General features: G+C 41.4%; 2 protein-coding genes across 3 annotated transcripts; one reads left to right on the top strand and one right to left on the bottom strand.

The window, feature by feature from the left end:
• Positions 1-24,347: 24,347 nt before the first annotated feature.
• CNIH1 (cornichon family member 1) lies at positions 24,348-42,558 on the top strand. The gene is made up of 5 exons (XM_003831697.5): positions 24,348-24,799; positions 29,631-29,699; positions 33,836-33,948; positions 35,664-35,807; positions 38,229-42,558. Exons 1-5 carry the CDS (start codon positions 24,515-24,517, stop codon positions 38,254-38,256), a joined length of 639 nt encoding a protein of 212 aa, XP_003831745.2. The 5' UTR covers positions 24,348-24,514; the 3' UTR covers positions 38,257-42,558.
• CDKN3 (cyclin dependent kinase inhibitor 3) lies at positions 41,745-68,651 on the bottom strand. 2 transcript variants are annotated; one of them, XM_003831698.6, is made up of 8 exons: positions 67,621-68,651; positions 64,713-64,795; positions 63,093-63,148; positions 55,608-55,652; positions 52,688-52,910; positions 48,456-48,487; positions 46,435-46,538; positions 41,745-44,406 (listed from the first exon to the last, which is right to left on the bottom strand). In XM_003831698.6, exons 1-8 carry the CDS (start codon positions 67,627-67,629, stop codon positions 44,320-44,322), a joined length of 639 nt encoding a protein of 212 aa, XP_003831746.1. In that variant the 5' UTR covers positions 67,630-68,651; the 3' UTR covers positions 41,745-44,319. The 2 variants fall into 2 exon arrangements, with proteins under 2 accessions (XP_003831746.1, XP_063452282.1); XM_063596212.1 differs by lacking the exon at positions 41,745-44,406 and adding an exon at positions 44,425-46,172 and having other exon boundaries at positions 67,621-67,756.
• Between the last annotated feature and the right edge of the window lie 3,438 nt (positions 68,652-72,089).

Here is a 72,089-nt window from a genome sequence, read left to right as displayed (position 1 = left end):
TTTGGCCGGTGTGCTGGATATTTTTGTTTTGCCTGTCTAGAACCGCTTTCCGCCCTTCTCCACTCTGGTTTCTGCTCCCAGGAGGCTGAGCTTTAGCAACTCTGTTACTCTGGTTATCTTGCCATCTGGCTGCTGCTTGAGTTCAGCCAATCTCTAGGGCAGAGGGAGAGTGAGGACAGGATAATTATTCCATCAATCACTCTATTAGGGCCTCCTTGGCTGACCACAGCTCTCTATTGAAAGTCACTCCTCCACTCAAGACAGCCCTCTTTCATGATCTGTTCCTTCTGAATCCTGGGAGCCACTACTTCCCATCTTCTCTTGGGCCTAGTGATAGTAACAGCTCTGCTGTTGCTAGCCTTTGAGTTCGGCAGTATTTTCTCACTTTTTGAGATAGCCCATTATCAAATCCTCCTCAGATTATCCTAATTTGAGTGACTGTATCATCTCATCCCTGGGTATTAAATTCTAGAGTGGAAATCATTTTCCCTTGGAATTGTTAAAGGTATTGCTCTTCCTGCTTAGCTTGCCATATGCTGTTAAGGAATCTGATGCCAGAAATCTTACTCCAGTTCTTTTTGTTGTTGTCGTTGTTTGTTTTTTTAAAGACAAGGTCTCACTTTGTTGCCCAGGCTGGAGTGTAGTGGTGCAATCATGGCTCACTGCAGCCTTGACCTCCCCAGGCTCAAGCAATCCTCCCACCTCAGCCTCCTGAGTAGCTGGCACTACAGGTGTACACCACTAGAGCTGGCTAATTCTTCTAATTTTTATGGAGATGGAGTTTCACCATGTTGTCCAGGCTGGTCTCGAGCTCCTGGGCTCACACAATCTGCCTATCTCGACCCTCCAAAGTGCTGGGATTACAGGCATGAGCCACCGTGCCCAGCCCAGTGCTTTTGTAAGTTGCCTTTTTTTCTTCTCCTCTCTGGAAGCTTTTGACATCTTTTCCTTATTGCTAGTATTCTGAAATGTCTCTGATGAGACTTGGTGTGGATCTGGTTTTATTCATTGTGCTAGATATTTGATGGACTATTGGAATCTGAAGATTCATATATTTTAGTTCAAGAAATTTTTTTCTATTATTTACTTGATAACTTCCATGTTATTGCTCTCTCTTTCTAGAGCTCTTATTGGTTTGGATTTTGGACCACTGGATTTGATTCTCTGATTTTCTTATCTTTTCTATTGTTGAACTCTTTTGTTCTTATTCTGAGAGATTTTCTTTAACTTTCTCTACTGATCTCCCTGTTTATTTAAAAATTTTAGTTAGTTTTTAAAGCCATATAATTTTTATTGATAAGAACTAACAGTGTTAAACTGAGCAAAGAAAATACTTAAAATTTCTTTATAGCCATAAAGTATTTTTAAAAATGCTTATCTATATTTAAAGAAAGGAAATTTATCTTGGAATAGGCAGCTAACAGAATCTCAAAACTTAAATACTTTATAAATACATTTTAAAAGATACTACTATATGTCCTTAAATTCCTTTCTTTTTATAAAAATGGAAATATTTTAAATTATTAACAAATTTTTAGTTTAAAATTATTAAAATAGTTTTTCTACTTGATTTAAATTGTATAAGAGATGTTAGAAAGACACTTATCATACAAATAAAGCATTTTTTGCTACATGTCTTTACATCCATTTCTATCCATTAATTGGAAGCACTGTTTATAAGACACTTCAAATAAAGGTCCATTTATACAAGTACAATCAAATATAATATAAAATGATAGAACTTTGATGTGAATAAAGTAAAATTTCTTCAGCAAAGAATTTTTAAGGGCAAGAATTGTTAAAACATTTAATTTTAAAATAGTAAATGAAAATATAAACTGCCAAGACAAATAAAGGATTGTGCATTAGTACACTGGTATTAAAAAACATAAAATCCATATCATATTTTTAAAATCCTGAGAAAAACAATACTTCATTGCTTCTCAGAGATATAGTCATAAATGCAACGATTTACATCCACATAAAGAGAGAGGATGGGAGGGAGCAAAGAAAAAAGAAAAGGAAAGGAAAAAAGAAGCATTTAAAAAATCTCTTTGCTGAAAATTTGTTCCTAAAGATGAATGTGCAGGTACGGAAGTTTCTATGCTAAGTAAGAAAGTCATCACAGTTTAAATTTACAAGATCTTTTGCTTGTTCCCGGATTGTGTCTTTTCCATAGCATCCTGTCTGATTTCACATACACAGTATTTCTCTCGCTGGGTTTAGCATTTACTTATGATTTCTGCTTGGGCAAAGTGTCTTGTGTTTTGTTTGTTTTGGTCTCTCCCTTCCATGTTGGACGTGCTTTTCCTTAAACATCTGGTTATGCTTGGCAATCCATTTGGATTTGAGCTCTATGGACTAAATCGAAAGGTTAATTAGAATCTGTGTGTGAGTCTCTGTTGGGTAGTCTGCTTCTTTGCAGGGTGATCGGGCAAGAAATTGACTTTGCAATGGGGACCCCTAACTACCAGCATGAGACCTCTGTCCATTTTCATGTCTGATTAGAGCATATATCTGCTGGCATTGGGAAGGAACAGGAAGAGGAAGAGAGCAGAGAGTTTCCCAGCTCAATATAGGGACTTTCGTTTAATCACCCTGTTTTCAGTCTTGAATCTCATCTCCACCCATCTCTATACCTGGTGTATTTCAATTCAGAACCTCTCTAGTTTAATTTCTCCAGAGACTACATTTGGAGAAAGTAGGGAGGCGGCAGTTACTGGACTTTTTTATTAGTTGGCTTCAGCCAATGGGAGGTGGGAGCGGGAGGAAGGGAGATGTCACAATATTCCCCATATTGTTCCTTTCTCCGACATAGGTTGCATTTCTTCAGTGGTTCCAGCTCACCCTACCCTGACTAGACCCACTGTGGTTCCAGCTTCCTATGGGAGACCTTGGCTCCCGGGTTCTAATCATTCTGTCTCTTCCTAGGGATGGTGGTTACTTATTACTGTTCATCTGTCTTTGGGGTCTCAGCTCTTCCATTACTTGCTAATTCTCTGTGTTAAATTCCATGTTTTAAATTAATAGAGTAGTTTCTGTGTTTCTTGTGGGATTCTGACTGATATGGGACAAATCCTGTATATATCGACAATACTTCATATTTTGCCAAAAGTATCAAAGCTTTCAATGATAGGTCAATTTCCAAACTCAAATGGATAGTGGCTCTAAAGACCTAACTAACTCTTCAGGCTATAAATAAGTGTGAAGCTAGCCTGTACTCCCAGGCTGGTGTCACCCTTGGGTTGGAAATTATGTTTGTTTGTTTTTAAGAATATTTTGTTTTAGTTTTAGTTTTAATTTTTTTCTTGTTTGTTTGTTTTAGATATGCTAGTGTAGTGGTGACATCATGGCTCACTGCAGCCTTGACCTCCTGGGCTCAAGTGATCCTCCCACTTCAGCCTCTGGGATAGCTGGGACTACAGGTGCATGCCACCACACCTGGCTAATTTTTTGTAGAGACAGAGTTTCACCATGTTGCCAGGCTGGTCTTGAACTCCTAGGCTCAAGTAAACCGCCCGCCTCCGCCTCCTGAAATGTTGGGATTACACGTGGGAGCACCATGCCCAGCCAGGTGTTGCTTTTTTAAATCCAGTATTGATTTCTGGTAATATGTCAGATCCCTGAACATTAAGGTGATACTTTACCCACTCATCATATTTTCCGATCTTAGACTGTTTTTTTAAGCCTGTTATTCAAGGATGTTAGTCATCCTAATTTACCTCGGAAAATTGTCATTGCCTAATGTCTGGGGTGAACAATTTCTAACTTGTTCTGTTTTTACGGAAATAAAGGGGGAAAACCGTGGTTTCTTTCTGTTTTTAAACAGCTGCCATTTGTTGAGTGCTTATTACATACCAGCCACTCTGGTAAGTGCTTTGCATACATTATTTCTTTTAATCCTTGTAGCAATCCATTGCCTGTCACAGTCACATAGTAGAAGCTCCATAAATATATTTTTTAACATTTTAGTTTGAAAAAAATTAATCATATTTCTAAGAATAGTGTAATGAACTCCCCTGTATCCCCCACCTTGATTCACTGTTGGGAGACAATTCTTCATGGATATCCATTTTCTATACATCTCACTTTTTGTACAAGTGGAAGCATTGTCAGCCTTTCCAAGACTTTTCTGGACTATCTTTTCAAGGTTATTCCACTAGTGAACAACCTTAGAAAACAGTGTCTCTGCTTGGAATGAGGGACAGGTGTGTTTACTGTTCAGTATAAGTATAATGTCTTAGCTGGTCCAGCGACTCACATCTGTAATCCTGGCATTTTGGGAGGCTGAGGCATGGCATTTTGGGAGGCTGAGGCAGGAGGATCACTGGAACCCAGGAGTTCAAGACCAGCCTGGGCAACATGGCAAAACCTTGTCTCTGCAAAAAAATACAAAAATTAGCCGAATGTGGTGGCACATGCCTGTGGTCCGAGCTACTCGGGAGGCTGAGGTAGGAGGATGGCTTGAGCCTGCGAGGCGGAAGCTGCAGTGAGCCGAGATCATGCCATTGCACTCCAGCCTGGGCAACAGAGTGAGACCCTGTCTAAAATAATGATAAGTATAATGTCTGTTTCTGGTGAAAAGGTGTTCAGGGTTTCTCAAAACTCATAATAAAAGATTGGGGGTCTTGGTCAGGCATGGTGACACACTGTGTAATTCCAGCACTTTGGGAGGCCAAGGCAGGAGGATTGCTTGAGCCCAGGAGTTCAAGACCAGTCTGAGCAACATGGCAAAACCTCATTTCTATAAAAAAATACCAAAAAAATTAGCCCAGAGTGGTGGCATGCACCTGTAGTCCCAGCTACTTGGGAGACTGAGGTAGGAGGATTGCTTGAGCCCAGGACGTTGAGGCTGCAGTGAGCCAAGATCACACCACTGCACTCCAGCCTGGGCAACAGAATGAGAGCCTGTATTAAAATAAATAAATAAATAAATACATACATAAATAAATAATAAATAAATTAGGGTTTCCTAAGCTCATGATTTCTCATTTGTGACCTAACTACACGGAATGTGCAATATTTAGTTGGGCCATTTTCCATCACTCTGATGTGACATGAGAAGCGAGAGCAATGGACATGAACAGAAGATCATGCTGCTTGCAGTGCCATGAATAATAAAGTCTTTAATCGGTGACCTAGGAGTCTCATGTCTTCTGCCAGTATTCAAAAAACTGTGGCAAGGCTGGGCGCAGTGGCTCAAGCCTGTAATCCCAGCACTTTGGGAGGCCGAGGTGGGTGGATCACTTGAGGTCAGGAGTTCAAGAACAGTCTGGCCAACATGGTGAAACACTGTCTCTACTAGAAATACAAAAATTAGCCAGGCGTGGTGGTGTGCACCTGTAATCCCAGCTATTTGGGAGGCTGAGGCACAAGAATTGCTTGAAACTGGGAGGCATAAGGCAGAGATTGCAGTGAGCAAAGATTGCGCCACTGCACTCCAGCTTGAGTGACAGAGCAAGACTCTGTCTCAAAACAAAACAAAACAAAAAACAATGGCACGCTGACTTTTTTTTTTTAATTTTTAATTTTTTTTAGACAGGGTCTCACTCTGTCGCCCAGGCTGGAGTGCAGTGGTGCAATCTTGGTTCACCGCAACCTCAGTCTCCTGGGCTTAAGCCGTCCTTCCACCTCAGCTTCTGGAGTAGCTGGGACTACAGGTGTGTGCCACCACACCCAGCTAATTTTTGGTATTTTTTGTAGAGACAGGTTTCCCCATGTTGCCCAGTCTGGTCTCAAACTCCTGGGATTACAGTTCTCCATGGCTGGGGAGGCCTCAGGAAACTTATGTTTATGGCAGAAGGTGAAGGGGAAGAAAGCACCTTCTTCACAGGCAGCAGGAGAGAGAAAGGCCAGCCAGCAAGGAAGTGCCACACCTTTAAAACCATCAGATCTCATGAGAACTCCCTCACTATCACAAGCACAGCATGGGGGATACTGCCTCCATGATCCCATCACCTCTCACCAGGTCTCTCCCTCAATACCTGGGGATTACAATTTAATATGAGATTTGGGTGGGGACACAAAGCCTAACCATATCATTCTGCCCCTGGCCCCTCCTGAATCTCATGTTCCTTTCACATTTAAAAACCAATCATGCCTTCCCAAGAGGCTCCCAAAGTCTTAGTTCATTCCAGCGTTAACCCAAAAGTCCAAGTCCAATGTCTTGTCTGAGACAAGGCAAGTCCCTTCCACCTATAAGCCTGTAAAACCAAAAACAAGTTAGTTACTGCCAAGTTACAATGGGGGTACAGGCATTGAGTAAATGCTCTCATTCCAAAAGGGAGAAATTGGCCAAAACAAAGGGGCCACAGGTTCCGTGCAAGCCCCAAATCCAACAGGGCAGTCATTCAATCTTAAAGCTCCAAAATAGTCTCCTTTGACTCCATGTCTCACATCCAGGTCAGGATGATGCAAAGGGTGGGCTCCCATGGTCTTGGGCAGCTCCACCCCTGTGGCCTTGCAGGGTACAGCACCCTCCCGGCTGCTTTCATGGGCCGGTGCTGAGTGTTTTTTGCTTTTCCAGGCACACAGTAGAAGCTGTTGGTGGACTTACCATTCTGGGGTCTGGAGGACAGTGGTCCTTATCTCACATCTCCACTAGGCAGTGTCCCAGTGGGGACTCTGTGTGGCGGCTCCCACCCCACATTTCCCTTCTGCATTGCCATAGCAGAGGTTCTCCATGAGGGCTCCACCTCTGCAGCAAACGTCTGCCTGGACATCCAGGCATTTCCATATATCCTCTGAAATCTAGGCAGAGGTTTCCAAACCTCAATTCTTGACTTCCATGCACCTGCAGGCTCAACATCATATGGAAGCTGCCAAGGCTTGGGGCTTGCAACCTTTAAGGCAATGTCCTGAGCTGTACACTGGCCACTTTAGCCACAGCTGGGATACAGGGCACCAGGTTCTGAGACTGCACAAAGCAGCAAGGCCCTGGGCCTGATCCACAAAACCATGTTTTTCCTCCTAGACCTCTGGGCCTGTGATGAGAGGGGTTGCCATGAAGACCTTTGACATGCCCTGTAGACTTTTTTCCCCATTGTCTTGGCAATTAACATTCAGCTCCTCATTAATTATGCAAATTTTTGTAGCTGGCTTGAATTTCTCCCCAGAAGATGATATTTTCTTTTCTATTGCATCATCAGGCTGCAAATTTTCCAAACTTTTATGCTCTGCTTCCCTTTTAAACATAAGTTCCAATTTCAGATCATTTCTCTCAATTTCAAAGTTTCAGAGATCTCTAGGGCAGGGGCAAAATACCACCAGTCTGTTTGCTAAAGCATAGCAAGAGTGACCTTTACTCCAGCTCCCAATTAGTTCCTCATCTCCATCTGAGACCTCAGCCTAGACTTCATTGTCCATATCACTATCAGCATTTTGGTCAAAACCATTCAACAAGTCTCTAGGAAGTTCCAAGCTTTCCCACATCTTCCTGTCTTCTTCCGAGCCCTCCAAACTGTTCCAACCTCTGCCTGTTACCCAGTTCCAAAGTTGCTTCTACATTTTCAGGTACCTTTACAGCAGTACTCCACTCTCTGTTGTACCAATTTACTGTATTAGTCTGTTCTCAAACTGCCGTAAAGAACTGCCCAAGACTGGATAATGTATAAAGGATAGAGGTTTAATTGACTCATTTCTCCAAGGCTGGGGAGGTCTCAGGAAATCTACAATTATGGCAGAAGGCAAAGGGGAAGCAAGGCACCTTCTTCACAGGCAGCTGGAGACAGAAAAGCCAGTGATCGAGGAAGTGCCACACTTTTAAAACCATCAGATCTCATGAGAACTCCCTCACTATCATGAGAACAGCATGAGGGAAACTGCCCCCATGATCCAATCACCTCTCACCAAGTCTGTCCCTCAATACCTGGGGATTATAATTCAAGATGAGATTTGGGTGGGGACACAAAGCCGAAGTATATCACCATTCAAATAATTTGTTATGAGTACTATTTATGTTTGGGTTATAGATTGGACAATAAAACCACATTTATTGAAAATCGAGAAGGGTAGGCAAGTTGAATTTTGTTCTCTGAGTTTGAATTATGAATATACTACAGGAAAGGGTTGAAGTCTATAAATGATGCATTCTTTTGAATAAAATTAATATTCAATTATGTAAGAAAGTTGGACTTCCTCTGGGCATTTGCTCCAGGGTAATAGCAATTTTATCACTTGTTTAAACATTATTCGTGTACTTAAAAAACAATAGTTGATAACCTCAGAGTGCCCTCCAGATTAACACTGGATTGAGGCCACATTATAGTCATGCATCACTTAATAATAGAGAAACATTCTGAGAAACGTGTTATTTGGCGATTCCATTGTTGTGTCAACATCATAGATTGTACTCATTCAGACCTAGAAGATATAGCCTACTACACACCTAGGCTACATTGTATAGCCTATTGCTCCTAGGCTATTAACCTGGATAGCCTGTTACTGTGCTGAATACTATAGGCAATTGTAACACTGTGGTAAGAATTTACATATCTAAACATATCCAAACATAGAAAAAGTACAGTAAAAATACAGTATAAAAGATAAAAAATGGTACACTTGTATAGGACACTCACTATGAATGGGGCTTGCAGGACTGGAAGTGGCTTTGGGTGAGTCAGTGAGTGAGTGGTGAGTGACTGTGAAGGCCTAGGACATTTCTACACACTACTGTAGACTTTATAAATATTATACACTTTAGCTACACTAAATTTATTAAAACATTTTTTCTCCAATAATAAATTAACCTTAGCTTACTGTAACTTTTTTACTTTATAAACTTAAAATTTTTTTAAAGTTTTGACTCTTTTGTAATAACATTTAGCTTAAAATACAAAAACACAAAACCTTGTACAGCTATACAAAAATATTTCTTTTCTTTATATTCTTAGTCAGTACATTTTTTTTTGTTTTTTCCAGACAGGGTTTTGCTCTGTTGCCAAGGCTGGAGTGCAATGGTGCAATCACGGCTCACTGCAGCCTTGACCTCCCAGGCTCAAGTGATCCTCCTACTTCAGCCTCCTGAGTAGCTGGGAACACAGGTGTGGCCACCATGCCCAGCTAATTTTTAATTTTTTTGCAGAGATGAGGTCTTGCCCTGTTGCCCAGGCTGGTCTCAAACTCCTGGGCTCAAGTGATCCTCCTGTCTCTGTCTCCCAAAGTCCTGGGATTATAGGCATGAACCACTGCACCAGTTTGTTTGTTTTTTTAAATATAGTTTTTTTTCTTTAAAAACTTTTTTGTTAAAAACTAAGACGCAAACACACACATTAGCCTAGGCCTACACAGAATCAGAATCATCAATATCACTGTCTTCTACCTCCACATCTCGTCCAATAGAAGGTCTTCAGGGACAATAACATGTACACAGCTGTCATCTCCTATGATAACACTACCTTCTTCTAGAATACATCCTGAAGGACCTGCCTGAGGCTTTTACAGTTAATTATTTTTATAAGTAGAAGGAGTACACTCTAAAATAACAATAAAACATATAGTATAGTAAATATATAAACCAGTAATACAGTCATTTGTTATCATTATCAAGTCTTATGTACTGTACATAATCTTATGTGCTACACTTTTATACAACTGGCAGCACAGCAGGTTTGTTTCCATCAGCATCACCACAAACATGTAACACGTAGTAGCTATGTAGACAGCTATGATGTCATGAGGTGAAAGGAATATTTCAGCCCCATTAAAATCTTCTGGGACCACTATTGTATATGCGGTCTGTCATTAACTGAATTATACAGTGCATAACTGTATCTGCATACTTTCTTTCCTTAAAATAATTATTGAAAAATAGTTTTTGGAGCTGGGTGGAAGTGGCTCACATCTATAATCCCCGTGCTTTGGGAGGCTGAGGTGGGAGGGTCACTTGAGCACAGGAGTTCAAGTTTGAGGATGTAGTGAACTATGTTCACACCACTAAACTCCAGCCTGGGTGACAGAGGGAGAGCAAAACCCTGTCTGTAAAAAATATAAAATAGGATAAAAAAAATTTTTTTTAACTATGGAGCATATGGTAAATGTAGAGACATAAAAATAGGGGAAAATTTTCATTGCACCCGTTAATCACTGTTAATTTAATATATATTAGTTTCCTTTCAATCTTTTTCCATGTATTTAAAAAAGATATTGTATAGGGTATGTATCCAGTTTCATATTATGAGTAACATAAACATTCGACATTAAAAAACATATAAGTGTAGTTAGTCTAATAGTATTTTTGAGTGTATATATCATTGTTTACTTAATAATTCCCTTATTATTCGATATTTTGATGGTTCAAACTATTGCTAGAGATATTTTTGTATGCTATTTTTTAATATATAAAAAAATCTATTTTCTATGCTTAGAATTATTTTGAAGATGCTTATTATACTGAACTAGACTCCCAGCTACTAGAGACAAGGGAGGCTTGCCAACATTAAATACTTTCATTTATTTAAAGTATTGCCTAACTAAATTGATCCAAATGGCTGTCTTTCATTTTCAACTTGCTTTTCTTTGATTACTAGAGAAGTGTTGACCATTTTTTTCACATTTTTTTTAACGCTTTTTAATCAATTACAAGGCAAATAGTGTGATCCTGTCCTTTGTCCATTCATAAACTGGGGTTTAGTGGAAATGATTTTAGTGAGCTTTCAATGTACTTAACACTTTGTCTTTTTTTGCTGGTAATATTTCTGTTTCCCTTTTTTTTTTTTTTTTGAGATGGAGTCTCGCTCTGTCACCAGGCTGGAGTGCAGCAGTGCAATCTCAGCTCGCTGCAACCTCCACCTCCTGGATTCAAGTGATTCTCTTGCCTCAGCCTCCCGAGTAGCTGGGACTACAGGCATGTGTCACCACGTCTGGCTAATTTTTGTATTTTTAGTAGAGATGGGGTTTCACCATGTTGGTCAGGCTGGCCTCAAACTCCTGACCTCAAGTGATCCGCCCGCCTCGGCCTCCCAAAGTGCTGGGATTACAGACAGGAGCCACCACGCCTGGCCTCTGTTTCCTTTTTTATTTTGGTGTTTTATGTTTATAATTTTTATGCATAGTTGAATCTGTTTGTTGGGTATCTGTTATTTTTTATTTTGGGGGGGAGGGTGTAATTTACCAATTTTTAGTTCAGAAAGTGTGCCCATGCTCAGAACTCTTCTGTGTTCTGTCAGTTTCTGACTAGCCTTGGATTTACCTAAGTTTATGCTATCACTAGATAATTTACATTAATAATTTACCTCAACAAAGGTCTAACACTATTACAAATATTTTTCTCAATAATTTGGGGTGACTCATTTAAAAAGTATACAATTCTTACATGGAATGGGGTCTTTTCTGGAATAATTATGTTAATATGTGGATAACTGTCGATTCTTGTACCTCGTCTATACTTACAATGATTACAACTTTATAGAATGTGTTTCAAATTTGGTAAGGCTAGTTTCTTTTCACCTTTCCTTATTTTTAAATATTTGTTTGGTATTTTCATGTATTTATTGTTAAGGTGATCTTTAGAATAATTTTGTTCCAAATCTCTTAGGGATTTTGATTACAACCATGGTAATACAGATCAATTTGAGAGAAAAATGACATCTTTATAAACTTCCATCATGGAAAATCTTTTATTTAGACCTTTTGTTTTTCTCAATGAGGTAGTAAAATGTTTTTCACATTGATAGCACACACTCCTGTTGAAGCTTCTGGCTATTCATTTTAATCAAGCTCTTAAGATTGCCAGGAATAAAGATTCACTTGGGCAACTTTTAGTCCTGGGATTAACTATGAGATTACTCATCATAGTAAAGAGACTGAACCTAGGGGTGGCTGTACAGCCAAGCCTCACAGGAATTTGAATGTGGGGGTGGGTGCAGTGGCTCATGTCTGTAATCCCAGCACTTTGCGAGGCCAATGTGGGTGGATCACCTGAGGTCAGGAGTTCGAGACCAGCGTGCCCAACATGGTGAAACCCTGTCTCTATTAAAAATGCAAAAAATTAGCCAGGCATGGTGGCAGGCGCCTATAATCCCAGCTACTCGGGGGGCTGCAGCAGAAGAATAGCGTGAGCCCGGGAGGCGGAGGTTGCAGTGAGCCGAGATCGTGCCACTGCCCTCCAGCCTGGGTGACAAGAGTGAAACTCCATCTCCAAAAAAAAAGAAAGAAAAGAAAAAAAATTCTAATGTGGCCTGGGAACTGGAAGCATCCAGCTCTAGTTGCAGACTCATTTTTCTCATTTTCACTTCAGATGCAGAAGTTTGTTGATCATTTGTCATTAGAGTAATAAATCATTTCCCTGTCTAGTTCCACTATTCCTGCAGACAAATCACCTCACCCTCTACTTTGTTTAATAGTTTCTTCATCTTATTGCTTTGGCTTACTCAAAACCAACCTGCTTTCCCTTCACTCACAGTCCATTTTAGTCCTCCTGCCTCATTGCCTTTCTTGGAATATAAATTCTCTTTAATACTTTTAGGCCTGAGTGGTAATGGCTTCTGGCTATTGGGGCCACAGCATACTGCCCCTTATTAGTTTCCTCCTACTTTGCTCACACGCTTGCAAACAGTTCAGTGCATTGCAGTGTGGTACATGACTGGGCTGGCACCTGCCTCAGGCCTATCCTGCCTTGGATGCAGCCGGTCTTCCTTAGGTAAGACTCCTTATAATGCTGGAAGTGAGAGATGCAATCTCATCACTGTTCTTCTGGCCTGTGGGCCTGCCTCTCTGAGAAACAGAAATGGAATTAGTCTAATTGAATCAGAGGCAAACGGTTCTTCTTTTAAAATTATAACATTTTTACTTAAGAAAGTTACAAATGTTCCTAATAATAGAAGTATATAAAACTTTAATGGCCAGTCACAGTGGCTTACACATGTAATCCCAGCACTTTGGGAGGCTGAGGCAGGAGGACTGCTTGAGCCCAGGAGTTTGAGATCTGGGTAACATAGCAAGACCCCATATTTACAGAACATTAAAAAATTAGCTGGGTGTGGTGGCGTGTGCCTGTAGTCCCAGCTACTCTGGAGGCTGAGGTGGGAGGATCACTTGAGCCTGAGAGATGGAGGCTGCAGTGAGCCATGATTGCACCACTGCACTCCAGCCTGGGTGACAGAGTGAGACCGTGTTTCGGGGAAAAAAAAAAATTAAAAGTCTACAATTTAAAGATTAATCACAGAAGAGGGTAAAATTTAAAGAACAATGGCGGGGCACAGTGGCTCATGCCTGTAATCCCAGCACCTTGGGAGGATGAAGCGGATAGATCATGAGGTCATGCGTTTGAGACCAGTCTGACCAACATAATGAAACCCTGTCTCTACTAAAAATACAAAAAATTAGCCAGGTGTAGTGGCGGGTGCCTGTAGTCCCAGCTACTCAGGAGGCTGAGGCAGAAGAATCGCTTGAACTGAGGAGGTGGAGGTTGCAGTAAGCTGAGATGGCAGCACTGCAGTCCAGCCCAGGTGACAGTGTGAGACTCCATCTCAAAAAAAAAAATTTTTTTTTAAAGATTAACAAAGATAAAATATACACTCATGCATCATTATCCAACTGAATTACCACACATAGAAGCAGTGAGAAGGGTTCTCAGCATCAACTGAATGGCACCTCCATGCACTAGGACATGCTGTTTTACATATGCAGAGGTTTGCTCTTTTTTTTTGTTTTCTGAGCCTGTTGAGGTACTAGACTCCCAAAGTCAAATTCTATGATGCTTCAGGATCTAAAGAGGTTGGCCTAAATTGACATGAACAGGAGATGTAGGTGGCAACCAGACAGTGACATCAAACATATTTGCAATAGTCTGAATGTTTATGTCCCAGCCCAAGTTCTTATGTTGAAATCCTAAGCCCCTAAAGTGTTGGTATTAGGAGGTGGGGCCTTTGGGAACTGAGTAGGTCGTGAGGGTGGTGCCCTTGTGACTGCGGTTAGTGTCCTTATGAAATAGGTTCAAGGGAGTTCATCTGCCCCTTCTACCACGTGAGGACACAGCTAGAAGGCCTTATTTATAAATCAGAAATTGGGTTCTCACCAGATACTGAATCTGCCAGCTCCTTGATCTTGGACTTCCCAGCTTCCAGAACTATGAGATAACAGACTAAGGCAAGATTGAACCTTTGACTATTATTGATTCCGAATAGCTTCCCACTTTTTTTTTTTTTTTTAAGACCGGTCTCACTCTATCACCCAGGGTGGAGTGCAGTGGCACAATCTCGGCTCACTGCAAGTTCAACCTCTTGGGCTCAAGCAATCCTCCCACTTCAGCCTCCTGAGTAGCTGGGACTACAGGTGTGCATGCACCACTATGCCTGGCTAATTTTTGTATTTTTAGTAGAGATAGGGTTTTCACCCCATGTTGCCCAGGCTGGTTTGAACTCCTGGGCTCAAGTGATCTGCCTGCCTTGGCCTTCCAAAGTGCAGGGACTACAGGTGTGAGCCATCATGACCACATTCTTTTTAGGAAGGCAAGTAAGCGCCTGTCGGGGAAGTGGGCTGCTTCTGCTTAAATGTGGCTATTATTTAGAGTTTCAGCTTAGTCTGGGATTGCGCATACTCCTGGGCTCTGTGAACTGCTTTCTCTTTGAGTATCTCTCCACCTGTGGCCTTGCTCACAGTTACTGAGTGTCCTTGTATGTCTCACACTCAAACTCCCCAAGAGACAAAGGATCTATGTGTTCTGCTCTGGGGTGTCGTATGGCAGATGCATCTGCTGAGGCAGAGCATCACGGAGGTGGCCTCCACCACTGCTGCTGTGTCCTTGCTCCTGGGGGAGCTGGTGGCTTGATTGGCAGGCCCAGACACAGCCTGGGTCCAATCAGCTGTCACAGGATGGTTGCATGGTCGGTTTTCCTCAGAAGACGCTATGAGTTTGGCAAGCCTTCATAACCTAATGAACTTCTCTTTAAGTTAGTGAATGTCTGAACATGACCTTGGATTTCTTTCTGGGTGTGGATAAATGTCTTTCTCCTAAATATACATTTTTTTCACTTGGGCTCTGAATCTCACCTCCTCCCTTTTTACCTTTGCTTTTGCATTGAAGTTTTCTTTCGTCAAACATACTGAGTCTGTTGTCTTCTTGGCAGGGATTACTGACACTTTTATTTATCTGAGCTGAACACCTTTATACCTCATTGAATCCTTAAAACAACTTTATGAGGTAGGTGTTATTATCTTCCACATTTTTCAGAAAATGAAACAGACTTTGAGAGTCAGAGTTACTTCCCCAAGGTCACTCTAGAGTTATGAGTAGAGCAGTGATTTTTGACTCCAGTGGTGCCCTTTTAACCTTCAGCAATGCTTCCCCACATCTGGTTTCAATGTCGATGTCTAGTTCTTCCTTAATAAGGAACTGGTGGTGATGACTCAACCCACGTGGCTAGGGGAACAGTTTAGGTGGTAGCTTGATTTTTCTGTTTGCAGCTACTAGGGATTTTCTAGAAGGTCCTACATTGTAGTCTCATTTCCCACTTACAAGGCTGGCATTCAGAAGCTTTTATTATTCATAGAGTTTTTAGGTTTTTGATTATGTATGTGTTCAACGTTAAAATTCAGAGTCTTTATGGATCAATGTTTCTGGAAAGCTTGGCATCCATCTTAGGTGCTCTGCAAGCTGCTGGCTGCCAGCTTAACCTAAGCCCATGCTATGGTTTGAATGTGTCCTCTCCAAAATTCATGTTGAAACTTAATCCCCATTGTGGTGGTATTAGGAGCTGGGGCCTTTTGGAAAGTGATTAAGTTATGAGGGCTCTGCCTTTACGAATGGATTCATGTTTTATGAAAGGACTGGAGGGAACTAGCCTGGGCTCTTTTTGCCCTTCCTTTCTTTCCATCAGGTGAGAACACAGTGTTTCTCCCCTTCAGGGGATGCAGCAATGAGGCGCCATCTTGGAAGGAGACAGCAGCATCCTGGTGGTGCCTGAATCTTAGACTTATCAGCTTCGAGAATTGTGAGAAATAAATTTCTGTTGTTTATAAATTATTCAGTGTAGCAGCACAAATGGACTAAGACAGCCCAGAAATTGCTGCATGATGCTGTAACGTCAAGTTTGCTAAGGTGGGTCTAGGTTCCTATGAGGGTTCAACACTCTCTGAGTTCTATGGCCCCTGAAAGCTGCCCCTGGGCCTGAGATAATGTTGTTACCATAGGGATGTGCCACTGGAATGAGGGACAACACATGCTAGTCACTCAGAGGCTCTCAGGTTCTGGGTCACTGGCATTCCAGAGTCTTTTAAAAGGCTATTTGCGAAGGCTGCAATCCCTTCCTAGCTCCTCTACTTCTGAGTGTGTCCTTATGTTCTACCTCCGTAGAACGATAAAACCTGGGCATGACTCTTTTCCTTGCAATCCCAATGAGCCTGACTAACCCACTCACACATCAAATGGTAAAATCTTCAATAAAGGAAATTAGAGAGCAATATGTCCCACAGAATCATTTAGTTTCTTTCAAAGATTTCAAAACTTCTTTCATTCAACAAAGAGGACATTCAGTTTACAACTTCAGGAAATCAAATGTGCAAAACTACCAAAAATAAGATTGAGTACTCCCTGGTACTTAAAAGGTGGCTAAATCATTTCTTGAACTAATTATTGGTGTTTTCCCCTTGTGTTCCTCTCTCCCTCCACACTTTGACAGTGATGAATCCCTTTAGGCTTCCTTGCCTTGGGAATTTTTGCAGGAAGGACAGAAAGAAGAAGCCATCTGATCGACAGCTCTTCTTGCCTCCTGTGAAAGCCCTCATTGCACTGAAGAGAATTTCCTAGGTGTCCCAGAGTGGGAGGATGGTGAGTGAAGGCTTTTGGGGGTCTAGGAGAGAGGAGGGAGCAGCTAATTTCCTAAACTGGGAAGGGATCAGAGAGAGAGATCTGTGAGTCCTGCAGGCAGTAAGGATCCGTCCCCTGTTCTGTAGGCTGTGGGGAGGCAGTGGCATCATAGAGAGGACAAACCTGGGGTGCCAGGAGGTACCAGAGTTCCCAACCTTGGCAAAGATTCTAATATCTGTCCGTTCTGCTACAGTGATCACATACATTTCCAGGACACTAGTATGACTCTCCGAAGGGAGACCACCAATAATGCCTGAGACAGAATTTTTCACTAATCCACTGGAAAGGGAAATGGAGTTGGAATAAAGTTACTTAAACATAATAAAGAATATAGCACCTTTGCCATAACCCAGCAGTTTCGCTCCTATGTATCTGCCCAAGAGAAAAGAAAATACATATTCAGAAAAAGACATGTACAAGAATGTATGTTACAGATTTGTCTATAATAGCTCCAGATTAAAAATAGCCCAGATGTCCATAAATAGGAGAACAGATAAACAAATTGTGATATATTCATACAGTGGAATGTTACAGAGCAATGAAAAAAAACCCTGTGAAAACACAAGATGGGTGAATTTCAGAAATATGCTGAATGAAAGAAGCCAGACAAGAGTACATACTATATAATTTCAATGATATGATGGTCTAGAAAAGACCAATCTAATCTATAATGCCAGAAAGCAGATGAGTGGTTGCCTTGGCTGTGGGTTAGGAAGTACCATGGTGGAAATGTTTTGGGTATTGTAAATGTTGAACATTTTGATTGTGGGGGGGTGAGTGTATAATTTTCCATACACTCATTGACTGTGCCCTTAAAATGGGTAAATATTATTTTCTGTAAATTATACCTTAATAAAGTTGATTTTTATAAAGTGAATGAACTGCTGATACATGCAGCAATATGGATGAATTTTGAAGAGAAAACCCCAAAAGATTATGCTGAGCCAAAACAAGGCAGACACCAAGAATACATATCATATGATTCCATTTAGTGAAGTTGAAGGACCCGTAAAACTCATCCATGGTACCAGAAAGCAGAACAATTGTTGCCTAGGGGGTAGGTCATGAGAGAACTTTGTGGGGTGATGGAAATGTTCTCTGTCTTTAGGAGGGAGGTTACGTAGGTGTATATGTGTATTGAAACTCCTTTAATTATACACTTAAGATCTGTGCATTTCACCATCTTTAAACTATGCGGCTTATGAAAGACACATACAAATTAAGAACAATAGCCCTGGCGTGGTGGCTCACGCCTGTAATCCCAGCACTTCAGGAGGCTGAGGCAGGTGGATCACCTGAGGTCAGGAGTTCAAGACCAGCCTAGCCAGCATGGTGAAACCCTGTCTCTACTAAAAATACAATAAAATTAGCCAGGCCTGATGCCATGCACCTGTAATCCCAGCTACTCGGGAGGCCGAGGCAGGAGAATTGCTTGAACCTGGGAGGCGGAGGTTGCAGTGAGCCAAGATCACACCACTGTACTCCAGCCTGGGGGACAGAGTGAGACTCCGTCTCAGTAAATAAATAAATAAATAAATTAACCGGGCATGGTGGCGGGTGCCTGAAATCCCAGCTACTCAGGAGGCTGAGGTGGGAGAATTGCTTGAACGTGGGAGGCAGAGGTTGCAGTGAGCCGAGATCGTGCCACTGCACTCCAGCCTGGGGAATAGAGCGAGACTGTCTCCAAAAACAGAAACAAAACAAAACAAAGTGACTTTTTTTGCACATATGAAATTGTTGACTAAGTCATTTCTGTACATTAACTCCCTTCATCATGGTTGTGTAACAGGCACTCCCAGTGCAAAGGGCAGAATGGATGACACAGCCACCAATATTGAGAAACTACATCCTGCTGGACAGCCTGAAGCTCTCTACTTGCATGCTGCCGTAACCCAAGGTTTTGGAAATGTACATAGTGAGCAGAAAAAAACATGAACACATTGTCAGCTCTGCCACATACAGAAAATAACTGAGAATCACACATTGTTCTGGAGGGGCAGAGCTACCTTTTCTCAAAAAAAAAAAAAAAAAAAAGAGAATCCTGGGAAAGGCTTCTCTTCTGAGCATGTGGCATAGGGGGCATAAAGCCTTGAACAAACTCTGAGCTCTGCCAACAAGAAAGAAGTGGGAGTGGGTTTGGGAGCAACCAATACTTTCGGTTACGCATCCCATTTTCCCCAGCTTCATAACTATTCTTTCCAAGTCTTATGTCTGAGTCACATGTCTAGATCCATAGCCCACCCACAACCACCACTAATTACCAGGTGAAATTGCTTCTTCCCCAATTACACAAACATCTTCTGGAAGACTGGGGACTGATGACCTATAGTCTTCTGTGCCCAGGGTTCTTTCCTCTTGGAAGTGCCTCATTATTCAAGGCAAGGGCCCAGATCCTCCGAAAGCATAGTGGATTGCATATGGCATTTGTAACTGGGATGAGATGTTCTCCTATTATTCTCCCTTTGTGGGAGTCCTCACTAGTTAGTTGGTTGAGGATAAATTTACACCAATGCAGAGCTTTCCCTTTTATGTTACCACCATGTCTCTGAGCATCCTACGCCCCCACCTGCCCTGCCCTTGGCACTGGAGGAGTGCTGGGCAGAGTGCCAAGCCTCACTCCCACCTGGATGATCAGTGGTGAAGTATGGCTTGCTGTCAATTGGCAGAAACCCCGAGCTGAGCTGCCAAGCAACTCCCTGGAGTTTGGCAAGGTGGTGCTTGTTTCCTTAGAGCCTTGCAAGTTTCTTGAGGTCACGTTCTCCTAACTGCTCAGCGCCTCCCCCTTCCCTTCCTCAATACCAGCTTTATCTAGTTGGGGGTGGGGGGGGGGTTGCTGGAAAATTTCTCAGGTGTGTATCTGAACTTTTTCTGTGTATCTGAAGTTTTTCTTAGACTAGATGCTTTGTATTTGCGGGCTTTGTTTTCCGGGGCTCCAAGCAGCTGACTTGTGTCTAGCTGTCCAGATTGGGAACATGGCTAGTGGGGGCAGTGACGGTAAATTGATGGAAAGAATTTGAACAAAGGAATTTGAGGGAGGGAGGAGGGGAAAGAAGGAGGGAGAGAGAGAGAACAAGCATATAAATTAATCCTTCTTTGAAATATTATCCAGCCCCATTCATACATGCAAGTCAAAGCAGGAACTTAATTCAGTATTTACTGCAAAAGTACTCCCATGGGCTAAAAGAATTAATGCAAATTCCAAAGAATACTAGGAATTGTTTGAACACAGAGAGTATAGATTTCTCACTGTCTATAATGGTCCTCCAAAATGTCAAGTAAACTCATTATTTTCCTCACTACCTTGTCTATGGTTGGTTGATCCAACTAGCTCTTTATCCTGTTTCAAAAGGGTGTATTCTCTAACAGATTATAGCTGCTTAATATTGTCTAAAGTACTGCTGCCCAGTAGAACTTTCTATGTTGGAGGTATCCTATATCTATGCTGTCTAATATAGTGGCCACATGAGGCTATTGAATACTGGAAATATGAGCGCTGGAAATATGGCTAGCGTAGCTGAGGAACTGAATTTTAAATTTTATTTGTTTTTATTTTTTAATTAAAAATTTTTTTTGGAGACAAGGTTTCATTCTGTCACCCAGGCTGGGGTGCAGTGGCGCAACCATGGCTCACTGCAGCCTCCAACCCCATGGCCTCAAGCAATCCTTGTGCCTCAGCTTCCTGAAGTGTTGGAATTGCAGGTGTGTTCTACCTTGCCCAGCTTAATTTAAATTTAAATAGTCACATGATTAGTGGCTCCTGTATTAGACAGCACAAGTCTAAAGTTTACCTACTGTGCTCTGGTAATATGTGAAGGGGGCTTCATCCCACTGCAGCTTATATAACTGTGTGAATCAGTCAGCACTCCACCTGGCATAGAACAGGTGCTCAATAAACCTTTGTTGAAATACCTAAAATGCTACCCTTGAAGAAAGTTGGTGGGGAACCTGGGTTTTATGTAACCGCTGTAGGGGTTGAGGCAGGCAAAATTTCTCTTACAAATTTCCCTTTCTCCTCAGGTGAAATAGGGGTAGCCCCTTCTAATTAAGGGTGGGTGCCTGGGAGACAGTTTCATTCTATGAGATAAGGTGCTAGCCTAGTCAGCAGAGAAGGAAAACACACATTTCAAGTGAAGCCGGAGAAAAGCTTGTTGCCAAAAGGTAGGATTTGTTGGTATCTGGTGATGAAACATCATTTCCCAAGTTGTAGATGGGATTCATCTGGAAAAAGGGGGTTCGATTTCATGGTTTGGCTTGAGTAGTTCCCTGCAAACTCTCTCTCCCGAGCCCAGAAAGCTGCATCTGCCTTTCATTAGATTTTGAGTTCTCTTGCATAAATATTGCCTGATGCTGTGTTCTGCCGTGCCCGTGGCCGTGGCCTTAAGTACTGAATTAAATCATATTTGCCTCCTTCCTTGCTTTCACCAGGGCATCCAGTTAATCAAGTTCAGCTGAGCTTGTCTCCCAACTACTGTCAAACATGTTTACCCCTTTCCTTCCCACCTTCCGCTGCTCTAGTTCAGATCCATAGCAACTTTTGCTTGGACCATTGCTGTGGGACCCCATTTCCAATCTAACACTCCTCTAATCAGGGTCATTGTGCACAGTTGGGCAGTTTGTGCACTGCACATAGGTGCACGACCAGGGTTGGTGGGGCTGAAGTATAGCCTGTGTTCCTACACTCTGGGGTGGGCCTCTGTCCATCTGCAGAAAGTAACTTTACAAAAAATGTTATTGGATTTTATTATTTTAAAAAAGAAATAGAGATGAGATTGTGCCTGGAATTGGTGGGTTCTTGGTCTAACTTCAAGAATGAAGCCGCAGACCCTCGTGGTGAGTGTTACAGCTCTTAAGATGGCGCGTCTAGCGTTTGTTCCTTCTGATGTTCGGAAGCGTTCGGAGTTTTTTCCTTCTGGTGGGTTCGTGGTCTCGCTGGCTCAGAAGTGAAGCTACAGACCTTCGCAGCGTTACAGCTCTTAAGGCGGCGCGTCTGGAATTGTTCGTTTCTCCCTGTGGGGTCGTGGTCTTGCTGGGTTCAGGAATGGAGCTGCAGACCTTTGTGGTGAGTGTGACAGCTCATAAGATCAGTGTGGAACCAAAGAGTGAGCAGTAGCAAGATTTATTGTCAAGGAGCAAAAAAAAAAAAAAAAAAAAAAAAAACAAACCTTCCACAGCATGGAACTGGACCTCAGCGGGTTGTCCCCGCTGGCTCCAGCAGCCTGCTTTTATTCTCTTATCTGGCCCCACCCCTGTCCTGCTGATTGGTAGAGCCGAGTGGTCTGTTTTGACAGGGCGCTGATTGGTGCGTTTACAATCCCTGAGCTAGACACAAAGGTTTTCCACGTCCCTACCAGATTACTTAGATACAGAGCATCCACACAAAGGTTCTCCAAGGCCCCACCAGAGTAGCTAGATACAGAGTGTCCATTGGTGCACTCACAAAACCTGAGCTAGATACAGGGTGCTGATTGGTGTGTTTACAAACCTTGAGCTAGATACAGAGTGCTGATTGGTGTATTTACAATCCCCGAGCTAGACATAAAGGTTCTCCAAGGCCTCACCAGAGAAGCTAGATACAGAGTGCACATTGGTGCATTCCCAAACCCTGAGCTAGACACAGGGTGCTGATTGGTGTGTTTACAAACCTTGAGCTAGATACAGAGTGCCGATTGGTATATTTACAATCCCTGAGCTAGGCATAAAGGTTCTCCACTTCCCCCCCAGACTCAGGAGCCCAGCTGGCTTCACCCAGCATATCCCACACCAGGGCTGCAGGTGGAGCTGCCTGCCAGTCCCGCGCCGTGTGCCCGCACTCCTCAGCCCTTGGGTGGTCGATGGGACTGGGCGCCATGGAGCAGGGGGTGGCGCTCGCTGGGGAGGCTTGGGCCGCACAGGAGCCCATGGAGGGGGTGGGAGGCTCAGGCATGGCGGGCTGCAGGTCCCGAGCCCTGCCCCGCGGGAAGGCAGCTAAGGCCCGGAGAGAAATCGAGTGCAGCGCCGGTGGGCTGGCACTGCTGGGGGACCCAGTACACCCTCTGCAGCCACTGGCCCGGGTGCTAAGCCCCTCATTACCCGGGGTCGGCAGGGGCGGCCGGCGGCTCCAAGTGTGGGTCCCGCCAATCCCACGCCAACCCGGAACTCCAGCTGGCCCGCAAGCGCCCTGCGCAGTCTCGGTTATCCCTCGCGCCTCTTCCTCTACACCTCCCTGCAAGCTGAGGGAGCCGGCTCTGGCCTTGGCCAGCCCAGAAAGGGGCTCCCATAGTGCAGCGGTGGGCTGAAGGGCTCCTCAAGTGCCGCCAAAGTGGCAGCCCAGGCAGAGGAGGCGCCGAGAGTGAGCGAGGGCTGTGAGGACTGCCAGCACGCTGTCACCTCTCAAGATCTCATTACCTTGTCCAGGCTGGTCTTGAATTCCTGAGCTTAAGTGATCCTCCTGTCTTGGCCTCCCAAAGTGTTAGGATTACAGGCATGAGCTGCTGTGCCTAGCCAAAAGTAACTTGATAATTTGCACACAGGTGCCACATAATCCTGGTGGTACAGGTTGTACTGTCCAATACACTAGCCACATTTTACTTAAAGTGATGTGAAATTTAAAGTTCAGTTCCTCAGTCATGCTAGACAATTTACAAGTGCCCAATGGCCACATGTGGCTAGTGGCTACTGTATTGGGCAATGTAGGTATCGAAAATTTTCACCATCACAGAAGGTTCTATTGCACAGCACTGGACAGACCCTGCTTCTAAACTATTCTACGCAATTTGCTAGGTGAACGATCTTTAATGCAAATCTAAACATGGTCTTCTTTTGCTCAAAAGCCTTCAATGATTTTCTCTTCCATCAGCAGCAATCAGTTAATAGAGTTTTTTTCTTTTAAAAATGGTTGTAATGGAAAGTTAAATCAATTTTGAATCAATTTTGTGTGTTAAGACCAGCATTAAAAACAAGTAGCAAAAGAGAGTAGAAGGGAAAGTACTTATGGATCATTAGTACAGTTTTGTGAAATTTTTGTTTTGGTCATATCTATATTTCTTTGCCTCTATAACTAGATTTCCACCTCTTCATAACTTGATGTCTGTATGATATTCCACTGGGTTGCAATGAAAAACATCTTTCTAGTTGTGTGTGGTGAGCAAAAAATTTGGGCTTATGGGATAAGAAGTCTGAGCTCCGTAATGAAGCATTATAAGGCCCTCTATGATCTGATCCCTTGCTAATTCATTTCTAAGTCTCACCACTGTCTTGCACTTAGGTTCCCTTAATACAGAATTGCTGCTGGTTTCACCTGAGACACGAAGCTTTATTTTTCTTTTCTTTTTTCCATCTCTGTTGCGTTTCCTCATTCTGAACCGTTTCCTTGGACTGCCAGTTCTACCTTCTTTTTGCCTGGAGAACTTATCATCATCTAAGGCCAACTTAGGAAACACTTACAGCAGGAATCCTGCCTAAATGCTCCAGGGCGGGCTGGCTGTCCTTCTCTGACCTTTCAGAGCATCCCACACACATCCGTTTACGGGGTTATAATAACGTAATTATTTATTTAGGTGTTCATTTCCGGCACTATACTAAGTTCTTTCAGTGCAGGTACTATCTTATTCATCTTTGTATCTGAAGCGAGAAGCGCGGTACCTGTAACAAACTAGGCATTCATTCAATAAATATTTGTTGAAAGAATAAACGCAAGAAGGAAGGAAAAATCAATCAACAACTGTGCGGACAATGTCAGTGCAACGCAGACTCCGGCCATCAGAGGGCGCCGGGGCGGCTGGGCTGGTGCGCAGGCGCGCTGAGAGGGCTGGCGCCGCGGCGGTAGCGGTGGCGGTCGCGGCTGTGGCCGGGGGAAGTGAATGGTTTTACCCAGAGGGCCCTGCGCCGCCTTTCTCCGCTGGCAACGGCGCCGCTCCCCGCTCCTCCTCCCCAGCCATGGCGTTCACGTTCGCGGCCTTCTGCTACATGCTGGCGCTGCTGCTCACTGCCGCGCTCATCTTCTTCGCCATTTGGCACGTGAGTAGCTGGGGCTGGGGAAAGGAGGGCGAGGCGGCAACACAGCCTCTTTTCGCCCCGGGCCCGCGGTCCGGGCCGCCACGGCCGCCGGGGCTTTGCGCGTCGGGGATGCGGCCCGGCTGGCACGGGCCGCGCGGCGAGGGGTCTAGGGGCCGCGGGTACTGGAGGAGCCGGGGCGCGCAGTCGCTAGGTGGATGCGCCCGCGTTGTCTCGGCACAGGCCGCGCGCACCGCTACTCCTCCCCGACTGGGTGGGGCGGCCGCGGTCCAGGCGGGCGCCCGCGGTTCCGCGCTGCGTTCGCACCGACCTCTACCGGCCCGCGGCCCTGCATCCCCGGGGAGGATGTCGACGGCGCGGTGGGACGGGCGTAGTGTGAATGAAGTTTTCCGAATTTTTGTTAATATAGATTGGCTTTCTTTTAGGGTTTCCACAGAACTGTGGCCAAAATGTAACCTACTTAGGGTGAATTTCCAACTCTACTTTTCAGCACTTGTTGGGTGCTCTTCAGATCAAATCACTTTTTTTCTCTTTTTCCAGATTGTTGTTTCCTGGTGAACTTTGATGCAAGTTCAATTGATTACTTTGTTGATTGCATGTGCGCGTTTCCCCCCCAAATCATACTTTGACCGCTGGAGTTTCAACAGGCAGCTTTCCAAGCCACCCTTATATTCAGGATTGCTTGATTTAGTAGAGGCAGTTTTCATTTGATTTTGAGATGCTCAGAAACCTTAAGCTTTTCTGGGGCAGTATTTATTTCTGTTACACACATCATCATCACTATTGCAGGGCGGAAGCACAGCCTTACTGGTCCCTCTAAGGAAAAAGTCGTAAGTTCCCTGTGACATAGTTCTACAGAGATAAGAATTTCTGTTGCTTTAGCACAAAATTAAAAGCATTGAGAGCCTTCTGGAAATCATTCATTAAAAATTTATCTCATACTTGCTTCTCTTTTCCCCATATTCCAGTGCCTTCTGGAATGTTGCTTTTAATTTGAATGACCACGTTCACTCTTACGTAGATTTTAAGTCAGGTTTCATCATGCCAGTAACAAGGATTTCTATGAAACATACGGAGGGGCAGAATGATTAAACAGCAGCAGCGTCTTGTGCAAAAAAGTCTCGAAAGTGGAAGTATATCACAAATCCATTCCTTTTTGCTAAGCAGTGTGATTATGTTTACAATTATTTTAGGACCTGACTGCTTATTGTAATCAGGAATACTTATGTAGGCTATTAACTGTGTCAGAAATAACTGCTACCTCAGAATGCTTGTCAGTAGGAGCAGTAATTTGAAGAGCATCTTCAGCCCTGCTTTGATGGAAGAACAATACCTAAGATAATTTGGGATACAGACTAGCTCAACCTTAGTAGGCCTCTGATGAAAATGTGTGGTTCCATGGCCGGGTGCGGTGGCTCACTCCTGTAATCCCAGCACTTTGGGAGGCCGAGGCGGGAGGATCACGAGGTCAGGAGTTCGAGACCAGCCTGGCCAACATGGTGAAACCCCGTCTCTACTAAAAATACAAAAAAATTAGCCGGGCATGGTGGTGGGCGCCTGTAATCCCAGCTACTCGGGAGGCTGAGGTGGAGGAGAATCACTTGAACCCAGGAGGCAGAGGTTGCAGTGAGCCGCGATGGCGCCACTGCACTCCATCCTGGGCGGAGACTCCGTCTCAAAAAAAAAAAAAAAAAAAAAAAAGAAAGAAAGAAAGTGTGTGGTTCCATTCCATCTGTAGATGTAGCTTTAAGTCACTCTGCTTGATGGGTGTTCCTTTTTTCTGGGATGATGGGGATTCTTAGAGTGGTGGGGTTGGCTTTTTCACATTTTTACGTTTTGAACCAGGTTGTGTTTGGCTTAAGGAAAACCTGAACCGCACTTTCAAAAAACGGGTAATTTCAGCTTAAACAAATGCGTGTCTGGGTGAAGTAAATAATTTTAAGTCGTGTTATACAATGAAAAAAAAATTATACCGCAGATTTGTGGAGAGCTTTTATGCTTAGGGATTTCTTCATTCAGAGAATTAGTATCCTTTTGGAAACAATTCTAAATAAATAGATAGTTTTAATTTTTCTATTACCCATATAACCTTATGTTTATCATCTTAGGTAGTATCTTAGTCCATTCCTTTATAGTGTTTATAGTGTTGCTATACAGGAATACGGGAGGCTGAGTAATTTACAAAGAAAAAAGAGGTTTATTTACCTCAGGATTCTGCTGACTATAAGACTGGGCATCTGGTGAAAGTCTCAGCCTGCTTCCACTCATGGTGGGGGAGTAGTGTGTAGAGATCCCATAGTGAGAGGAAGCAAAGGAAAAAGAGGGGGAGGTGCCAGGTGCTGTTTACAAGCCAGTTCTCTTGGGTCCTAATGGCAGGAGAACTCACTTATTCCCTCCAAGATGACACCAAACCATTCATGAGGGATCTGCTCCCATGACCCAAACACCTCCCGTTAGATCCCGCCTCCAACATTGGGGATCAAATTTCAACCTGAAATTTGGAGGAGTTAAACCAAACTCTAGCAGGTAGTTGAAGTATCTTTCAGAAGACTCATTTTACAATTTTTAAATTACATTCCAAAAATCTTATTTACATTAATCACTGTATTAGAGAATGTTTTTTATGCTGATGATTATATCTGTCAATTTAGTCCTAATTCATGTCATTGATGCTCTGTGGAGAATAGAGTCGGGAGCATAGATTGTTTGAAAAATTAAAAGCTTAAAAGTCATTCCTTAAAGATGTGTATCAAATTGGAAGGTATTCTGAATTGTGTACTTGGGCATCTTTAGGGATTTATCTGTTTTATTTTTGTTATACTTCTGTGGGAAATTTTGTGGGTGTCTTTGCTCAGCCACATAGCTGCAAAAAGATTTGAAAATCATTAAGAATATTCTCAGAAGAGGTTCGAAAACCCTAGCCTATAGCACTCAAAGAGAAACCCATTCAACAACATAGTTAAAAAATCCCTGTGACTAGGCACAGTGGCTCATTCCTGTAATCCCGGCACTTTGGGAGGCCAAGGCAGGTGGATCACCTGAGCTCAGGAGTTTGAGACCAGCCTGGGCAACATGGTAAAATCCCATCTCTACAAAAACTACAAAAATTAGCCAGGCATGGTGGCATGCACCTGTAGTCCCAGCTACTCCGGAGGCTGAGGCAGGAGAATCATTTGAGCTGAGGAGGTGGAGGTTGCAGTGAGCTGAGATTGTGCCACTGCACTCCAGCCTGGGTGACAGAGTAAGACCCTGTCTCAAGAAAAAAAAAAAAAAAAAAAAAAAAATTCCCTTGAAGTCACCTGAAGAAAATGTCCAATTAAATGTCAGTTTTAAAGACAAGTTTTGTATTCTGTTAAGTTGGATCTTGTTATAGACAAGTACTTACGATTATCATCCTTGTCTTGAGCTTTATTACTAAAATGCATTGGGGTTATAGACCACGGCTGACGTCAAGTAGCAGACTAATAACGTCCATAAGTAATCAGAAATTAGTATTTTCTAATTACACATTTATGTTTTTAACATTTGTGTTAGGTGTCATTAGCCAAGGGAAATCCCCCTGGTGAGTTCTGCCTTTTTTTTTTTTAATCCCTAGTGCTATTTTTTTCACCCCCTCCTTCCAGTTAATATTTATTGAACACTTAACTATGTGCCAGGCACTATTTTATATTTTAGGCCCCGGGACATAATAGTAAATACAACAATCTTTGTTCTTTCAGAGATTACATTCTAATGTTTTATTATTTTCCTTCTATTGTTGTTTGGTTGGAGTTTTTATTAGGGCAGGTTGGTGAATTTTATAGAACTCTAGAAATTAAAAAAACCGTCTTTTTATGAATCTAAATTTTAACAGGGAAATAAACAGTCATGTTAAAAGATGGAAATATGTAACTTTACTGATTACTGATAATATTGAGCAACACTTTCACATATAAAGATACTATTCCTAACTCATTAAGGGAAGGGTAGCTTAGTTTGTGTGTCCCTGGGGTGAGTAGTGTTAGCAACTAAAATGGCTCCCCCATCAACTTGCTGCCTTTGTTTTCTTTCTTTGTCACCTGAAATGATGCCACAAAGTGGTGCAGAGTCCCTATTTTGACTCTTAATGTACATTCTAGTGACCCTTGAGGTTGAAGCCACATTCCTCCAGAGTGCGGACAAAAGCATCCTTAGAAATGTATGTGTTTGGGCACCAATGGGAACACATTGAAGAGTTCGAGTCCATCTCTAGTGTCCCACTGAGCACTGTGCCAAGGGAGGAGGAGCATGCACAGATAAATAAAAATGGTCCTTCTCCCTGAGAGTGTAGAGGGGCAGACAGACCTGTGTGTAAATACCACACTCCAGTGTGAGACAAGCCATATCGATGGCATTATAGAGTCCCATGCTGTGTGGAGATGTGGGGAAGGATGCAATTACTTCTGCCCAAAGGAGTTAGGAAAGCCTGCAGAAAGAAGTTGACCTAGGAAGGTTTGTTTTTTTTTAGGATAAAGAGGAATTTGGATAAACAGTTGAAATTATTTTTCTAGTCAGAAGATTATTTCGAGTAGAGATAAGTTGAAATAACTTGAGCAGAGGCATTGAAGAAATTGAAAATTGAAGGTATTTATTACAGTAATACCAAATTTTAGTGATACTGAGATAAGAGTGTTTTCACTTTAAATCGCATTCTGGTTCTTTTTGTCATATATGAGTTTACTGTAAATTGGTATTTGTGATCTTGGTGTACTTTTGTTCCTGTTTTATTAACTTTAATAATTATTTGAAGATGGGGCAGGTTTGTTGCTGCTTTTAATTAAAGTGAGTGGTCCTAACTGTTTTAATTTTATTTTAGATTATAGCATTTGATGAGCTGAAGACCGATTACAAGAATCCTATAGACCAGTGTAATACACTGAATCCCGTAAGTTATAATATAGGATTTATCTTTAGATTTAAAAAATATGTTTGTTTTTAACTTGATGTAATTTGAAAATGGCCAGTATTCTGAGTAGCATAATATATTTGTACTTTTTGAAGTAGGCAGAATTTAAAAAATCTTCTTTCTCCTGTCGTGCTTGACTATTCTATTATTAATCTGCCGGTGATCTTGTCAGCTGTCATACTAACATTCTTCCAATCTGCTTTTTACATTGTCGGCCAAAGACAGTTGAAAAGGTCAAAAAGATTAAAAGAGTCAAAATTGCATTAAAGGTGTGTACTGCTTTTTAGTTAAATGTTTTAATGCTATATTCATTTCATGGGGAGGGTTAGGGCATTTGTATTTGTAACGTTTTGTTCAGTGTGCTCGTTCATATGCCTGTTGAGGTTTATGATTTCATGAAATTTCATATTTTATGCAAATATATGCTTGCTGGCCCAGTCAAGTAGGGAAAGCTGTTAAATGCGTATGCGTTTTTTTATGTTATAGCCATAGGCACTTCTATGTGAAATTATTTGGTGCAGTACTTGAAAGTTGGTTAACATAAAATGACTAATAGATGGTGAGATGATTCTCGGGTTGTGACTTATTGTGAGGTAGTATGTGAGTGAAATCTTTAGTATGGACTTATCTGCCATATCTAGTTTTATCTTTGGTTTGCATATTCTGGAATAAATGAGTCATTCTTTCAGCTGATGTTTATTCAGAGCCTGTTAGGTGGATAGCTCTGTTCTGGGGGCTCTGGGATCTCGCAGCAATGCCATTCTTTGGACTTAGGGTGCCATAATTTTGTAGATAACAATTTGTATACAAATGTCTATGTGGTTATTTCTAGTGTGTATCTACTTTCTGTTTCTAAAACAGGCCTGAATTACACTGAGTTCTGAGCCATCATGAATTTAGTGATAATGTAGCTCCATTGTGCTTAGGGTTTTTGAAAAAATATATATGTATGTATTTTTAAATTTTCTTTTGAGATGGGGGTCTCTCTATATTGCCCAGACTCGTATCAAACTCCTGGGTCAAGTGATCCTCCTGCCTCAATCTCCTGGGTAGCTGGGATTACAGGCACACACCAGGGTACCCAGTTTGTTTTTTTGTATTTTTGCCTGCATTTAGGAAGATACTCCTTTAGCCTGTGTATTTGATTTTGCCTGACTGGTCAGTAATTGAAAGGTTGGTTGTTTATAAGAAAGCAGTGGGTATGTCTTCAAGAAATAAAATACAGTAATTCAGCTTTAAAAATTACTTAACGAAGGGGAGAGTTTGTGTAGATTTTAATTGTCTAGCATACTAGTGTACTAGCACTAGGTGCTAGAGGGATTTTATTTGGAAAAGCATCTAGAAAGTTAGTTTGGTACTTTGTTATTGTTTCCCAGATAAATGTGGATGGTGGAAGAGATTTCTAGTTTGTCTTTAGAGAACTGTTACAGTAAGAGTTGATGTAGGTACAATTAAAAGTATTAACTTATTAGCTGTTTCTTTGCTCTTATGAAACAAGACATAAGAAGATGAATTTGCCTTCTCTTGGAAAGCATTAAGTGTTAATTGTAAAACATCTTAACCTAAGTAGTTGAAGTTGTTACCAGGAAATGAAGAAACTGAAATTTCTCCTTTTGATAGCTGTTTATTAATAGTATTCTGTGCTGTTTGCCTTTTCATTACTTCAAATAACCAAATGATGATGAAGGTAAAAATATTTGAAATCAGATGAGGATTTTCCTGGGTGCTAGGCTCTGTGGTAAGCACTTTGCCTGAATTTTTAAATTTAATTCTCATGACAATCCTGAGGTAGGTCTATTGTTATCTCATGAATAGGAGAGTAAACTGAAGCTTTGCCAGGTTAAAGCACTTTGCCGAATGTTATACAGCTAAGATAGAGTCAGAACTTGAACTCAAGGCAGCCTAATTTTTGAAGCTCAAGTTCTTGTATTTTCCTAATGTATTGTAAATTTAGGAGGGACAGGTTTCATTTTAACAGGTAATGTGCGATTCCTGGCTTTTCTTAATGGAAAGAAATTCTCACTGAGAAGAGACATGTGCTTGGGACATCCTAATGCTGCAGGAGGTTGAAGGACATTTTTATAGCAGCACAGGTTGCCTTTTGGATAGGGTGCCAATAATTGGCTGAATAGCAGTGCATCTGACAGTTTTCCCTATTTAAATTTGTTTTGACAGTTCTGCCAAAGTATGGGGGAAGACAAATATCACTATTTTTTAAATTGTGAACTTTAACAAGAGAATATTATATTTTGCATGTTTAAATGCTATCATTTCAGCCATATTTGCTTGAGGTTTTTTTTCTGGATACTAGTTTCTGTTTGAACCTTGGTTCCTAAATTGAATAATTTTTGTGTCTCTTGGGAAATTTTGTCATTAAAGAATGCTCGGAGAGGGTTGCTTTTTAAGAGAGATGGGTAGTAAATGTTTCTGGACTCCTTTTGAGGAGAAGGGAGGGAATGGCATTGTTTCATATTAGAACTGGTAGAGTTGTAGATTATCTTTATTAACACTTTTATTAAAGTAATATTAAGAGCGGGAGGGGGTCATGCTTTCAAAATCATTCTTTCCATACTTCAGTCTGTAAGTGTAGGATAAAACCTTGCATGAGGATTTGTTTGTTAGGTATCAGTTGGCTTTTTAGGGCTGAAATAGGCTTATATTTTAAAGACAACATCTGTAATTTAAACAAGTATTATAAAAGCAACTCTAGTGGAATTCTTAATAAAATGTATATTTTTCTTGGTTTGTCCTGGTTATAGTCCTTGAGTTTCAGAGTCCTATGGCCCTTTTCTTGTTTAGAGAACTTTGATCTTAAATAGATGCTGGCTTAAATGTTACTTAGAAGTTTAGGTACATATGCAGAGTTTATCCTTTGTTATTGTATTGCTTAAGTTTGTAGAAAATATTTGGTTAGTGGTGTAGATGAGTTGTTTACGTGGATTTTTTTTTTTAAATAGTATTCATTAGAAAGTCCCCTCTACAGCTTTAAATTGGAAACAGTAATTTGGGAGTATGAGAAAATGGGCCTGAGTATGTAGTGTGATTACAATATCTACAGCCATGGTTTCCCCTCAGGAGTGATCTGATGATGATAAGTATTCATATGATTTCCATTTGGTATGAAGTAAACATTTGAGAAACTGGCTTTGTAGCTGTGACTTACAGGAGATACTTCGGCTGAAACTTGCAATGAGAGGTTTTGGTATTTTTATTTAACAAAGTCCTCAGGCTGAAATCTTTAGGATGAGAAAGATAATTTAACATAAAGCATTAACTCCTGGTCATTTTATAAAAAGCATTTTGCTCGAATTAATTTTTCTTCACTTAATATTACCTACTACCAAAAGGTTTATTTTGTTTTTGGGTTCTGAGCTTCTACTGGTCTTCTGTTGTGTCTGTAGCATTTTGTTGGCAAGCAGGAGTAAAGAAACGGAAAGGCCACCTAAGAATGAGAACTTGGGAACCTGGAAAATCTTAATTTCATGGTTAAGAACTCAGTCTTTTCCCTCCTACATTGCAGAAAGCGAATCTTTTACATTTGTGCATATTAGTGTTCTTCCCCTCACTGTGCTGAGATTATTGGCTGATTGGCTTTCCATTAAAAAATTACTTCTGTGGGAATGCAATGTGGTTTGCTAAATATTGTGTATGTAGCATTTCTGGTTTTTGTTAAAGGCTTAAAAACACTGATATGTAAAATTCTAAAGGGGAGTTTTGTTTCTGTGGAATTTTTAATATGTTGCATGTGATCTCTCATTTTTGTACTTCTATCATTGTTGAATGGTGAAAAGTATTCTAGTTGACTAGCAAATTGTTTAACAATCTGGGTGGTAACTTTATATAATTTGATCTGTTACTCTAAGAATTTGAGCTTTGAATTTTAAGTCATGTATCTTACTATGTTAGTGCAAGCTATATGCTCTGGTCAGTTTGCCTGTAATCCTACTTTTGGTAAAAAGTTAAACATGGAAATAAAACTCAGTAGCATCTGTTATTTCTGAGTCTAAGAAAACAGTGATTTTTCATTACGGCAACTTGGTTGCCACCTGCTTTCCGGATTAGTAGTTGACTTAATGCTGAGGCATTTTGATAACTGGCTTGTGTTTTCCTTCCAGCTTGTACTCCCAGAGTACCTCATCCACGCTTTCTTCTGTGTCATGTTTCTTTGTGCAGCAGAGTGGCTTACACTGGGTCTCAATATGCCCCTCTTGGCATATCATATTTGGAGGTAATATTTAGATACACTTTTAATATTTTTTTAAATTAAAACTTAAATATACTGTGGTTGATACGGTTATCTTACATGCTAGTCACCTACATAAAAATGGAAGATTAGTTGGCATTTATTTTTTTAAAAATCAAGTGGATGAACAAAAACTATTTCAATACCTCATATAGAGCTTACTTTATTTTTAAGGGAATTTTTTAAAAAAAGTGAAGTATAACTTAGTGTTGTGCACAAGTCTGAAGTATATAGCTCAATGAATTTTTACATACGTATACACCTGTTAAACCACCACCCAGATCAAGATACACAACAGTTGTAGCCTCCAGAGCATTCACTTGTGCCCCATCTTAAGTCAGTTACCCTCCACACCTCCCAAGACCACTGACCTCTATCAACTTAGATTAGCTTTGCTTGTCCTTGAACTTCAGGTAAGTCAAAATGTACAGTATGTGTCTAATTTCTTTCTGTGTTTATGACTAATTTTGGTTATTTGTAAAAGATAATATTTTATAACTTCCATAGTAATATCTGCCGTATATAGAGTTAGAAGTTTTTGTTTTAAATAGGCATGTCAAAACCTTATTGCCCTTGATTTTAGGAGACATATACTGAAGAAATATTTAGAAGTAAAGTGGTATCAGGTCTACAATGGACTCTGAAATGATTCAGAAAAAAATGTACTTGGCCGGGCGCAGTGGCTCACGCCTGTAATCCCAGCACTTTGGGAGCCCGAAGTAGGTGGATCACAAGGTCAGGAGTTCAAGACCAGCCTGGCCAAGATGGTGAAACCCTGTCTCAACTAAAAGTACAAAAATTAACCAGTAGTGGTGGCGGGCGCCTATAAACTCAGCTACTTGGGAAGCTGAGGCAGAGAATTGCTTCAGGCTGGGAGGCAGAGTTTGCAGTTAGCCAAGATCGTGTCACTGCACTCCAGCCTGGGCAACAGAGCGAGACTCTGTCTCAAAAAAAAAAAAAATTTACTCAGGGCCAGGTACAGTGGCTCATGTCTGTAATCCCAGCACTTTGAGAGTTTGAGGCAGGTGGATCACTTGAGCCCAGGAGTTGGAGAACAGACTGGGCAACGTGGCAAAACCCCCCTCTACAAAAAAATACAAAAAAAATTAGCTAAGCATGGTGGCGTGTGCCTGTAGTCCCCGCTACTTGGGAGGCTGAAGCAGAAGGATTGCTTGAGCCCAGGAATCTGAGATTGTGGTGAGCCAAGATTGCACCACTATATTGCAGCCTGGGTTACAGGGTAAGACCCTGTCTCAAAACAACAACAACAAAAAAACAAAACAAAAAACCAAAAAAACCCAGTACTCAGAATGAGAAAGAGAAGGAGAAAGCAAATATAGTAAAAATGGACATTTGGAATATCTGGGTGAAAGGTTCTTGTATCTTTTCTGTAAGTCTAAAATTATGCCAAGATAAGTAAAAACAAAACACCTATTTTCTTTTTACAGTTCTTCCTATTTTTCTTGGATTTCTGAAAAGGCAGAGACTAGAAGAAACTTGTTTAGCTATCTCATTCTGCTCATTTAGGGGCTCTACTTTTAAAATTAAGATGGTAAAAGGAAAGCATTTTACCCATAAGTAAAAGAATGCTTCCCTTTATGGACCACCTCTCGTAACAGATGTTTTAGAAGAAAGACCTGCTTTCTTATCTGAACATTTACTGCCCTTTCTGAATGCCTAATAGACTGTGTTTATTCCAGGTATATGAGTAGACCAGTGATGAGTGGCCCAGGACTCTATGACCCTACAACCATCATGAATGCAGATATTCTAGCATATTGTCAGAAGGAAGGATGGTGCAAATTAGCTTTTTATCTTCTAGCATTTTTTTACTACCTATATGGGTAAGTTGAAAAGGTAAAATGAAATATGCTTTCACTTTGCTGCTTTAAAAGTTTGCAGGCATTATGGTTTTCACACCTCAAAATCCATTCGAAGAATAACTTAGTGTCTTAAGTGTGCATGGTGCACACCAGCAAATTCGCACACATTCAGTGTGGCCCACACTGGTGCTTGTCAAGGCAGTAAACCAGCCTGCCATCAGAGGCAGAAGGTTTGGTCAGGGATGCTGCTTCATAAGTTTTCAGACACATTCAGTCAGTAAAGGATGGTCCTCATTCTCCATGGCAAAGTGATGTCATTGAAGGATAGGGATGTGTGAGTTTGCAGAAATTTCTGCTTGTCTTCAGGGTCTCTCCAGACATTATGTTTCATTTTTTCCTTATCATTCTTCATAAGTCGTGTGCTCTGCCCTTTATTTTCTGATTTGCTTGATTTGAGTGGTATGAATGAAAGAAGTAGTTCTACCTTACAGGGTGGTGCAGTTTCCGATTTTTGTTCTTTTTTTTTGAGTCGGAGTCTCTGTTGCCCAGGCTAGAGTGCAGTGGCGTGATCTCTGCTCACTGCAACCTCCGCCCCACCAGGTTCAAGCAATTCTCCTGCCTCAGCCTCCTGAGTAGCTGGGATTACAGGCGTGCACCACCACGCCCGGCTAATTTTTGTATTTTTAGTAGAGACAGAGTTTCACCATGTTGGCCAGGGGTCTTGAACTCCCGACCTCAGGTGATCCGCCCACCTTGGCCTCCCAAAGTACTGGGATTACAGGCGTGAGCCATCGCGCCCAGCCTGATTTTTTTCCTTTTATACTCTCATGGACTCATTGTTCCTCTAGGTCAGGGTGTCTCAACTTCAGCACTGTTGACGCTTCTGGGCTGTGTGGGAATTTCTGTGGGAAGCTGTCCTGTATATCATGGGACGTTTAGCAGCATCCCTGGCCTTTACCCACTAGTTGCCATTAGCACCCTCCTGCCCCCCTCATGACAACCAAAAATGTCTCTGGACATTGCCAGATGTCCTGAGGGGCAAAATTGCCCTGGTTGAGAACCACTGCTGTAGGTGTGTTGTAGGTGCAGTGAAATGACTGCTTATTAAAACTAGAAAAGGACACTGTTAAATGTAGAATTATATATTTCTTTAAGCTATGTGAATATACTTTTACAATCACTTACATAAAATACTTTCTCATTTTTTATTAATACATACTCATCTAGAGAGGACTTTCTCCTTGATTTTCAGAATATTTCCAAAAAAGCTGTAAGCTTTAAAAAAACAGCATAAGCTTCCCTTCTCTTTTTCATTACTTGAAAACTTGCTAAGATAGGCTTATATTCATATTCATATTTCTCTTCATACATAAGTTTCCGTCATAGAAAAGATGAATGGTTAGACTGAAATTTAGGAGAAAGGTATTTTTGGTATTTTTATGCCTTTAGAGGCTATTACTGTGAAAATGAGTATCCTTTAGTGCATATGCAGATATTACTCATCTGTGAAACAAAGAAGTGCTCTGAAAAGTGAAATTCTATGTGTCACTTTAATTTCCTGTTAATTTTCATTTCGTAAGTTTCCATAGCAAATGTCTGGAACGGGCTGGTGTATGATAGGCACTTCAAACATATTTGTTGAATGAAAGAAATGAAATGAATGATTGAATAAATGATAAAGTTGGAGATGTGCAGTTGTGGGAAAATATTCAGCAGGATATGGTAGCACCAGGACATTTGTTCTGTTTTAAGGTTGTCTATCAAGCTTGTTCAACTCCTTTGTATTTCTGTTTAGAGATATGTGCTTTTTGAATCATGCCCCTATGCCGTTCCCATATCACTCTATGTAGAATTGCCCTTGGCAGTTCTTAAACCTAAATCAAAAGGTCATTGCCTTTTATTTTACTGTTTTCCCCCCTTTTCTTTTTTAACCGCTTCCTAAAAGTTGCTATTGCTTAGATCCTTTCTGTAATGGGAAAGATCCTTGATTGATCATTCCTTTCTATACAATGGGGATACACATGGTACCTGCCTTCTAGGACTGCTTGGAGGATTAAGCAAGGTAATGTATATAAAAGACCTAACAGGGCCTGGCGTTAAGTGAGCCCTCCAGAGATACTCATTCTATTATTAGACACGACTCCAGAGTGTGTAATGTTTGGATGGCTTCTCTAAGCTCTGATCCGCCATTAAGCTTTCAGCTGTGCCGTTCTACTTGCTAAAATTGGAAGGGAATAGGGGACAACTACAGCATATGCACTGAGCCAAGTCCTATGTTAGGCAAAAGTCCATAAATGCAAATTAAAATCACTGTGAACTTGTCATTAGTCTTGTCATTTTCTGTGATACTAGTTTGCTATATAAAGCATACTCTCTCATGCTCTGAGTTTTTTTTTTAATAATTAGTAATGTTCAAATTAACATCTTTTTTCTTCTTTTCAGCATGATCTATGTTTTGGTGAGCTCTTAGAACAACACACAGAAGAATTGGTCCAGTTAAGTGCATGCAAAAAGCCACCAAATGAAGGGATTCTATCCAGCAAGATCCTGTCCAAGAGTAGCCTGTGGAATCTGATCAGTTACTTTAAAAAATGACTCCTTATTTTTTAAATGTTTCCACATTTTTGCTTGTGGAAAGACTGTTTTCATATGTTATACTCGGATAAAGATTTTAAATGGTATTACGTATAAATTAATATAAAATGATTACCTCTGGTGTTGACAGGTTTGAACTTGCACTTCTTAAGGAACAGCCATAATCCTCTGAATGATGCATTAATTACTGACTGTCCTAGTACATTGGAAGCTTTTGTTTATAGGAACTTGTAGGGCTCATTTTGGTTTCATTGAAACAGTATCTAATTATAAATTAGCTGTAGATATCAGGTGCTTCTGATGAAGTGAAAATGTATATCTGACTAGTGGGAAACTTCATGGGTTTCCTCATCTGTCATGTAGATGATTATATATGGATACATTTACAAAAATAAAAAGCGGGAATTTTCCCTTCGCTTGAATATTATCCCTGTATATTGCATGAATGAGAGATTTCCCATATTTCCATCAGAGTAATAAATATACTTGCTTTAATTCTTAAGCATAAGTAAACATGATATAAAAATATATGCTGAATTACTTGTGAAGAATGCATTTAAAGCTATTTTAAATGTGTTTTTATTTGTAAGACATTACTTATTAAGAAATTGGTTATTATGCTTACTGTTCTAATCTGGTGGTAAAGGTATTCTTAAGAATTTGCAGGTACTACAGATTTTCAAAACTGAATGAGAGAAAATTGTATAACCATCCTGCTGTTCCTTTAGTGCAATACAATAAAACTCTGAAATTAAGACTCACTTTCAGTGCATTGTTTGAGATTAAAAATAGTATTTCTTAAACTTGCTTAATCCATGTTAAAGACATGTTGCTGTCATTTTTAAAAAGTGACGTACTACATTATGGTTTTTCTGAAAAATACCATGCCTAGATCTAAAAAGGAAAATTTTTAAATGCCGAGCACATTAACCTCTTTTGTCATTTGACAGGATTCATAAACGTGGATGGCATAGCATCATCATTTCTCTTACCAATTAAGAAAAATTATGGTGGCACTTAAAATATTTTACTTTGATTTTTCTTTTTTGGAACAGTCAGTTTTAAGGTAAAATGGCTTGTAAATTTGAGTTTTTGCTGCTGCTTGTAAGGCAGGTAAATTATGGCTTGCATGTTTTCATAAGCATAAATAAATCTTGTGCTTTATTTGGGATGAGGAAGTTAAGGCAGTTGAAAATAAAATAAGTGGTTCGGAAGTTTCTTGAGAAGAGGATCAAAAGAAAGAGAACCAATATATAGAAATTTCACATGATCAAGGAAGTTTATGGATGCGTTTGTGGAAATCTTACTCTATGAACTTGTTGGATTAGATGCTGTTTTATTCTCTACTAAGTGAAAAGTGCTTTATTTCAGTGCTTTCCCATGGTTGGGAGAGAGTAGCTGTTAACTATTCTGGGTAATGGGGGTGAGTATGTTGAGGAAGAGATTTAGAACCAGAAGAGTGAAGAGACTCAAACTGTTCCATAACAAGGAAAGCTTTAAAGACCTTGTATTTTACAGTCTGGAGAACTAGAGGGATCTGACTCTTGGTCAGTTCATGTAACAAATTATTTATTGAGTACTTGCTGGGCGCTCAAGATTGATGCTTTGAGCACAGGCAGTCATTCAGTTTCCAGTCCACCTGATTACATCAGCATGCACTTAGTTTTCTTTCTTGTTCACAAGGACTTTTGATCATGCAAGACCTGGCCAAGTCTTCTATAATCCAGATGGGTTTCCTGGGGCTGTTACTTGAGTATTCCTGTCAAAATATTTTCGTGAACCCTGCCTCTCTTAGCAAACACTACTTCATAAGTGTTAACAAACATCCTTTTAATAATCTATTCCAGAATATTTTCCAGGAGTAAGTTTACTGGTTGGGATTTGTGGAAGCCATTTTCTCATGTTTCCCAAATAAGGTATGTAGTCTTCAGCTGATTCCTCAAAGATGATTGACAGGGAGTTTCACCCATCTTTGTGGTAGTTTGTTAGTTCCTAGGCATGTAAGTGATTAAAAGATTGAGTACCTCCTCTCCTAATATCTACCCACTTTTACCATGTCAGTGTTTTATGAATTAGATCACTTACCAAGAGAAAGCAGAAACGAAATACTTGAATCTGACAATATCCGACTGGCTCTTTTCATTGCTCTGGATTTATTTTCCACATCAATCTCTTTGGGGTGGCCCTAGCCTATTATTCCTGTGGGTTCAGCTGAGGCATGGTTAGCCTGGGTTTATAATTCAGTTTACCTTAAACATTTCCTGTGCAGCAACAGCTGTTCATTTAGGTACTCTTTTTTTTTCTCCTTATTACAGTTACTTTTGGTATTATGTGCTTTATCTTTAAAAGCTTTCTAGCTCTAGGAAATTGTTTTCCCCATTTGTGTCTATTTTATTGCATCTTGTGTAACACTCTGGTTATATCTATACCAACAACTTTTTGTTGCTATGGATACCACAGATTGTCCTGAATTAAAACCCTAACATAATAAATGTCTGTTTAGCCGTTACTTTACTGAGTAATAATACTATATCGTGGCAGTATGGCCCTTTAATACTAAGGAGGTATGGTGTAGGAATTATTTGAACACTCATATCCAAATGTTATTAATGATGTTTGACACTTTTCTCAATGCTTAATGATATTCCTCACTCCTCATTCCAGGGTAGAGGAGGGTTTGGTCCCAGGCTATGGACAAACTGCTAATTTGTTTGAAGTTTGAATTATTTTTCATGGGAAAGGGAAGTGATAGGAAATGACCAAGACCATCCACTTTTGACTTGAGTATGGATCGAGTATAAGTAATAGTTTCCTAGCCTCACTGATTGTACCATGAACTGACAGACCTACCAGTCAAGTTCATGTACCCAGATAATGGTCTCTCACATGGCAACAAAGTACACAGCAGTTGGCAGTATGTGTCTCTTTTAAAGCCAGTTCAGTGTTTTCACCTTGACGACCACTCCTGCAAACAGTTCTCATAGAGCTCTTCTCTGCTCACCAAATCAATATATTTTGAAGCTATGTCAAATATTTACATAGAAAGGAAATAAAGTTGTATGTGCTTTGAAACCAGCAAAATACTTTCCTTTGTACAACACCTCTTTTCCTTCTATGTTTATGAATAGAGTTCGTGGAATATTGCCATAGTGCAAATAATGACATCTGTGTATCACTTATACCCTGTAGGGGTGAGCTTTCACCTTAGGTGTGGTTATATCCTAGCAGTGTATCAAGCCCACTCAAATAATGATCTATATTTAAAAGTATGTGTCTAGTTTACTTATTTATGTCATTTAACATCCATAAATGTACATTTAACATCCATAAATGTCATTTAACATCCATAAATGTACATCTCTCAGTTGTATATCATGATTGTAAATCAGAAATTTTGATGGCAAGAATATTCTAAAACAACATTCTTTAGGGGAAAGAAAAACATGGATACCTTATCTAGCATTGCTCATAAAAGTACTCATGTTCATCCTTTTTGGAAACTATTAATCATGCTAGCCTTAGATCATTTTAAGCTCCTTTGCTCAAACCAATCATTGATCTGCAGTATGACCAGCAGCTAGTAAGTCTGTGGTGCTACCAGTATAGCTTGGAAGATGGTTCTGAATTAATACCTCAGAATGATATCAAAAGTAAAAGAGTGGTTCTATTGCTAAATATATTGACTAACTTTCTTAACAACAATTTTACTTTGAAATTTAAAGTTCTAAAGCTAAATGTCTAAAAGAAGTAACTGCAGCTTGTTCTGCTGATTTTGGAAAATAGTATTAACCATGTAAGATCTTTGGGGTTGGAGTGAAGGTCTTATCTGCATTAATTTTGTTAATGCACATTGTAGAAGATGTGGAGAACATCTTGACATGCGTAAGGATTGCATCTCATAATTTTATTGTGTAGTGCTTTTTCTAAATATTTACATTTCTTTGGTTCCCATGTTCATGTATTCTGGAGAAGTAAAATTTCTTGATTACTAGGCAGACCCTAAAACTACTAAGAGAAACATAACATGTAGTTAGCTGTCTGCTCATGGTTTGTTAAAATCTAAGCTAACCTTAATGGTGCTGTATCCGCCGTCCACAGAAAACGCCCTTAAGTAGCCCTACTTTACTCCTTAGAGCTTATTTTGCTTTTGTATTTAATAAAAGCTATCTTAAATGTTTCCTTGTGTAGTTTATGCATAATGGTTGAGTCTGTGTGTTAATTCAATTTCAAATGCCACTAGTTTGTGAATGACCAGGACTCTGATTCTCTCTCCGCCCTCTTTCCTCATTGTTTTGGGGAATATCACACAGGTTAGGTAGAGAAAATACTTTTCCCTGGAATGCTGGAGTGTTTAACTGGACAATTATATTTTAGTAATTGACATCTCATGTTTGTTATAGAATAGTTGATGTTTTCCCGTATACTTAATATTAAAGTAGTTTAGTCGAGCATTTTTAAAAATTTTTAAATTTTTTTTTGAGACAGGGTCTCACTGTCTTCCAGGCTGGAGTGCATTGGTGTTATCATGGCTCACTGTAGCCTCTACCTCCCTGGGCTCAAGTGATCCTCCAACCTTAGCCTCCCAAGTAGCTGGGACCACAGATGCATGCCACCACACCTGGTTAATTTTTGTATTTTTAGTAGAGACAGGGTTTCATCATGTTGCCTAGGCTGGTCTCGAACTCCTGAGATCAAGCGATTTGCCTGCCTTAGCCTCCCATAAGTGCTGGGATTACAGGCATGAGCCACTGCGCCTGGCCTACTGAAGCTTTTTAAATGTAGAGGCTTAAATAGCACTTGCCGTGGGAATTGAGAGATGCAAATACTTGCAAAATTCAGTTGATTATTAAAGTATTTGATTAATCCATGCCAATATTTTCTCTCAATTTTCTAAGTATTCATGAATAAGTTATGTATTTATGTTGAGAGAATGATAATATATATGCTTCTCAACTTGCAATGGAATTATCTCCGGACATCATAAGTTGAAAATGTAAGTTGCAAATGCATTTAATGCACCTAACCTACCAAGCATCATAGCTTAGCCAACCTTAAACGTACTGAATACATATTTCTGAAACCTACTGAAACCACTGACTGTTAAAACAAGTGTGTTTGTTTGACACATTGTGTGTGATCCTTGTCTACAGCCCAAATGACTGTTTTGGGTAACTCAAAGTTGAATTTAAAGATGAAAAAAGATAGGTTTCATAGTATAGGGGGAAGTGAAAGAGTGAGAGAGTTGGAAATTGTTAATCTGTAGCTAAATTCTTTATGAAACAAATGTGAAAGGATTAAGCTCATTCCGTGTAGTTCCTAGGGCGGAAAAAAGGTGGAGCAGCTGTCTGAACCAGTGAATTCCTCGTCTCTGAAAATGTTCCAGCACATAGTGAATAAAGACCCATGGGGCTGATCCAGTACTGGGAGGGGGCGAGTGGAAGACTCACAGGATCCTTTTCAATTCCGGAGGTCTATGAAGTAAAAAGCGGAAGAAGTTTTGGGAGGAATAGAGAGGGAGGGGGACATCATTTAAAAGTAAGTTTGGGCACTCATACCAATTCTCATACTTACTACTTTGTCACATGCTACCCAGTGGTTACAAACAGTAAAATGAAGTAAAAGTGCAGTACTAAGTATTAAAAATAGGCATTCAAATATTTTTCCAAATGCATGTTTTCAGCATTACCTCCAGGTAAAATATACCAGAACAACCAATTCATTTCTAAAAGGAAAATTGCATACCAATTTTCCTATCCCAATTTTCCTATTCCTATAAGAAATGAAAGAGACACAACGAGTTTTGTCAATAAAACTTTAGGAATATCTGCACATGTACATTTACATTCAAGTTGATAACACTGGTGGTTTCATTTCAATACAAATTATGCTAGAGAACTGACATTTCAGACATGGTCATATATATGCTATTTGAATTCCTTTATCTTGATACAGATCTTGATTGTGAATCTTTTGATGATAGATGTGCAGCTAATTTGTCCCGAAACTCATGAAGATAATTGTATTGCTGAAAAAAGTAAAGATACATTGGAATACACTGTAGAAAACTAGTTATCAGTGTGGGCACAATATTAGCAGGTATCGGGAATAAAAAAAAAATACTTGCTAAGCACAATTCTACATCTTTTTGGGTAAGGAAGCATTTGCATCATGGGGAAGTTTTATCTTTTAGTAAAGCCATATAGTGTGAAAAACTATTGTTCTACAAGTCTCAAAATCAGAAGGTGAAATGAAATGTAGATGGATATGTTTTAAGTCTAAAATCCTTTCTTTACTTACACGACCAAATAAGATTAAAACAGTACATAATGGCATTATTTTTGCTAACATTTTTCCCCCCTGGTAAGAAGGACAGAGCACTTTCTGTAGCAAGTAACTGGTATATTTAACAAAATCCATTTCTCAATTTATAGAAGCCCTAGTCTTCTGCTTTTTTGTGATGACATAATGCACTAGGGATAATTTTCATAGACAATATTTTTTAAAAACAAACTGTATTGCTAATCTCAGCAGATAAGCAAAATAAAAGCTTTAAATAATTTATTTGGAGTTTTAATAGCCTCCCAAAAGATATTCTTACTCTGCCAATCATCTCATTTCATATCCTTATTGAGATGTGGAAACTGCATTGCTAACACCAGCAAGCCTGTTTGCCACAGAATGCTGAGGTGATAAACTGAGTCTGTAGTAATATGGACTTAATTATCTGCAATGTTAAAGATGTAAAACATATGGATATTCATATATACATCTGGCCATGGCCATGTATTTTGTTTTCAAGAGAAGAGAGGTGAACTTTTTGGATTTGAAGCATCATTTGTTTTTTTTTTTTTTGAGACAGGGTCTCACTTTGTCGCCCAGGCTGGAGTGCAGTGGTGTGATCTCGGTTCACTGCAACCTCTGCCTCCCAGGTTCAAGTGATTCTTGTGCCTCAGGCTCCCAAGTAGCTGGGACTACAGGCACACACAACCACCCTGGCTAATTTTTGTATTTTTAGTAGGGACAAGGTTTCGTTATGTTGGCCAGGCTGGTCTCCAACTCCTGGCCTTAAGTGATCCACCCAGCTCAGCCTCCCAAAGTGCTAGGATATGGGCATGAGCCGCCGCGCCTGGCCGCATCGTTTGATTTTAACATAGAGTTGTCTGTTTCAGACCTGTACAGTGGAGTGGATCCTGTATGGATTGTCCCGTTAATGACCTTATTTAAGCCCTAAGAATCAGGTTGCTTGGTGAATTTATCAGTAATTATGATAATTCACTGTTAATGACACTGGATTAGACCTCCAACCCTGGGAAGATGGGCTCTCAAGTCTAGGGAGCTGCCTAACGGCCAGGATTCTTTGGTGCCCACTCCTCTGATGAGCGGATTCTAATGCTGAGAGGGCACACTGCTGAAAAGAAGGCACATTAGCTTTACAGATCTACAAAATGAAGTGACATCTGCAGAATCTTTTCAGTAACATGATTAATGCAACATCCTTGGCATTGCTAGTGCAGTGTTTTGAAGTGTTAGGGGAATGTACATGTGGAAGATGTCCCCAGTTATCTACGGCAAAGGATAATTAGCACTGCTTTCCATTTTTTGTATTATAGTCATTCATCTGTCTTTATTAAATGTTTTGGTGATATAACAGGATCTTCCATAGATTTTTTTTGGCCAAGAATCTACCCAAGAACGTACCAAGTTTGTATTAACAATAACCATCTCATTGTCCTAGGTGAGAGGATCCATTCCCAAAACGGACTGGGGCAAAAACTGAGAAGTAGGTAGATCCTGGAAAAGTAAACCAGGAAGTTCAAATTTTCATTATCTTGTTTGAAATCCTGTGTGCTTTTTTAGACTACCTGGATTATATTTACTTGTAAATTTTTAAAAACTAAAAGCATAAGCAAGTGGTATTTGAATAACAGAGTGCTTTGGATTTTCATTTCACTGCCCTTTTGGATTTTCATATGTAACCTTTTGGTTACACATGAATCTGTATTTGTAACAACGACCCCAACCACAACCAAGCAAGCACCGCCCACCTCCTCACCTTGATGGTCTGTATTGCCCCGGATCCTCTTAGGTCTCGCAGGCTGTCTATGGCTTGCTCTGGTGATATTGTGTCAGACAGGTATAGTAGGAGACAAGCAGCTACTAATGGAACATGACAGAAAAATAATATGTTATTAAATAACTAGTGACAGGGTACAGCATTTTATATTTAATAAGACTTCTGTTGATACAGAAGACTGGTGTAATTGTTCCAAATGAATTAAAAGACTGAGACTTTTAGTGTGTGTTTTTGACAGTTAAATTATGATCTTAAATGACAGTATGGTTGAATTAGAGTTTAACACTGGCTTCATTCTTTCATCCATTTAAAGTGTTCATCCATTCAGTGATTTAGTATATTTACAGATATGTGCAACCATCACCACAGTCAATTTTAAAGCACTTCATCACCTCAGAAAGAAGTGTACCCTTTTGCTGTCATCCTCTATTCCCCATCAACCCCTGCCATAGGCAACCACTAGTGTACTTTGTCTCTGTAGATCTGCCTATTCTGAGCAATCACATAAACGGAAACATACAATATTTTTTTGTGTGTGTCTGACTTCTCTTAGCATAATGTGTTCAGGGTTCATACATATTGTAGCATATGTCTGTATTTAATTCCTTTTTATGATCAAATAATATTCCATTGTATGGATATGCCACATTGTGTTTATCCGTTCGTCAACTGATGGACATTTAGGCTGTTTCCATTTTTTGGCTATTATGATTAATGCTGCTATAAACATTTGTATACAAGTCTTTGGGTATATACTTTGGAGTGAAATTGCTGGGTCATATGTTAATGTTTACTTGTTTGAAGAACTACTGCTAGACTATTTTCCAAAGCCGCTGCACCATTTTACATTCCCACCAACAGTGTATGAGGGTTCGAATTTCTCTACATCCTTGCCAATACTTGTTATTTTTCATGTTTTTATAATACCCTTCCTAATTGGTGTCAAGTGGTATCCACTGTGGTTCTGATTTGCATTTCCTGATGACTGATGATGTTGAGCATCTTCTCATGTGCTTACTGACTATATGTGTATCTTGCATGTAGAAAGGTTTATTTGGATACTTTGCCCATTTTTCAGTTATGTTGTTTGTTTATTATTATTATTTTTTCTTTTGAGAGAGACAATCTCACTTTGTCATCTAGGCTGGAGTGCAGTGGTGTAAACTCGGTTCACTGGTGCCTTGACCTCCTGGGCCCAGGCAGTCCTCCAGCCTCAGTCCCACAAGGAGCTGGGACTACAGGCATGCACCACTATGCCTGGCTAATTTTTGTATTTCTTGTAGAGATGGGGTTTCACCATGTTGCTCATGCTGTTCTCAAACTCCTAAACTCAGGTGATCTTTCTGCCTTGGCCTCCCAAAGTGCTGAGATTACAGGCATGAGCCACGACGCCCGGCCTATCTTTATTACTGAGTTGTAAGAGTTCTTTTTATATTCTGGATACAAATCCCTTATCAAATATATAGATTGCAAATATTTTTTCCCATTCTATGGGTAGTCTTGTCATTTTGATAGTATTCTTTGAAACACAAAAGCTTTCAATTTTGATATCATCCAACACTAAAAAAATAACTACTACTCCAGTGTGGCATTTCACGAACTCTTTTTTGTTTTCCTTAGTACATTAAAAAAATTTTTAAATTAACATATAGTAATTAACTTTGGTATTCATAAATAGTTACCCATGGAAACTATTTGGAAGTTACTCTATTATAACACCTCCACAGGAAGAACATCAAAAAATGTTAAAAAATAAGAATGCAGGTGTTAAGACTTGTAAATGATGTTTTGCCAGAATCCTCCAGAACAATGCTGAAAATACCTCCCACTCCCACCCAAGCTTTCCAGGGAACACCATGTTTAGGGCCTTAAGCAATCCTTTGAGTCTTAGCAAACTTATATTTTGCTTGGTTCCATTTTAATACAAAATGAACATATGGTCTGGAAACAGAAGTTTGTCTATTTGGCGGTTAAAAAAATAATAGAAATATATTTCTTACCAAGACAAGATCTCCCAAGTCCTCCATAGCAGCTGAAAGGGAAATACAGTTTTGAAGTTTGTACATTTCATTCCATCCCTAGTTACAACTAAAGACTTGCTCTTTCTGCCTTCTATTTACAACTCTAATGCCTAGCACAGTGCCTTGCACACGAAGATTAATAAATATTTTTGATTTAATCAACTGAGAGCAAGGTGTGCTTATTTCTTTGTTGGGAGGAATTCTGAACACCTCTAAGCATCAAGATAGGCGGAGTCTTCTTATTGACCTCTTTAGGTTCCAAGATCCACATCTGAGAAATGGAGCATGTTACCAATAGATAGAAATCAGACTTTTACCAACTGTCACTTTGATTATTCCTCTGTCTAAACAAAATCTGAGTGGTTACTGGACAAATGCCATGTAGATAATAACCGTTCATGTATCTAAAGGAGTCCAGAGATAGGGTATCACCGAAGTCTGGAGCATGGGCTCTGGAGCACCACTGCCTGGGCTTCAGTCCTGGCTCTGCCACTTATTAGATGTGTAAAGCTAAGCAAGTTATTTAATCTCTCTGGGACTCAGCCTTTTCACCTTTAAAATGGTGATAGCAATAGTATGTACATCAGAGTGAGGATTAAATGAGGCTCACAAATGAGTGAGCATTTGCCAAGGACTTAGAACACAGCTTTGTGCAGAGTAAGAAGTAAATGAGCATTAGCTGCTGTTATCTAGCACTGTAAAGAAATTAGCAGTTTTGTATAACTGGATTTTCCAGAAAAATGGAGATTAATCCTCAGTAGCAAAACTATTCATTTAAGTCATTTTCAAAGATCCTAAAAAATGTATTACATGCTTCCTAATGTACTTAGAGGGTATACTGAGCCTAATTTAGTGTGGATGACTTATCGTTATGGACATCAATTACTGAATTGTATTGCAGGTAAAGCTGTAGATATATATTTTGCTTTAGGATGTGAAATAGAGGACTGAATAGGTACTGACCCCTAGTCTTACTCGTGAACTTGCTTTCCACAAAGTGTTCCAGACATAGAACTGTTTCAGAGATCTGGATCTACCATATAAAGGTAGAGGCTGGGCATGATGGCTCAGGCCTATAATCCCAGCACTTTGGGAGGCCAAGGTGGGAGGACTGCTTGAGTCCAGTAGTTTAAGACCAGCTTTGGCAATAAAGTGAGACCCTGTCTCTCCAAAAAAAAAAAAAAAAAAAAAAAAAAGCCTGGCATGGTTGCGCACACCTGAAGTCCTAGCTACTCAGGAGCCTGAGGTGGGAGGATCGCTTGAGCCCGGCAGTTCAAGGCTACAGTGAGCTATGACAGTGCCACTGCACTCCAGCCTGGGTGACAGAGAGAGACAACTGCCTTATTAAAAAAAAAAAAAAAGATCAAGATAGAACACTTCAGTGTCTTTTTGCAAGATTAATACTATTTTATACCTTTTGCTATTTTCATCTTTTTTCTTCTATTTGATGAATTCCTACTCATCTTTTAAAACCTCAAATTTCATTTCCTAAAATGCCTTTGTGCTCCTACAGAAAGGATCATTTTCCTGTGTGCTGCCTCTCCTGTCTTATTGCAGTTAAATGGTAGTGTTAGTTATAGGTTCCTCGAAGGTGGGGACTGTGCCTCCTTTGGTAGTCTCGGCGTGTGGTACACGGTAGGTGTTACTGGTTGAATTATGTCCCCCTAAAAGACATGCTGAAGTCCTTATCCTGTACCTGTGAGTGGGACCTTATTCAGAATTTGAGTCTTTGCAGGTATATTCAAGTTAAGATGAATTAGAGCAGGCCCTCATCCTAGATGACTAGTGTCCTTACACAAGGACAACACCATGCAAAGACACAGACATCCGAGGAAGCGTGTGATGACAGAGGCAGACTGGAGGGATTCGGCTGCAAGCCAAGGCCTGCCATGGATTGATGGCCACCACCAGAAGCTAGGAAGAGGCATGGAAGGACTCTCCTCAGTCTCAGGGGGCATGGCTCTGCTCTCATCTTAATTTTGGACTTACATCCTCTAGAAATGGGAAAGAAGAAATTTCTGTTGTTTTCAGCTACCTGGTTTGTGGTACTTTGTTACAATAGCCCCAAGAAACTACAAAATACAGTAGGCAAGCAGTGTTGTTCACTAATTTTATAAAGGGCTGCAAATGTCCAGGCAGAACCAGTGAGACAGCACTGGTAGACAACAGGACAGTGAAAAAGGTTTACCAGATCCTGTTGCTGAAGGATAAGCTCTATAGCTGTCTAGAAGTGTGGGTCCTCAAAGATGGCAGAATGGATAGAAAATAAACTAGTCACTGTAGGACACCTTCGAAAGCTCTAGGACAATGAAAAATGCCAGTTGTCAGATGCTTTATTTTATGGGAGACTGAAACATTCAGCATATGCAAAGTCACCCATCTACTGTCTATCCTGTTTGTACTCTGCACAAACATCAGAGCATTTGGGTTGCCAGAACCAGCTACAGTAGAATTTGTTAAGCTTCACTTCACTAAACAGAGCTAGTTTGATTTCTGGAAACTTTTCAGTAGAGGCTGCTTTCAAAAATTTATTTGAAAAAAAAAAAAAAAAGATCTCAAAATGGTTTGAAAAATAGGGCCCTATGTTGGAAAATATTTTTCCCCAGCTACATTTAACTATCTAATACTATTTTACCTATATGTATCAGAAACTTTCACATCAACAACTGGATCTATTTGAAATTTAGCTTTTATAATTAGTACTGGTTAAGTGACTATGCTTTTTCCATAGAGGAAGATGGGAAACAATAGGATGTAGAATGGCTTCTAGTTCTTTACTGCATATTCTGCAAACTATATTTCTCTGTATGTCAGAGTTCAGTTTGGCCACAAACAGGTGTGTGTCCCCAAAGACCCTCGTACTAGTTGGTTTGCCTTCAGAACTGACAGTGTTGGCATGAGGCCCCTGGGCTATAGGTTTAAGAGGAGAAGTTGGCTGGGCTTGTCCTATGACTAGGTGCCCTGAGAACCTCATGGCTATTTGATATAATTTCTACACTTCTAGCTCAAAGCAATGCCCTTAAGGAACTTGGGGCTTTTGAGGTCGTAAACTATTTAATACCCTACCTTATTCCAGAAAGGATTAAGCAGGTTATTAGAATATGAAATATACATTATGCACAGCAAAGGCCAGTTTCCTCCCCATGGCTGGCTCTCTGTTGCTTTGTGTGTTTCACTTCTGGCAGAGCATCTCTTGTTTTTTATCCACATCGCCCCTTTAAATCTTTGCCATGCTACTATCTACTGCCCATTGCCACTCTCTCCGGCCTTCCTCCAAGCTGCTTTTCTTTCCTCCTCATTTTGTCCCCTTTCCTTAACCCATCTTCTTTTGTTTTAAACTTTCACACCAGCAGCTTGTGTTTTTATAGCCACTGACACACAATAAGAGGCCTTCTTTCAATCTGTTAGCAGAGTCATATCATCAAATGTAATTTTCAAGTCATATTTTTAGGATTGCTTATTACTTAGAGGTAACTTTTTTGGTAGCTAATTTTGAAAAAATCGACTTTCTTTATTCTTTTTTTTTTTTTTTTTTAGATGGGGTCTCCCTGTCACCCAGGCTGGAGTGCAGTACTGTCATCTTGGCTCACTGCAACCTCTGTCTCCCAGGCTCAAGCAGTTCCCCCACCTCATCCTCCTGAGTAGCTGGGACTACAGGCACGTACCACCATGCCTGGCATGTTCTTTTGTATATTTTTTGCAGAGATGGGGTTTTGCCATGTTGCCCAGGCTGGTCTTGAACTCCTGAGCTCAAGTGAGCCACCCACTACAGTCTCCCAAAATGCTGGGATTACAGGCGCGAGCCACTGCACCTGGCCAAAAAATTGATTTTCTTGCTATTGAAAGCAACTAAGCAATTGAAAAGCTAATAAGTGAGGCAGTGATGGTGAGGAGGGGAAAGGAGGGTCCCAAAATTGCAACTAAAGGTCTAAGACTAAAGGAAAGAAATAAAAAAAAAAAAGCTTGTAACCTTGTTCTAATAATTTCCAAATCTACTCATTTATTGTCCCTACTCTTGAAAAGTAATAACAGCACGTATTTGACTACTTACCCTGTACCAGACATTGTGCCAGTGCTTTTCTAGTGCATTATTACCTTTTAATCCTTACAACAAACTATGAAATAGGTAATAACTGAATAGGGCTACCATAATTCCAGAAATCATTTTGACTGAGACATTTCTCACATAGTGTATGGAGAAAAGAACGTACTGTATTAAGGTTTTTCGGTAATTTTTAAGGCAGGTTGTAAGCTCTTCCATTATTTCACAGCAGCTGGCTATGTCAGGAGTCCCTCCATCTGCGATTGGATGATGATGGGTGATAATTCCACATTGCTGGTAGAGATCCAGAAGGTTTGGGACTCTATATTTTGACAGTTCCCCTCTGGTGCAGAAAACAAATACGTCTTGTATACCACAGCTCTTTAGTTCTTCTGCCAATAGACCAGGATACACAGACACACACACATAGAAAACATCACACATTTAAATACCATCAAGAGGGAGAATATGAAGTTAAGTTTCTTAAGCCAAACTAATACCAAATGACAATCTATAAATCTGAAGTGCCTATTGATATGTCTGAATCAAAAGGTGTCTAGAATTAAACCTCATATTACAAGTCAAAATGCCTTTTACTGAATTTCAAAATAAGTCAATTGCTGTTCTTGCAAAAAAAATTTTTTTGCAATGAATACTGCTTTAAAATAACCCCCCCTCTTTTTTTTTTTTTTTTTTTTTGAGATGGAGTCTTGCTCTGTCGCCAGGCCGGAGTGCAATGGCACGATCTCAGCTCACTGCAACCTCTGCCTCCCAGGTTCAAGTGATTCTCCTGCCTCAGCCTCTCAAGTAGCTGGGATTACAATCATGTGTCACCACGCCCAGCTAATTTTGTATTTTTAGTAGAGACGGGGTTTCACCATGTTGGTCAGGCTGGTCTTGAACTCCCGACCTCAGGTGATCTGCCCGCCTCCGCCTCCCAAAGTGCTGGGATTACAGGCATGAGCCACCATGCCTGGCATAAAATAACTCTTAAAACACTTTAAATTGAGTAGCAAATATGGTTGATTTTGTGAGAAAAAGTAAAAAAGTGTTATCAATTAAGGTATGATAGATCTATGTTCAATTAAGGATGATAGCACTTTTTTTCTTTTTCTCACAAAATCAACCATGTCTGCTACTTCATCACTTAGCTGTCTGCTTGACTCTGAGTATTGTATATAAAATCTCCAGCATGGCCATGGTGTCAGAGTGCTAGTATTCTCCCTCATATCTGCACTGTAACACATCCTTGTGTATTTAATTTTATAGACTAGGTCGCCAGTAAATAAAACATTACCTGTATTAAACTTCTGTGACCTAGCTATTCTCATTATAATGATATGAATACTATAGGCATTCTATACACTAGGACTTCTTTATGGCAATATTAACTATTGAGCATTTGGTTTAAAATAAATAACTCTGGATGATCTAAGTGCTCCCAACTCCAGCCCTCTCCCTGTCCCTTAAATCCAAGGACATGTAGCTATTTAAGTACAAAGTACCTTCTCATGAACTAATCCCTGAGATGTACAGTACTATACATCTATTTGCCTTTTGTACACATTTGGTAATTTTTATTATCCAGTGATTTTCCAACTTTCTGAGAAAGGGCTAAGAAAGTATCTCAGGAACTGCTGCAGGGAGATTCTAGGTCTCCAATCAAACATATTGACCTGTTTTATGTACTGGATTCCATTTAAGATTTCATTGCAGAAAAAAAAAGTTTTTTGAAAAAAATTGGAAACTGTTTTTTATAGAAAATGCTAAATGAATATGACATTCCAAAATGTACAAGACTGACTTTGAACCAATGATTTAAATTACATATATTTTGCTTATGACCTAAATGTTCCCCAAATAGAAATTTCCTAGCATGGTGGGTGTGTCTAAAGCAGAAAAGTTTTATAAATACTACAAGGGTCAACTATCTATTACTGTCTTTAAGTCTTTTTTTGGTAGGTAAGGAATACTTTTTTTTTTTTTTTGAGGCAGGGTCTTGCTCTGCCACCAGGTTGGAGTGCAGTAATGCAATCTCAGCTCATTGCACTCCAGCCTGGGTGACAGAGCAAGACCTTGTGATCTCGGCACCATCTCAGCTCACTGCAGCTTTGACCTCCTGGGCTCAAGTGATCCTCCCATCTCAGCCTCCCAAGTTGCTGGGACTACAAGCACGCGCCATCATGCCCAGTTAATTTTTGTATTTTTTGCAGAGACAGGGTTTTGCCTTGTTGCCCAGGCTGGTCTCGAACTCCTGAGCTCAAGCGATCAACCCGCCTCGGCCTACCAAAATGCTGGGATTACAGGTGTGAACCACTGCACCTGACCAGGAATAAATTTTTAAAAGTACATTAGCAAACTGATGTTCTAGAATAACCACGAAAAGTTTTTAAGATTCAGAAAATCTATACTGGTTAGAATCAAGCAATATATACATTTTAATTTGCCATACTATAAGGATATTGGTAGGACTAGTAGGTTTGAGACATTCCAGGCCAATCAGAATAAAATCTTTTGAAAATCCACATTTGTTAGTATCATGCAATATGTAAATTCCAAATTGGGGCAGATTATGAGGATTATTAGACTTGTGGCTATAATGGTATGAACATCCTTGAGCATGCAACAACCAGTTCCCATTCTGTCTTTTCCATCTAGATGCTGGCTCTCAAAATTTTCCATCCAGGATTCACAATTTCACTGCTAACTTGGAGTTCCCAGCTCATGTTTAATTTCTACTACCACAGTCAAGTCTGCAAGGAACAGTAAAGACCTGGGGGGAGCAATATGTCAGTTTTCTATTTACATACTTTTTTTCATGCCAACTTCTACATTCTAACCTCAAATGTAGTTTATATGTATAATATAACTACAACAATCAGTGAAAAGCAACTCCATGGTTAGGTAAATGATGGTCTTCACAAATACCTCTTTACATATCAGAATAAGTCTATAGTTTAGAACTTCACACAATATTGAAAACTTATTGCTATATTAAAAATAAACTGATTTGTTCTTTTTGACAGAGAGATTTTCAATGCGATTTATTTAAAAAACCCATGAGTGTGGTTGCGTGATATTACACCTACCTGTATCTTTTTGGACATTTCTTCTAACATCTTTAAATTTACAACCTATAAGTAATAATAAAGCAAGTAAAAAAGTCAGTTTTTCGTCATATGTAACAGGTATGTTTAAACACTTATATAGCTACTTTATAAAGTCAGTTCACATAATCATTTATATGTTTCAATTATATTTTGAATATGAATTTCAATTTCTTATATTTCTAGGAATATAATTACAGGGATTCATCCTAATCAAGGATTCTGTATTCTGTGTTTCTTCTGTAACAAGTACCTGGTTGTAGTCCTCAGCCTCATTTGTACTCCAGGCTTTAAGCTTTATTAAGATTGGCAAAGTACAAGTGTAGGGCTGTGACTGCAGATCTGGAAGGGCTGAAAGGTAGATCTATGTTCCTTTAACTATAGTCCACCATGAGGGCTTCGCAGTGTGTTCCCCAGTGCTGATGGTCTGTGAAATTTACTTATTGCCCAGTATAGAGAATGATGTGTTAGTTGACCAAATACTTGTTCTAAATATATTGTTGGCACGGATGTGGTGAAAAGGGAACACTTTTACACTGCTGGTGGAAATGTAAACTAGTACAACCACTATGGAAAACAGTGTGGAGATGCCTTAAAGAACTAAAAGTAGAACTACCATTTGACCAGCAATCCTACAACTAGGTATATACCCAGAGGAAAAGAAGTCATTATATGAAAAAGATACTTGCACACACATGTTTACAGCAACATAATTTCCAACTGCAAAAATTTAAAACCAGCCCAAATGCCCATCAATTAATGAGTAGATAAAGAAAATGTGGGATTCCCGGGCAAGATGGCTGAATAGGAACAGCTCTGGTCTGCAGCTCCCAGCAAGACCAATGCAGAAAGAAGACGGGTGATTTCTGCATTTCCAGCTGAGTGGTACTTGGAATGCCAGCAAGACAGAACCATTCACTCCCCTGGAAAGGGGGCTGAAGCCAGGGAGCTGAGTGGTCTTGCTCTGTGGATCCCACCCCCAACGGAGCCCAACAAGCTAAGATCCACTGGCTTGAAATTCTCACTGCCAGCACAGCAGTCTGAAGTCAACCTGGGATGTTCCAGCTTGGTGGGGGGAGGGGTATTAACCATTATTGAGGCTTGAGTGGGCAGTTTTCCCCTCACAGTGTAAACAAAGCCAGTCGGAAGTTTGAACTGGGTGCGGAACCCACCACAGTGTGGAAAAGCCACGGGAGCCAGACTGCCTCTCTAGATTCCTCCACTTTGGGCAGGGCATCTCTGAAAGAAAGGCAGCAGCTCCAGTCAGGGGCTTATAGATAAACTCCCTTCTCCCTAGGAGAGAGCACCTGGCGGAAGGGATGGCTGTGGGCACAGCTTCAGCAGACTTAAACATTTCTGCCTGCTGGCTCCGAAGAGAGCAACAGATCTCCCAGCACAGTGCTCGAGCTTTGCTAAGGGACAGACTGCCTCCTCAAGTGGGTCCCTGAACCCCATGCCTCCTAACGGGGAGACACCTCCCAGCAGGGGTCGACAGACACTTCGTACAGGAGAGCTCCAGCTGGCATCCGGCAGGTGCCCCTCTGGGACTAAACTTCCAGAGGAAGGAGCAGGCAGCAATCTTTGCTGTTCTGCAGCCTCCACTGGTGATACCCAGGAAAACAGGGTCTGGAGTGGACCTCGAGCAAACTCCAGCAGACCTGCAGAAGAGGGGCCTGACTGTTACAAGGAAAACTAACAAACAGAAAGCAATAGCATCAACATCAACGAAAAGGACGCCCACGCAGAAACCCCCATTCAAAAGTCACCAACATCAAAGACCAAACGTAGATAAATCCGTGAAGATGAAGAAAAACCAGAGCAAAAAGGCTGAAAATTCCAAAAACCAGAACACCTCTTCTCCTCCAAAGGATCACAACTCCTCGCCAGCAAGGGAACAAAACTGGACAGAGAATGAGTTTGATGAACTGACAGAAGTAGGCTCGAGAAGGTGGGTAATAACAAACTCCTCCAAGTTAAAGGAGCATGTTCTAACCCAATGCAAGGAAACTAAGAAACTTGATAAAAGGTTAGAGGAACTGCTAACTATGATAACCAGTTTAGAGAAGAACATAAATGACCTGATGGAGCTGAAAAACACAGCAGGAGAACTTCGTGATGCATACACAAGTATCAATAGCTGAACCGATCAAGCAGAAGAAAGGATATCAGAGATTGGAGACCAACTTAATGAAATAAAGTGTGAAGACAAAATTAGAGAAAAAAGAATTAAAAGGAATGAACAAGGCCTCCAAAAATATGGGACTATGTGAATCAACCAAACCTATGTTTGACTGGTGTACCTGAAAGTGATGGGGAGAATGGAACCAAGTTGGAAAACACACTTCAGGATATTATCCAGGAGAACTTATCCAACCTAGAAAGACAGGCCAACATTCAAATTCGGGAAATACAGAGAACACCACAAAGATACTCCACGAGAAGAGCAACCCCAACACACATAATCATCAGATTCACCAAGATTGAAATGAAGGAAAAAAATGTTAAGAGCAGCCAGAGAGAAAGGTTAGGTTACCCACAAAAGGAAGCCCATCAGATTAACAGCAGATCTCTCTGCAGAAACCCTACAAGCCAGAAGAGAGTGGGGGCCAATATTCAACATTCTTAAAGAAAATAATTTTCCTCACGCCTGTAATCCCAGCACTTTGGGAGGCCGAGGCGGGCGGATCACGAGGTCAGGAGATCGAGACCATCCTGGCTAACACGGTGAAACCCCGTCTCTACTAAAAATACAAAAAATTAGCCGGGCGTGGTAGCGGGCGCCTGTAGTCCCAGCTACTCGGGAGGCTGAGGCAGGAGAATGGCGTGAACCCGGGAGGCGGAGCTTGCAGTGAGCCAAGTTCGCGCCACTGCACTCCAGCCTGGGCGACAGAGCGAGACTCCGTCTCAAAAAAAAAAAAAAAAAAAAAAAAAAGAAAATAATTTTCAACCCAGAATTTCATATCCAGCCAAACTAAGCTTCCTAAGTGAAGGAGAAATAAAATCCTTTACAGACAAGCACATGCTGAGGGATTTTGTCCCCACCAGGCCTGCCTTACAAGAGCTCCTGAAGGAAGCACTAAACCTGGAAAGGAACAACTGGTATGAGCCACTGCAAAAACATACAAAAATGCAAAGACCATCAACGCTATGAAGAAACTGCATCAACTAATGGGCAAAATAACCAGCTAGCATCATAATGACAGGATCAAATTCACACATAACAATACTGACCTTAAATGTAAATGGGCTAAATGCCCCAATTAAAAGACACAGACTGGCAAATTGGATAGAATCAAGACCCATTGGTGTGCTGTATTCAGGAAACCCATCTCACGTGCAAAGACACACATAGGCTCAAAATAAAGGGATGGAGAAATATTTACCAAACAAATGGAAAGCAAAAAAAAGCAAGGGTTGCAATCCTAGTTTCTGATAAAACAGACTTTAAACCAACAAAGATAAAAAAAGAAAAAGAAGGGGATTACATAATGGTAAAGGGATCAATGCAAAAGAAGAGCTAACTATCCTAAATACATATGCACCCAACATAAAAGCATCCAGGTTCATAAAGCAAGTTCTTAGAGACCTACAAAGAGACTTAGACTCCCACACAATAATAGTGGGAGACTTTAACACCCCACTGTCAATATTAGACAGATCAGCGAGACAGAAAATTAACAAGGATATCCAGAACTTGAACTCAGCTCTGGACCAAGCAGACCTAATTGACATCTACAGAACTCTCCACCCCAAATCATCAGAATATACATTCTTCTCAGCACCACATCGCACTTATTCTAAAATTGACCACATAATTGGAAGCAAAACACTACTCAGCAAATGCAAAAGAACAGAAATCATAACAAACAGTCCCTCAGACCACAGTGCAATCAAATTAGAATTCAGGATTAAAAAACTCACTCAAAACTGCACAACTACATGGAAACTGAACAACCTGCCCCTGACTACTGGGTAAATTAAGGCAGAAAAAAAGAAGTTATTTGAAACCAATGAGAACAGAGACACAATGTACCAGAATCTGCAGTGTTTAGAGGGAAATTTATAGCACTAAATGCCCACATGAGAAAGCGGGAAAGATCTAAAATTGACACCCTAACATCACAATTGAAAGAACTAGAGAAGCAAGAGCAAACAAATTCAAAAGCTAGCAGAAGACAAGAAATAACTAAGATCAAGCCGGGTGCGGTGGCTCATGCCTATACTCCCAGCGCCTTGGGAGGCCAAGGCGGGTGGATCACGAGGTCAGGAGATCGAGACCATCCTGGCTAACATGGCGAAACCCCGTCTCTACTAAAAATACAAAAAAATTAGCTGGGTGTGGTGGTGGTGCCTGTAGTCCCAGCTACTAGGGAGGCTGACGCAGGAGAATGGCATGAACCCGGGAGGCGGAGCTTGCAGTGAGCCGAGATTGTGCCATTGCACTGTAGCCTGGACGACAGAGCGAGACTCTGTCTCAAGAAAAAAAAAAAGAGCTAACTAAGATCAGAGCAGAACTGAAGGAGATAGAGACATAAAAAGCCATTCAAAAAATCAATGAATCTAGGAGCTGGTTTTTTTGAAATGATTAACAAAATAGATAGACCACTAGCCAGACTAATAAAGAAGAAAAGAGAGAAGAATCAAATAGACACAATAAAAAATGATAAAGGGGATATCACCACTGATCCCACAGAAATACAAACTACCATCAGAGAATACTATAAACACCTCTACAAAAATAAACTAGAAATCTAGAAGAAATGGATAAATTCCTGGACACATACACCCTCCCAAGACTAAACCAGGAAGAAGTCGAATCCGTGAATAGACCAATAACAAGTTCTGAAATTGAAGCAGTAATTAATAGCCTACCAACCAAAAAAAGCCCAGGACTAGATGGATTCACAGCTGAATTCTACCAGAGGTGCAAAGAGGAGCTGGTACCTTTCCTTCTGAAACTATTCCAAACAATAGAAAAAGAGGGAATCCTCCCTAACTCATTTTATGAGGCCAGCATCATCCTGATACCAAAACCTGGCAAAGACATCACAAAAAGGAAAATTTCAGGTCAATATCCTTGATGAACATCGATGCGAAAATCCTCAGTAAAATACTGGCAAACTGAATCCAGCAGCACATTAAAAAGCTTATCCACCACGATCAAGTCAGCTTCATCCCTGGGACGCAAGGTTGGTTCAACATATGCAAATCATTAAATGTAATCCATCACATAAACAGAATCAGTGACAAAAAACACATGATTATCTCAGTAGATCTGGAAAAGGCCTTTGATAAAATGCAACACCCCTTCATGCTTAAAACACTCAATAAACTAGGTATTGATGGAACGTATCTGAAAATAATAAGAGCTATTTATGACAAACCCACAGCCAATATCATACTGAATGGGCAAAAGCTGGAAGCATTCCCTTTGAAAACCGTCATAAGACAAGAATGCCCTCTCTCACCACTCCTATTTAACAGAGTATTGGAAGTTCTGGCCAGGGGAATCAGGCAAGAGAAAGAAATAAAGAGTATTCAAATAGGAAGAGAGGAAGTCAAATTGTCTCTTTTTACAGATGACATGATTGTATATTTAGAAACCTCATTGTCTCAGCCCAAAGCTGATAAGCAACTTCAGCAAAGTCTCAGGATACAAAATCAATGTGCAAAAATCACAAGCATTCCTATACACCAATAACAGACAAACGGAGAGCCAAATCATGAGTGAACTCCCATTCACAATTGCTACAAAGATAATAAAATACCTAGGAGTAAAACTTACAAGGTATGTGAAGGATTTCTTTAAGGAGAACTACAAACCACTGCTCAAGGAAATAAGAGAGAACACAAACAAATGGGAAAACATTCCATGCTCATGGATAGGAAGAATCAATATCATGAAAATGGCCATACTGCCCAAAGTAATTTATAGATTCAATGCTATCCCCATCAAGCTACCATCGACTTTCTTCACAGAATTAGAAAAAACTACTTTAAATTTCATATGGAACAAAAAAAGAGCCCATATAGCCAAGACAATCCTAAGTAAAAAGAACAATGCTGGAGGCATCACGCTACCTGACTTCAAACTATACTACAAGGCTATAGTAACAAAAACAGCATGGTACACATGCCAAAACAGATATATAGACCAATAGAACAGAACAGAGGCCTCAGAAATAACACCATACATCTATAACCATCTGATCTTTGACAAAACTGACAAAAACAAGCAATTAGGAAAGGATTCCCTATTTAATAAATGGTGTTGGGAAAACTGGCTAGCCATATGTAGAAAACTGAAAGTGGACCCCTTCCTTACACCTTACACACAAATTAACTTAGGATGGATTAAAGACTTAAACCTAAGACCTAAAACTCTAAAAACTGTAGAAGAAAACCTAGGCAATACCATTCAGGACATAGGCATGGGCAAAGACTTCATGACTAAAACACCAAAGGCAATTGCAACAAAAGCCAAAATTCACAAATGGGATTTAATTAAACTAAAGAGCTTCTGCACAGCAAAAGAAACTATCATCAGAGTGAATAGGCAACCTACAGAATGGGAGAAAATTTTTGCCGTCTATCCATCTGACAAAGGTCTAATATCCAGAATCTACAAGGAACTTAAACAAATTTACAAGAAAAAAACAAACATCCCCATCAAAAAGTGGGGTTGTAAAGTATAATAAAAAAAGAAAATGTGAGATATACATACACACACACACACGCACACACATGCCATGGAATACTACTCAGCCATGAAAAGGAACAAAATGGCATTCAGAGCAACCCGGGTGGAACTGGAGACTATTATTCTTTTTTTTTTTTTTTTTTGAGACAGAGTCTCGCTCTGTTGCCAGGCTAGAGTGCAGTGGTGCGATCTCGGCTCACTGCAACCCCTGCCTCCTGTCAAAGCAATTCTCCTACCTCAGCCTCCCAAGTAGCTGGGACTATAGGCACGTGTCACCACGCCCAGCTAATTTTTGTATTTTTAGTAGAGACGGGGTTTCACCATGTTGTCCAGGATAGTCTCGATCTTCTGACCTCGTGATCTGCCCGCCTCGGCCTCCCAAAGTGCTGGGATTACGGGTGTGAGTGACTGCACCCGGTCACTGGAGACTATTATTCTAAGTGAAGTAACTCAGGAATGGAAAACCAAACATCGTATGTTCTCACTCATAAACAGGAGGTAAACTTTGAGGACACAAAGGCATAAGAATGATACATTGGACTTCGGGGGCTGGTGGGGACAGGTGGAAGGGGGATGAAGGATAAAAGACTTCACATTGGGTACATTGTATACTGCTCTGGTGATGGGTGCACCAAAATTTCAGAAATTGCCACTAAAGAACTTATTCATGTAACCAAACACCACCTGTCCCCCTAAAAGCTACTGCAATAAAAATATATTTAAAAATATATACATATTGATAGGAAGCCCATTATTGTGTTACCCACCTGGAAGAGCACATAAACCGAGAAACTGAGAACAATTCACTCGTGACAAAGGTAGCCTGAAAAGAAGAAAAATTTATCATGTTTAGTTAAGTTTTTAAAAAGTTATAAATGGAAATTCAGTTTAATCAATATGGGTGCTTGCCACCAAATAAAGTTGTGTTAAAGTTTTACAGTAGTCACAAAGTAAGAATTCACAGTTAAGTATCAATATGTTGGTCACAAAAAAAAACATAGAAAGACAAAGTTTTAAAACAGGGACTTATTTGCTTTGTTATTATTTAAGTCTTAAAAATGACAAGTTAGGCTGGGTGCAGTGGCTCATGCCTATGATCCCAGCACTTAGAGAGGTCAAGGCAGGCAGGCTGTTTGAGTCCAGGAGTTCAAGACCAGCCTGGGCAACATGGTGAAATCCTGTCTCTACAAAAAACAAGAAAACAAAAAACCAAGTTAATTTAAATTTACCTTAAAGATAATAATGCCTAGATTGCCAACCGGTAGTATATGGTGTACTTATGTTATCCTGTGGTATATTACCTGAGATAATTTGCATTAGTGATTTAGGAAAATGAATTGGAAAATGACTATTGGACAATTTTCTCCCCAGCATTTATTCTACATTACTGTTTTAAGATTTTTTAAATAGAGCTTCCTTAACAGATATAATTTCATATGATGAAAACCACAGGTTTTTGGTTAAAAAGAAATAATGTGAAGAAATCATATTCCCACTTTGCAGTACTCAGGGACAGAGGCTCACCTTGTCTGCATGTCAGAAGATGATTTAAAGGAAAACAGGAGGCATCATCTAAATACCACCTGACTTTGAAAATTAGATGAATTTTTGTGTTTAAATGGGAGTTTTAAGTGGAAATGGAAAGTAATGCTATTTGATGGCAGGACAAAAGACCTTTAGGACACTCTTTCTCTTCTGACAGTAGGGATAGTGCTTTCTTAAGAAGAGAGACTATTATATTTGCAGTGATGAGAGAAAGCATTTGATTGCTCATTGTAAAGAATCTGGTATAACCATAAGTCACTTGCCAAGATTAAAAGGCTGATTTTATGTAGAAACTTTTTGTTATTGCATTGATGTGGCTTTTATCTTAAACAGAGTCTGTTGATAGATGCATTACTGTGACATTACTTCTAAGTATTACCTAGGATTTGATTTAATGAGAAATGATTAAATATCTCATCTCATATTTGGTATATTATTCTTTTGTCATAAAAGAATAAGTAGATTTTGATACTAAATGGGAGATTATTTCAATCCTGCCTCTATTTCCTACTTACTTCCTTCTACTAAGTTAGTAGAAGGGCCAAAAACAAAAAAAAGGGTCTTATTCTATATTATAAATAGTAAATGAATCATGGAGTTAGAATGTATAAAGAAGGGCCAAAAAAAAAAAAAAAAAGGGTCTTATTCTGTATTATAGATAGTAAATGAATCATGGAGTTAGAAGATCCTTTAATGATTAGAATTATATAATCAGACGGGGATAATCCCTTAACATTTTCAATATGTGAACTATATTCTACTAAGATTATGATGTAACTAAATTTACATTTATGATGTAGATTGTGATTTTAGCTCATCATTGATCAGAAATGCTAACATACCATGATATATGAATTGGAGTCTGTTCATCTTCAATAGGCTCTTCATCTGATGAGTCAAACTCACTTGTTTGTATTGAACTGGGCTTCAAAAGAAATGTTATGTTAAATAACTGTAAAGAATTTTTTTGTAGTTTTAGGATAGCTAATCCTTGTCTAAACACACACTGAATTCATATTTGCAATGTATTCAGCCATCAATCCAGAATATCAATGAGATCAGCAATATTAATAATAAATGACTGCTATTTACCTTCCTATTAATAATTATAGCACTGCATAGTGGAAAGAGAGTTGGATTGGGAACCAAGAAATCTGGCTTCTGATCTTGGTTCTGCCACTTACTGTATACTCTCTGACAAGCCACTTCAGTTGATTCTGGATCTCGATTTTCCTCAACTATAAAGTGAGGAGGTTTATTCATTCACAAATATTTCTTGGCCACCTTCATTTGCCAAGCACTGGAAATGCAAAAGATCTATAAGATAAATAGCCTGCCTTCAGTATGGCTGGAGAGACAGATGTGTGCATAGATTACAGAAGAAAGGTATTATATAAGTGCTGAAATGGAAGCAGAACTATACACTGTGGAACAGAGAAGAGAGTGACCACGTAGGTAGCTGGAGAAGGCTTCACAGAGGAAACACTTTAGCTGGGTTTTGAAGGAAGAGCAGGTTTTAAAGAAGATAGGAAAGGGAGGGTGCGGTGGCTCATGGCTGTAAATCTCAGCACTCTGGGAGGCGAAGGTGGGCAGGTCACCTGAGGTCAGGAGTTTGAGACCAGCCTGGCTAACATGGCAAAACCTGGCTCTACCAAAAATACAAAAATTAACCAGGCATGGTGGCACATGCCTGTAATCCCAGCTACTCGGGAGGCTGAGGCAGGAGAATCCCTGGAACCCAGGAGGCAGAGGTTGCAGTGAGCCAGGAACACACCACTGCACTCCAGCCTGGCTAACAGGGCATGACTCTGCCAAAAAAAAAAAAAAAAAAAAAAAAAAAAGGAAGAAGAAAAAAGAAAGGAAAGAAGTTAAGCCAAGGGCTTGTGTATTGAGGAACTGTGATATCAAAATAGAGATGGAGTAGAGGAGATGAAGAAGTAGTTTTGCCCACCCCTTTTCTCAAAAAACATCCCCACATGGCCTAGTAGTTTGGTGGGGGTGGTGTAGGTGAAATAATCTGCCTCCAACTTTATGAATCACTAGACTAGAGAGATTGAGATAGACTTCGTATGCTGATCTAAGCAGTTGGAACTTAATCCTGCAGCATTTTGACATGGAAGACTTCTACACTCCTTGTTGAAATTTTAAGGAATCAAAAGAAAAAGAAAAACAAAAACAAAACAGAACAAAACCCATACCCTTTTCTCACTCCCTAGTTGAAACCAATTGAAAGATAAGGAAATGGAGTTTTATTATTGTATATCAAATGGAGTATGCAGCTTAAAGCTGTTGCCACGTGGGCTTGCCCCTTGTTCACTCCAGAATTAGACAAATGTATCCACCCAGTCACAGGTGGCCATGGACAGTCTGGGGCTCCTGTGTGCCAGAGAGTGGACCAGAAAGCACCTTCTGCAGGCAGGCAGGTAGATCCCAAGAAAGAAGGAAAGAAAAAGTTGAGATACTGGTGTTCAGTTCCTTCCAAACTCGGGGATCAGATAACTCAATGGGGACAGGTGGAGAAAGAGGCCAGGAGTGAAGGAAAGCTGATGTCCCTCCACATGGCAACATGGGGATTAGCAATTGTAACCACCTAATGCCCTTTCTAGCTCTGAAGCTATATTCTACAACGGTCTTGGTACTAGAAGATCACAGGACGGCTAATTTAGGCTACGGATTTTTTTTTTCTTTCTTTCTTTTATCTTGAGATAGGGTTTTGCTCTGTCGCCCAGGCTGGAGGGCAGTGGCGTGATATCAGCTCACTGCAACCTCTGTCTCTTGGGTTCAAGCTATTCGCGTGGCTCAGCCTTCCGAGTAGCTGGGACTACAGGCGTGCACTACCACGCTCAGCTAATGTTTGTATTTTTAGTAGAGACGGGGTTTCACCGTGTTGGCTAGGCTTGTCTCCAACCCCTGGCCTCAAGTGATCCGCCCGCCTTGGCGTCCCAAAGTGTTGGGATTACAGGCGCGAGCCACCACCCGGACCTAGGCTATGGATTTCTGTTGCTTTGGCTCTATCTGAAGTATTATAATCAACTGCACCCAAAGGAAAGGCTTCCAGTAGGTTGTCAAGCCGGGCAGTAGGAAATATGGGTTAGGTGGGGGATCTTCAGATCCTTGCCTGCATCTGTTTTTTCTTTAAAGCAACTTTGATGATTCATATTTCAAATTTGTGTGGCCCATTCACCAGGTTTATTAATCCTAACAGAGCTGGACGTTTCTGCTTCCCCAGGCCCTGTGATTCTGAACGTCACGGGAAAAGAGCAGCATTGCCAGGTGGCCCTGGGGCATGGTGACAGCGGTGGTGTCGCCCACAAGCCGCGGCGTGGCATTCGTACTCAAGGTTTCGCCAGGCCCTGTGGGCGCAGGCAGCGCCCGGCCACCCTTCGGGGCTGGGGTATCGCGCCCACTCATCGCTGACACTCAAGCTCCTCGGCTCGGTTTCCTCGGTACAACGAGGCTCGGCCCTCTTTGGCTGGGCGGTTGGGAGGCTTATGAGACCCCGCAGGGGACAGGTGACAGCCCACAGCAGGTGCACAGCGAATGTCCGTCTTTCCTTCGTCGGCCACCGACCCTGCTCCTTCATCTCTCGTGCCCGTGCGGGGCAGAGTCACCTCCCCGACCCGCAGAACGGTTACGGCGCAAGTCGCACTGCTACCAGGCTAGGGCTGCCCTCCGGCCCAGGATCGGGTCCCCGGGACCGCTTGCGTCCCTGCCGCCTCGCTCCTCCAAGCCCCAGCACGTCCAACTCACCGGCTTCATCGCTGGCCGCCCCACGTCGAGACCAGTGCCGACTCCCTCCGCAGCGCCGGCGACTCACCGGTGCCCCGGCCGAGCCCGCGCCCCGCAGCTTAGCTCACTGGTTCGTCCTTCTGTGAGGTGGGCGCGGCGTCTTCCAGCAACCAATCAGATCCGCTTCTGGTTTCTTACTCCGCCTTTGGGTGGCCGAAGACTCGGCCTCTAATCGCTGATTGGTTCCTAGAAGACCTTTGAAAGACGCGCGGGAGGCGGGCCCTGTGGGACGTTGATTGGCTGGGAGGGCGCCCTCCTCCCGCCAGTTGGGAGAGTGCAGGGGGCGGAGGCGGGGCGGAAGAGTCAGAAGGCGGCCCTAGCGCTTGGGGGACGCTGGAAAGCTTTGCTTTCTGATGGCAGGATGTCAGCGTGGTCCATACGGTTGGGAGGTGATTTTTTTTTTTTTTTTTGAGACGGAGTTCGCTTTTGTTGCCAAGGCTGGAGTACGCTTTTGTTGCCCAGGCTGGAGTACAATGGCGCGATCTCGGCTCACCGCCACCTCCGCCTCCCGGATTCAAGCGAGTCTCCGCCTCACCCTCCCGAATAGCTGGGATTACAAGGATGTGCCACCAAGCCTGACTAATTTTTGTATGTTTTGTAGAGACGGGGTTTCTCCATGTTGGTCAGGCTGGTCTCGAACCCGGGTTGGGAGTTTCTGTGTTTGTGACGGAGGTCTTACTATATTGCCCAGGCTGGCCTCGAACTCCTGGCCTCAAGCAATCCTCCCGCCTTAGCCTCCCTTGTAGCGGCTACGGTAGGGAGTTTTTGTTTCTTTAAGTTGTATTTTTATTTTTTTTATTTTTTAAGGGCTCAGGGAAGCACTGTATTGGATCGTCACATAAAAAACACATCACATAGACTTTGTAATTATATCTAGACATACAAATACTAGGGAAAAAACTAAAAATTTAGAGTATAAACATATTTTATATGCTTGAAGTTTTATTTTCTTTATCATTCCAGAAACTAGACAAGTTACAGTGTAGATCAATATTCCTGTCCCCCAAATATGAATTAAATTATATTGTGTGAAAGGGAAATTATAAAATGCCAGGTAAAATAGGTCTAAGGGCCAGTGTGTCTACATAATTAGCTGTAATCTTTTAAAAATGTGTTTGAGTATTTCTCCCCCTTCTCCAGTCCCCATTTAACTAGCCATGGGAAAGGAAGTCGCCTGGAGCAGATCTGAGAAAAATATGCAGAAATTTCAAACGCTGATTCATGTTGTGAAAACCAATGGGTATAGAGCTATTAGAAGGAATTCCTTAGTAAAGAAGGTACCACAGTTTGATTTAGAGACTGTATTAGCTAGTCATGGTTGCCCAGAGATAAAGAATGAATAGGATGTGTATATATGGATATAGAAACAGATTTATTTTAAGGAATTGGCTCCTGTGCTTGTGGAAGCTTGGCGAGTCCAAAATCTGATGGGGGGAGGCCAGTGCGCTGGAGACTCAGGAAAGGCTGTATTTCGAGTCCAAAAGCTGTTGTAGAACAAAGAAGAGCCAATATTGCATGTAAAGTCTGAAGGCTGTCTACTGGCGGAATCACCCCTTGCACAGGGCAGGGTCAGCCTTTTGTTGTATTCAGCTCGTCAACTGATTGGATGAGGCCCATCCATATTATGGATGGCAGTCTGCTTTACTCAACGTTTCCCAATTTAATGCAAATCTCATCCAAAAACACTTTAACAGAAACATCCAGAATAATGTTTGTCCAAATAACTGGGCACCATGGCCCAGTCAAGTTGATGCACAAAATTAACCATCCTAGACACCCACAGAGATTTTCCATACTCGGGAAATCCTTTTAGATCTGTGCTGTTCAATATGGTGACCATATTGGGCTGATGATCTCACGCCAAATTAGAAAACAAAATCAAATCAAAGGCCAAATTAGAAAACAAAATTAGAAAAAAAAACCTCAAGGGCTACTTGGGAAATACTGCTCTCTTTTAATATAGATCTGCTTCCTCAGATGAAGGCCTTAGTAGGGTTAAGGAACAGACCACACCCACCACATATTTATAGCTATTGTTTTGATGTGTAAGTTTCCATTTCATATTAGAAATGGCCATGGTACTGTGTACAAGAGAATGTAGGTGGGTATGCATGTCTAGACGTAGAATCCCGCCTTTGGTCAAATAATGAACCAGTATTTAGGTGTACCTATCGAGAAGTGACGACGTGCTAGCAGCCCTCACTCGCTCTCAGCGCCTCCTCGGCCTTGGCGTCCACTCTAGCCACGCTTCAGGAGCCCTTCAGCCCGCCGCTGCACTGTGGGAGCCCCTCTGTGTACTGGCAGAGACCAGAGCTGGCTCCCTGTGGAGCGAGAGGGAGGCGCGGGCGGGAACCGAGGCTGCCCGCAGCCCTTGAGGGCCAGCGCGAGTTCTGGGTGGGCGCGAGCTGGGCGGGCTCCGCACTCGTATGGCCTGAATTGGTGGGTTTTTCGTCTCACTGACTTCAAGAATGAAGCCACGGACCCTCGCAGTGAGTGTTACAGCTCTTAAGGTGGCACGCCTGGAGTTTGTTCCTTCCGGTGTTCAGATGTGTTCGGAGTTTTTTCCTTCTGGGTTCGTGGTCTCACTGGCTCAGGAGTGAAGCTACAGACCTTCGAGTGTTACAGCTCTTAAGGTAGCGCGTCTGGAGTTGTTCATTCCTCCCGGTGGGCTCATGGTCTCGCTGGCTTCAGAAGTGAAGCTGCAGACTTTCATGGTGAGTGTTACAGTGTTACAGCTCGTAAAAGCAGTGCAGACCCAAAGAGTGGGCAGTAACAACATTTACGGCAAAGAGCAAAAGACCAAATTTTCCACAGTGTGGAAGGGTACCCCAGCTGGTTACCACTGTTGACTCGGGCAGCCTGCTTTTATTCTCTTATCTGGCCCCACTCACATCCTGCTGATTGGTAGAGCCCAGTGGTCTGTTTTGACAGGGCGCTGATTGGTGCGTTTACAATTCTGGAGCTAGACACAAAGGTTCCCCACGTCCCCACCAGATTAGTTAGATACAGAATATCTACACAAAGGTTCTGCAAGGCCCCACCAGAGTAGCTAGATACAGAGTGTCGATTGGTGCATTCACAAACCCTGAGCTAGACACAGGGTGCTGATTGGTGTGTTTACAAACCTTGAGCTAGATACAGAGTGCCGATTGGTGTATTTACAATCCCCGAGCTAGACATAAAGGTTCTCCAAGGCCCCACCAGAGTAGCTAGATACAGAGTGTCGATTGGTGCACTCACAAACCCTGAGCTAGACACAGGGTGCTGATTGGTGTATTTACAATCCCTGAGCTAGACGTAAAGGTTCTCCACGTCCCCACCAGACTCAGAAGCCCAGCTGGCTTCACCCAGCGGATCCCGCACCTGGGCTGCAGATGGAGCTGCCTGCCAGTCTGCCGCCGTGCACCCGCGCTCCTCAGCTCTTGGGTGGTCGATGGGGGACTGGGCGCTCTGGAGCAGGAGGCGGCGCTCATCGGGGAGACTCGGGCCGCACAGGAGCCCACGGAGGCGGTGGGAGGCTCAGGCATGGCGGGCTGCAGGTCCCGAGCTCTGCCCGCAGGAAGGCAGCTAAGGCCCGGTGAGAAATCGAGTGCAGCGCCGGTGGGCTGGCACTGCTGGGGGACCCAGTACACCCTCCGCAGCCGCTGGACTGGGTGCTAAGCCCCTCATTGCCCGGCCCGGCTGCTTGGAGTGCGGGACCCGCCCAGCCCACGCCCACCCGGAACTCCAGCTGGCCCGCAAGCGCCATGTGCAGCCCCGATTCCCGCTCTCCCTCCACACCACCCGGCAAGCTGAGGGAGCCGGCTCCAGCCTTGGCCAGCCCAGAAAGGAGCTCCCACAGTGCAGCGGTGGGCTGAAGGACTCCTCAAGTGCCGCCAAAGTGGGAGCCCAGGCAGAGGAGGCGCCGAGAGCGAGCGAGGGCTGTGAGGACTGCCAGCACGCTGTCATTTCTCCCTCGGAGCAGCCGACTGGCACCGCCAGCCCTGGGCAGTGAGGAGCTTAGCACCTGGGCCCACAGCTGCCGAGGGTGCGCTGGGTCTCCTAGCACTGCCGGCCCGCCCACGCTGCACTCGAATTCTCGCTGGGCCTCAGCTGCCTGCCCGCAGGGCAGGGCTGGGGACCTGCAGCCTGCCATGCCCGAGCCCCCGCCCCCTACTCTCCGTGGGCTCCTGGGCGGCCGAAGCCTCCCCGATGGGCGCCGCTCCCTGCTCCAGGGAGCCCGGTCCCATCCACCGCCCAAGGGCTGAGGACCGCCCAAGGGCTGAGCAAGTGGCGGCGCGCCGCGCGGGACTGGTGGGCAATTCTGGCCAGGGCACAGGATCCACTAGGGGAAGCCACCTGGGCTACTGAGTCCGGTGGGGACTTGGAGAACTTTTATGTCTAGCTAAAGGTTTGTAAATGCACATCAATCAGCACTCTTGTGTCTAGCT

This window comes from Pan paniscus, chromosome 15 (assembly GCF_029289425.2).
Source record: "Pan paniscus chromosome 15, NHGRI_mPanPan1-v2.0_pri, whole genome shotgun sequence".
NCBI lineage: Eukaryota > Metazoa > Chordata > Mammalia > Primates > Hominidae > Pan > Pan paniscus.
Note: the sequence above shows the minus strand (reverse complement) of the source record. Positions and strands in the feature narration are given on the sequence as shown.

Coding starts and splice junctions, on each gene's coding strand:
- CNIH1 (XM_003831697.5), top strand. CDS start 24,515: ATGTCAGTGCAACGCAGACTCCGGCCATCAGAGGGCGCCGGGGCGGCT. Junction 24,800..29,630: donor TCTTCTTCGCCATTTGGCAC/GTGAGTAGCTGG, acceptor ATTTTATTTTAG/ATTATAGCATTTGATGAGCT. Junction 29,700..33,835: donor AGTGTAATACACTGAATCCC/GTAAGTTATAAT, acceptor TTTTCCTTCCAG/CTTGTACTCCCAGAGTACCT.
- CDKN3 (XM_003831698.6), bottom strand. Junction 55,653..63,092: donor CGGTTTATGTGCTCTTCCAG/GTGGGTAACACA, acceptor TATTACTTATAG/GTTGTAAATTTAAAGATGTT. Junction 44,407..46,434: donor GGGCAATACAGACCATCAAG/GTGAGGAGGTGG, acceptor TACTTTTTTCAG/CAATACAATTATCTTCATGA.